This window comes from Dendrobium catenatum, unplaced genomic scaffold (genome assembly GCF_001605985.2).
Source record: "Dendrobium catenatum unplaced genomic scaffold, ASM160598v2 fragScaff_scaffold_1220, whole genome shotgun sequence".
NCBI classification, from domain to species: domain Eukaryota; kingdom Viridiplantae; phylum Streptophyta; class Magnoliopsida; order Asparagales; family Orchidaceae; genus Dendrobium; species Dendrobium catenatum.
The window spans coordinates 3826209-3898297 of record NW_021319682.1 but is presented as its reverse complement, the minus strand read 5'-3'; the positions used below and the strand labels follow the sequence as shown (position 1 = coordinate 3898297).

The 72089-nt window shown below is 35.6% G+C and overlaps 4 protein-coding genes across 13 annotated transcripts in view; 3 read left to right on the top strand and 1 right to left on the bottom strand.

Moving 5' to 3' along the window:
* LOC110110046 (2-oxoglutarate and iron-dependent oxygenase JMJD4-like) overlaps positions 1-8594 on the top strand; it is a 12216-nt gene extending 3622 nt beyond the window's left edge. The window contains exons 3-8 of the mRNA XM_028699119.1: positions 767-929; positions 1088-1205; positions 2801-2870; positions 3532-3680; positions 7299-7339; positions 7458-8594. Of these exons, the coding sequence (XP_028554952.1) occupies positions 767-929; positions 1088-1205; positions 2801-2870; positions 3532-3680; positions 7299-7339; positions 7458-7936 (1020 nt within the window). The 3' untranslated portion in view covers positions 7937-8594. The remainder of the gene's footprint in view (positions 1-766; positions 930-1087; positions 1206-2800; positions 2871-3531; positions 3681-7298; positions 7340-7457) is intronic.
* A 6880-nt stretch (positions 8595-15474) lies between these two features.
* On the top strand, positions 15475-26307 carry LOC110110061. Of its 5 annotated transcripts, none has more exons than XM_028699191.1 (14): positions 15475-16010; positions 17148-17283; positions 18852-18985; positions 19088-19289; positions 19679-19938; positions 20030-20141; positions 21251-21395; positions 21519-21661; positions 22215-22384; positions 22484-22786; positions 22859-22914; positions 23778-23992; positions 24507-25772; positions 25888-26307. In XM_028699191.1, the coding sequence occupies exons 1-13, from the start codon at positions 15789-15791 to the stop codon at positions 25691-25693; spliced, it is 3285 nt and encodes a 1094-aa protein (XP_028555024.1). In that variant the 5' UTR covers positions 15475-15788; the 3' UTR covers positions 25694-25772; positions 25888-26307. The 5 variants fall into 5 exon arrangements, with proteins under 5 accessions (XP_028555024.1, XP_028555025.1, XP_020697024.1 ...); XM_020841365.2 differs by having other exon boundaries at positions 15476-16010; positions 19679-19917; XM_028699192.1 differs by lacking the exon at positions 21251-21395 and having other exon boundaries at positions 21566-21661.
* A 3925-nt stretch (positions 26308-30232) lies between these two features.
* Positions 30233-31439, top strand: LOC110110068 (F-box/kelch-repeat protein At1g23390). Its single transcript, XM_020841371.2, has one exon. The coding sequence runs from the start codon at positions 30247-30249 to the stop codon at positions 31342-31344; it is 1098 nt and encodes a 365-aa protein (XP_020697030.1). The 5' UTR covers positions 30233-30246; the 3' UTR covers positions 31345-31439.
* Positions 31440-38086: 6647 nt separating this feature from the next.
* On the bottom strand, positions 38087-69196 carry LOC110110060 (DNA (cytosine-5)-methyltransferase DRM2). 6 transcript variants are annotated; one of them, XM_028699188.1, is made up of 10 exons: positions 68778-69196; positions 68227-68273; positions 68035-68130; positions 67806-67902; positions 67678-67724; positions 58223-58333; positions 56884-56983; positions 39599-39702; positions 38601-39512; positions 38087-38522 (listed from the first exon to the last, which is right to left on the bottom strand). In XM_028699188.1, the coding sequence occupies exons 2-10, from the start codon at positions 68227-68229 to the stop codon at positions 38322-38324; spliced, it is 1671 nt and encodes a 556-aa protein (XP_028555021.1). In that variant the 5' UTR covers positions 68230-68273; positions 68778-69196; the 3' UTR covers positions 38087-38321. The 6 variants fall into 6 exon arrangements, with proteins under 6 accessions (XP_028555021.1, XP_020697023.1, XP_020697020.1 ...); XM_020841364.2 differs by having other exon boundaries at positions 38087-39512; positions 68035-68139; positions 68778-69195; XM_020841361.2 differs by having other exon boundaries at positions 38087-39512; positions 68778-69195.
* Between the last annotated feature and the right edge of the window lie 2893 nt (positions 69197-72089).

The window sequence follows — 72089 nt, the reverse complement described above, 5'->3', positions numbered from 1 at the left end:
TTGCTCATAATGTTCAATTGTGTACCAATTCAGTTGTAATTACGGAAAAGATAAATATATGCAAGCTAATCTTTAAAGTAGGTGCAGCAGAAGGTCTATAAGTTGTTGAATAAAGACGCTATCTTAATAAACATTTGACGTATCTGTGGAACTCTTTTTCTCTTGACATGGAAAATATCCTTGAAGATTTTATCCTACATGGAAGAATATCCATGCATGTGTAATGTGCATGTCTTTATTTGATTTTTCAAGAATTTTTTTTTTATCTAACTTTATTGGTTCAGTATGGGGGATCCAGGGAAGGTTCTGTACTCAATCTCTCTCTTTTTATTTTGGGATGCAGAGGAGGAAGAGTTGCAGCTGAATTTCTAAATATTCTGAAATATCCTGTTCTCTTTCAATTTTTATCCTAGAAGGACTTTTAAATGTTTTACCGTTATGATTGTTTCTCAGAGTTATACTGCTGCGCTTTCCTTTTATAAAAGTTGTTAATAAAGACCTTGAATAGTTGTTAAATACCTAAAAAGTTTTTTTTAAGCTTATTTGATCCTATCCCTGCATCAAATTTGTTCTAAATATTCTGAAAATATCCTGTTCTCTTTCAATTGGTTTTATCTTTGGTTACCATATTCTTAAAATTTTTTCTGATTCTTTAGCTACTTAAAGGAATTGTGTTAATAAAAACCACTTTTGGGGAAGATGTCAGATGAATATTGTATTTTTGCCCAATCCTTTTTGCTGCCTCTTTTCACTATCTTAATTTCAGGAGTATCCTGATTATATCGCCTACACGACTCCATCTTTTTTTGTTGATGATTGGCTCAATCTTTACCTTGATAGTCACCGCTTGCATCGTGATTCAGACATTACTCAGGATAAAAATGAAACAAATTGTGCTGATTACCGCTTTGTTTACATAGGAGTTAAAGGTATATTTATTCCACAACCATTTTTCTGCCATTTATTATACTCAACTATTTATTGTGATGATTTTTTTGATACTTTCTACTTGTTTTCTATAACTCTAATTCCATTATGTGGTACCATCTGTTGATTTATTATCATTAACAGTTTTCTGGCTTCTTAGGTACTTGGACCCCACTTCATGCTGATGTTTTCAGGTCGTATAGCTGGTCTGCTAATGTATGTGGGAAAAAACTGTGGCTTTTGTTACCACCTTCACAGTGTCACCTTATCTTTGATAGGTAACTTGGCATGAAAATTAACTGCTTGAAGACTTAATTCTAGAGCTGTTGCTGTCTCTGCATTGCATATTAATTTTCATCATCATGACTTTATGATTTAAATGGGCTTTCTTGCTCATCCGTTTTTTGGTTAGCTGGAGGAAACATGTCCACACTCGGAAAACTTTTGATATCCTTGACATTTATGGATCTTTTAAGAACATAAACACTAGTGTGAGGGTACCTTTTTGCCGCTATTATGGGAATGAATTTACTATTTAGTGTTCTATGAACTTATATGATGCAAGATGAGCAAGCTATTGCTATTGCTGCCAGAAGGCGCCATTTTATGATAATTGTGAGCATTTTAGGATGGTTATTTCTATTAAGTAATCTTTTGGAAGTTCCGATCAATGGATCATGACGTTTATGATAGAAAATCAAGTATTTACACACAATCATATTGTCAATGGTGACTAGTGCGCTATAACACAAAAGTTCCCTGAAGAAATCGCATATTGCGCATGGCGATGCACGCTCTGGCTTAAACATAGCTCAAAATATTGAATAAATATAGATATATTTCACTAAATATACATGAGCATTTATAAAAGACAACTAGATTGAAAAATAAATTAACATAGTAATGAAAATAACTAAATTTATAAATTGAAGTACCATTCTTATAATGTTAAATGTTAATGCTTATGCTCAAGTGCTTAATCACTCAATATTCCAAACATTATAACATTTTTGTACATAATGAATGAAACTAATGAATTAAACAAGAAAAAACTATGTTAACAAAATCTTTAAAAAGTATAAAAATGATTTTTTTTGTTTAATCAAAAGAGATAAATGAATATAATTTATTAGGCTTCTACATGTAACCAACCACAACCACTTTTCTGTCTATTTGCTATCATGCCAACCATAATGTTTATGAGAAATGATAAATACAAGAGTTGAGTGTCTGTCAAACCTGAGAGCAAATGAAGAGGAAGGAACATTGCATATTTGTTCAGACGCCCATGTGTAGAAGAGCATCATTGAGTGTTACTTGGGTTCGAAGCCTGTTCCTAGAGTCAAAGTCGTCGCCTGGAGTTCCAAGTCATCACTTGGAGTCGAAGACTTTCCTGGCATCGAAGTCATTGCAGTTACTTGGAGTCATTATTGTAGCTTGGAGTTGAAGCCATCTTCATTGCCATCGTTTAGAGTAGAAGCAATCACACTTTCACTTAAAGTCCTGCTTTTGATTAGAATTGGGTGGATGCCTTGCGTTATTTACTCTTGGAAAGTCTTATAAAAAATAAAATTAATAAAAACTAAAATTAAATAATATTAATATTAATTTTAAGTAATAAATTAGAGAAATAATAATAGCGCGTGCCATTCGGGCAATAAGCTTTGCATTACTTCTCATCAATTGCATATAGAGCACGTTATTTTACATCACGTGTGTTACAACACAAATTGTACGGGGGTACGTCTCGCCAAAGCTATGGGTAGTATCGCACAACATTGACATGTATGCACACAATAATCAAATTTATTTGTACTATGAATGTGTGCTCTCTTACTTAATGACAACATGAATTTTATATTTATCATTGCAGGTACGAAAAAAGTTCAGTCTATGATGTTTATGCTGATATCTCTGAAAAGAAGTTTCCTGGCTTTAAAAAGGTAACTAATTGGATATGTATAAGAGAAAAGGACCATAGTGGTCTCTTAATTATTTGATCCAGAGCCTCGAGTCCTTCGAGTCGTAAATGATCGTTTTCTTTTTTGTTGAGTTCATATTGTATAGCAATATGAAGTGACGGTAATTCCACTTCGAGAGGTAATATTGGTTATGTTCCGAAATCCAAAGAATATGCAGTAACCTGTGTAGTAGTCTTATAGGTAGTGCGATATGCCCACAAGGCTTTTGTCAGTTTATCAAGTCATTCTATGTTATTTTTAGAAAAAAAATTTCTTAAGTAATTTTACCAAAGTTTTTTTAAAATCTTCGGCCAAACCATTAGTTCTTGGATTGTATATTGAAGAATAGTGCCAATCAATTTTATATTGTTTGAAAAAAATAGTTAAATGATTATTTTGGTCCCTTTTTAAATAGGTCCCTCCTTAAATAGAAACCAAAATAGTCCCACCGTGGGACTATTTTGATTTTTTTTTTAAAAGACTTGAGGGGCCAAAATGATCATTTAATATATTAGGGAACCATTTTGATATTTTATAAAGAGTCAAGGTACCATTTTGATCTTTTTCTCATATCTATAAACTGCCAGATTTACTTTTTTTTTGACATCTTTTTCTAAATATGACTCGTTTTTATTTTAACCAGGCTGTTTGGTGGGAATGCACTCAAGAACACAATGAGATTATCTTTGTTCCAAGTGGATGGTACCATCAGGTCCATAATTTGGTGAGAACTACAACCTTGCTTAAACATAATTACTGTGAAATTTCTCTCTGCAAGTTGCCTTTTCCCACTTTAAATTAAAAATCATAATTATTTATTCATTTGCAAGAAGTGCTTTAGCGTATTCCATTTTATATACCATTTGACTGCATGTATGGTTGATACAAATGCAAACAACCCAGAATGAACGTAAATTGTACATTAAATTGAATGCAAAAATGATATCGTCATTCATATTAGGACTCTCTTGTACCATTGAAGCAAAAACAAAATGAAATATACATGCATGATGAGAGGTGAGAGAGATGGAATTCATAAGGAGCATGCATGTGTATATTATATTGTTACTCTCTTGTATCATTGAAGCCGCTACAAAATGAAATCCCCATGTATATATGGGATAGGTGCCCAGAGGCACATGTTGACATTATAATGTTTGGGACAGCTAAAACTATCAATAAAATTAGAAGTAAAACTGTTATGGCAAAAAACAAAGTTTTTGAAAGCTGGTGTGGGTATTATAAAATTTTTCTCCTAAATAAGTTGGATTGAAGCTTTTTTATTGCTACAACACTAGCTGATTTGGTTGTGAAAAATGATTCATAAAAAATATTAATAGTATTAAGAAAGTTATAATCAAATAGAAGCATATGATAGTGGTTTGTGTGATAAAGCAATGAAAAAGCTATACTAGTGCACCTAAATATTCAACATACCTCTCCTTGAAGGTTGCATTCATATAATTTAGTATGGATTGAGGTAAATGGATGTCTTGGACTAATTTAAGAGGCTGTAGATAGGGGTGTCAGTGAGTCGAGCCGGCTCAAATTTGTCTCGATAACGAGCTCGCAATTCGAGCTTATTGAGTTTCGTGCTCGAGCTCTGAGCTCAAACTCGAGCTCATATATTAAATGAGTTCTAGTTCGAGCTTGATAAGACTCGGCTCGTTTAAAAAAAAAAAAACAAAAACTTGTATTATTTTTAAAAACAATTGGTTCTTTCTAGCCAAAAAATACATAATATTAATTGCATTTAATGTCATTAATGAAAACTGAAGCCTCCATAGTTTTTTTTGGGAAAGCTAAAAAAAAAAATCATTTGAGTATTTTCTTAAAAAATAAAACTGCTCCTTTCTCCCAATAGAAGAAATCCTATTATTTATCTTCAACCCTCATTCTTCTCCAAAGGGTGAGGTCGTCAATGGATCCCAAGTTTGGCTCCCACTCTACTTCTCCATAACTCCGTAACTCCGGCGACCAGATGTTCTAACTTTTCCGATGAGGCAAGTTTGTGAGTCGAGCTTGAGCTCAAGGCGACTCAGGCTAGCTGAGTTCTAGCTCACCATATGAGCTCATTTCGAGCTCGAGTTCGAGTTTGAGCTTATCTCTAAGTTGACGAGATGAGCTCCAACTTGCCCATTCCCAAACTTAGCTTGATTTGATTCGTTTACACCCCTAGTTGTAGATGTTTGTGGACTGCTGTATGTTGCACTTCAATTTGGAGCTTGTGGTCTATTGAGTATGATATGACCTGCGAGCACTGCAGGTAACTTCAATATGAAGATGGTGTTGTAAAGGGTAAGGTTATTGAAAGAAATATGAGGTGTTGTGGCTTACATGGTTTTGTACCATTCTTATATTGATGTAGTCAAGAATTTACAATTTATGTATTTTTAGTTTTTTCGTGTTAGTGGACGTTATGTATTTTTTTTTTTTATTATCATATGCTGGAAAACAACCAATGATCATGATGGGTTTGGTGCTCTCGTGTTGGTTTTTGAATTTTTATTTGAGTTTGATCTTGCTTGCTTGCTTCTTATTGGCTGGTTGGGTATTTAGTTGTGGGCTGTTTTTTTCTTATTGGGCTTTTGCCCATTTTTCCCCTTGCTTTATGGCTGCTTGAGATTCTTCCCTCTCCCTTTTGGCTGTTCAGATTTTCTCTTGCTTATTGGCTGCTTGGGATTCTTCCCCTCTCCCTTTGGTTGTTCGATTTCCCCCTTTTGTTATTTCCTATGCTTGATGCTTTGGCTTCTCCTTTGAGAGCTGATTTGGATTGCTTTTATTGGCTCATTTAATTGAACAATTGTACGCTCTTTCCCCTCCTCCTCCTATATAAAGTGGTTGATTCTCTATTGTAAAAAAGAGTTTTTGATGAAAAAATTCAACCTGAGGGGTTTTCGTGGCTTGCGAGCTAGTCTTCTCCCTATTCCCTATTATTTCCTCTCGATCTTCTTTTTATTTCTTCCCTCCACTATTTTCCTTCCACATGTATCTTTCTTCTCTGAACTTTGTGAGTTGTGAGGTGGTGTTATTACCATGTTCTGGTTGTATTAGCCTGAGGAGTGCATACTTATGCTGGATCAAGTTTCAGTGGTGGATTACTGGTTAGATCTTTCATTTGAGTACTTTTCCCTTAGTTTTGTGTATTGCATGTGAGGTGATCATTCGTTGTTGTTCTAAGGGTTATTATTGTTTAAATATTTTGTATCTTTCTTTCCTGCATGATTTCCTAACTAGTTTCTAACGTTTGTTTCTACCAAGTCAATTTATGTTTGTGTTTGTGTTATTGAAAGGAAGTTATTTTTTAGTTGCATGCCCAAGTGTTCTCCTAAAAGGTTTAGGAATTTAGGTTGCATCATATATGTATTAGTGAAATCTATGATCTAAGAACTTCTTGATAAGGTGCTCCTGAAATTTGTAAAGTTTCATGAGGAACAATCTTGACCAGCCTCTAGGCCAACCTTTATTTCAATAATTAGCGTTCTAATTTAATTATGCCAATAAAAACTATGCAAGCCTTATTAACTCTACTTTTGAGACATGAAAGTTATAATTGGCTCAATTAGTCCCGTTGATTAATTAGCCAGCACGAATTATGACCAATTTTCATAATTCGGTTTAATTAGCCTATGAATTTACTTAATCTCAATTTTGGGGTTAAATATTTCCACCTTACATTGACACTACTGATTATAATTGGTTCAATTAGGCCCATTGATTGATTAGCCAGCACTAAAATGACCAATTTTGATAATTCAGCTTAATTAGCTAGCGAATTTACATAACCTCAATTTTGAACATTTCCTTACATTGGCAGTACTTATTATGGTACCTATTGCAATCATCTAATAACATGTTTTCTATGGCCACATCATGTGGTTTTTAGAGGTAACTGTGTAATATTCAATTTTTGCTCATGTTGTCTGTTGTTCAAATATGATACTCATAAAAGGTGCAGTTAATTTGAAAGAATGCCATTTTACGGTAGGGGTCCCACGGGGCGGTAATTTATTGCTTATTCGAAGAGTCCGAGGACTTATAAGATGGATTAGTGTCACAAAGTCTTTCAGGAGTGAGGATCCCTACCGTTTCTCCGCAGAAAATCAATAGTGTGGTATAGACACACGGTTAGGAATGAGCGCCAGAGTGCAGATGGATCAGCTGTTCGATAGATATTGTAGCCTGGACGACAGGTACTCTTTTTCCGTAGGGGGTAGGCAAGGGGCTCCCCGTAATCAATGTGAAATGCTCACTTTTCTGCTCCTTACAGTCGCACCTTAGGTTTCACCCAGGATGTAAGACCTCAACAACCCCTCTTGGTAACAGTCTATTACTCCATTTTCAGGAAGTAATAACCAAAACTTCAGAGGGTAAGGTCATATGCCACTAGGTGCATGATTAAGTAACCAGCTTCGAAAGCATCTGTCAGAGAAATCTTGCTGCCAACACAGGTATAACCATGCTAATGATGGTGCCAGCAATGTAACTCTAGAAACAAAAATTTATAATTTGTCATTTTAGTCTTCCATACCTGCTAATACTTCCCGTTCGCCTCTTTCTTCCTTACAGGCATGAATTTCTATGATTTTTTTGTCTTCATCTCACGGTTTGCCTTGGCCAATCTTGTATTACTTAGAGATCTTAAAAATGAGGAAGGGGTTGTTTCTCATTTAAGATCTACAGCTTATAATGCTTTAAACAATATAAGAGCCATACATTTAGTCGCCTCAAGCATGGGTTCTGTTGAAGCTTTTGCTGAAGAGAACTTAAATAGCTGTTCAGAAGAAAACCGCATTGCCTATTCTGAAGTAAAGAGAATTATGGAGGATCTAGATTTTCATGACCTATGTGCTACTTTGAGAGTAACCCTTAGAGCTGTGTGTGAGGGCCTTCATGATTACAATGTGGAGATCAGACCTGAAAAAATAGATCTTGCTATCAGTTCAGACTTCAAAATTGGCAATCCTTTAGAATTGGTTAAATTGATTGAAAATGCCTTCCCAGATCAGTTCAATATTTTGAATGCTTGCAACATTGGTTTCTCATAGAAAATGTGTGACAGCAAATCTCAGGTTATGATGCAACCCTGTTTTGAGGTATAGCTTGCTAAAAGGTGTGGGATTGATAAAAAAATGAAGGTTTGATCATTATGAGGAAAAGCTGAATAAGGGTTGATTCAGCTTTCCATGTTTGCATCATCGGTTTATTATATCTAGCTTTGCTTTGTGTTATATGGAAATTGCCTGTTTCACATTCAGCTTCCTATGGAAGCAACTGTAGATTTGTCGGGAGTTTCAGATGGATTCTTTCAACCTATCTAAATTTGTTCATGTTGGAAATCATTTTTCAATTTGAAAATGGGATCTGATTGAAGAGTTTACGTTAATTACTCGTCCATTGGACTTATTTGATGTTCCTAATGATGATTTTTCATTGCTTCGAAAAGAAAGTGCTTCAGTCCTGCAGAGGGATGATTAATATAATTACTGGATGGTTTCTGGAAATTTATGTCTACTGATTAAGGTAAAGCATTCTGGTAAATGGTCTTTATTTGAAAAATATAAAAGAAACTTTGTTAATTAATTTTCTTGTTGATGGTTGACAAGGCATTTTATTCATTCAAATGTATTGCAAGATATTGGGAATTGTTTTCTTTAACAGCAGCATAGGTTTCTTATTGTTTTCTAATGAGCATTAGTTTCTTTATGAGGATTCAATTTCCTTACACAACTGCGATAATTTGCTTTCACTGCTGGATGGAAATCGAACGTTAATTAGTTTGCATGATGTGGATCAATGACTGTAATCGTTTACATAGAATTATGTGATTTATATTTTATCAGAACCAACAAAAACAGATCACTTTTTGTATGTTTAATTTCTTCATCACACATGGAATTTATTTGTCAACTCCCAATAAATATGCATGAAAGATTAAGACTATTTTGTCTATTTGTTCTTGATAGATCAGTATTTATTGTTCTGATAAATGATTTACAGATCGAGTTGTGCTTAGCCAAGCCTTGCCAACTAATTTTTTTCTCTCCTCTAAACCAATTAGTTCTATTTATCGCTACACTAGTCACCACGTCTTGTTTAATTAGAAGTTACAATGATAGTATTATTTAAATGTCATATCACATCTTGAAAGGGTAACCTTGTACTTGAGGGGTTATGACCCAATTTAATATATTTATATGTATATGTGTGTGTGTTTAAAGTGGGGGTGCCAACAAATGGGGGTGCAAAAAAAATCATAAATATGGCACATTAAGATCGAGCAACATTTTTTATGTATAAATTTATTTGAGAATTAAAATGTGATTCATTCATGTACTACATATCTCCCAATTTTTATTTATTTATATATGTAATACTTAGATTTATTTATTTATATAATATTATACTTTTAAAACACTATCAAGGATATTTAGATTTGAATGTCATTAACATGTTATAATATTATATAAATGAATATAAATATTTATCTATTAGACACAGAAATTCATCATAAAAAATATCAAATGGAGTTGCAAACCTGCAATGAATGAACGAGTAGCCAACTCCTTTTAGTCTGATTATCGTGAACCTCAACTTCAATCATAAGATCAGCGCATGTGATGATAACATTTGCTCAATTAAAAAATAAAGTGAATAATGATAGGCCAGATTGATCGGACCCTCTTTAAGGAAAAAAATCTCAGCCGTTCATGAACAAAAATCAATACCCTCATCGCTCCAGCTTTTGAATCGATCCAGGTTACACACTTGCAGCTCGTTCGCACTGTGGGGCTTCTTTGGGCAAGCGTTTCTTGGGCTTTTTAATTACCTTTCTAGTTTCTGCGTTCTCTACTTCTCTCTTCCATGATTGGATAGTAAGTAGTCAGCTACGTCATCAATGAGTTGTCGTCGAAGGCATCGCCAACAGGCAACAGGTAGTTTTTTCATCTATTCGTCAAACCTTTTTTTTTTATTTTAAATTGAGAAACACGAATTTATTTAAAAGATAAAATATTATCCATAACTTGTTGGCTATTTGATTGAAATAATGAGATATATGAGATGGTATTACAAGCCTCTTTTCTTTGTTCATACTTGTCTGTCCTGATGGTAATTTTTCCTTCCCTTGGTTTTTTACTTGATTCCTTGAAGTATCTTTAGTACATGCTTTGTGACTCAAGCTGTAGAGTGCTTGTCTGTAGAGTTTATGATTTTAATGCTTTAGATATAGCACTTCTTTCCAAAGCTTCTTAATCTGGTCAGCAGGCTATGGCATGCCTGATTGGCTCGTTCCCTTGAAGCTACAGAAGCTATTTCTCAGTCTACTCTTATTTATTTCTTCTACTGAAGGGGATTGATTTTGTACTGTTTAGTTCCGAAGAAAAAAGAAGAGACGGGGTACATTCATGAACTTATCGTAAAGCTGTCATTGTTTTTGTATCTTTGTGCTAACTCATTTATGTGATAAACTCTAAGGGACTGTTTGGTAGCAGGATTTAGGCCGGATTTGAGCGAAATCCAGCTAGACAGCCTAAAATGCAAAACCAAATTTCACGCCAAATGAAAGCCGCCGTAGAAGGAAAATTCTACCTTTTCGTGCTAAATCCCGGATTTCTGAAATCCCTTTTTTGCCGAATTTTCGAAATCCATTGGCTCTAGAGGAAGAGTCCGCTCGCTAAATCCGCTCTATAGTCAAACACTCACACAAGATTTAATATGATTTATTATGAATGTTTCCAAACAGTTTTCAGGATTTAGGCCCCTCAGGATTTTCGAACTCCAGATTTAGAGGATTTACGAAATCCTACTTAAATCAAATCCTGGGTTCTACCAAACAGCCCTAAATGAGATTTAAATTTTTTTACTGAATATTGAAAATCAGTTCACTTTGTTTGATATTTACATTAGCTGGAATTCGAAGTGAACGTGCTATCTAAATGCATGGGCCATGCCATGGAGTATATGAAAGCTTGGTATACTCTTCTTTTCTCTCCCCCTCAACACTATAGTGTTACATTTACTGTGCTTTTTTAGGGAGAAGTTACTATCGGTTGTGTTTCAATGTTTTATCCTATTGTAGGTTTCGCTATGCTGCTTATCATTGTTTCACCTGTTGGTTTTATAGTATTATAAAACCTTGTTAAATTTGTTTTTTGTCATTTATTGTCGGCACCTTTTTTTTTTTGGTTTCCCCTTCATAAAGATTCTTCTCTATTTGTACTTTAATTTCATATATCATTTTTTATTGTGGAGATGATTGCAAACATTTTTAAGGATACTAGGCTTTTACTCTTGTGAATGTGTTAGGCCGGCTGAACCGGTACAACCTGGACCGGTTCAGGTTTACTACCGCCGACCTAGGGGGAGGGCGAAACCAAGGGAGAGGGGGGGACGGGTGGCCTCGTGGGCCCAACCAATTAATTTAATGGGTGTTTTGGAGGGAAAATTTGAATTAGAGGGTTGTTTAGGGATTTTTATGTCTCCTTTTGCTTTAATTAGGGGCTAATGATAGAATTAGGATTTCATTTTGAATTTGGTAGGAATTTGAGATCAAGGGTTTGTGTTTTTGGGCTCTAGGCTTGGCTAGAGATTTGGAGAGCTGTTTCTTCCTCTCCAATTAAAGAAACTTGTATCGTTTGCTGTTTTCTTGCATCTATTAGTGGATTTCCCCATTGTTTCTCTCAGCTTTCTCTATTTTCATAAGATAAACTGCTGTAATTTGCTGTTTGACTGCTGTAAACAGCAGTTATCTTCACTGTTTTTCATCAAATCTTGTTAGATTTGCTTGAGAACTCAAGTATTACCCTTGGGGTTTACTTGCGAACTCACGTACTTCCTATCAGAATGTTTTCTTTTATGCTTATTTTTGTTGCTCTCTTCTTAAATTCTGACAATTGCTTCGTTTATTTTTGTTTCTTTCTCATGGGGAATGACACTTTATGGTTCATTAACACTTGGCAACATTGATTCTACCATACTATTTGACTGGTTAAAGTCTTCTTTTATATTTTTGCTGTATATTTCACCTTTTACCTTATTCTGAACTGTTTGGTTTGGCTAGACGGAGGTCATCTGTGTTGTCTGAACGTCAGGCTGATAGAATCACGAGGGAATGATTTCAATATATTAAAGAAAATATGATTACAATAGACTCTCTTTTGCATCTCATACAGCAGCACTTAGATCTCCTAATAAGTGCAAATTAAATCTTTTAATTTTGGCAGCAATAAGAGCTCTTAATTTATGCAATAATCAGTTAATAAAATCTTTACTAATCTCTATCAAATTAGATAAGAAAAAATTTACTACAATAAACCATTGGGCATGTAAATTAGGATTGATTCTTCTACCCCTTGCTGCGAGCGAAAACCTATGCAAGATGTGGCTAATATTCTTGATCGATTAATAATAAGAAAGAGCGGGATTTTTCTCTGATCAGTATATTTATTCTATTAATATTTCACATATATAAGAGTCTTTTTCTCAGCAACTTTTGCAAGTCTTTTACTGCAGTGTCCGTTCTGTTCCCCTTGTGTCATTTTTATGGCCAGCTTGGTTTGAATGTAATTTTAATCTAACTCAATTATTTATCCAAATCGGCTCAAGTCAAAATTTTAGTCCATTTGATTTATTGATTTGGAGTTTTGACTACGAATTAATAATTTTTTGATTTGAAGCTTATGTATAAAATGTGTGTTTGACTTAAGCTTCGTTTGAGATGTTTTTTTTTTGCTTCTTAAAATTGTTTTCAGTATAAAAATTTTAACTTGTAATAAAAAGTTGCTTTAAGCAGAAAGAAAGTCATCCCAAATGAAATCTTAGTCGACTCAAAAGTCTAAGAAAATTGCCTGATTATGCCCATTTAGCTCAACTTAAGTAAAAAATTAATTCAATTTTGGAATGTAATATCGGTTTAGTGGACCTGTTCTTATTGTACCGTTGGTGTAGAAATTATGGCAGTCTGCCACCTTGCTGGGAGGCATAAAAGCTCACTCTTGTACTGAAGTGATTGTTCATCGGAAGTTGAATATTTATTTTACTTTTAAACTCAAAACCCTTTGGATGTGCTAAAGTAGGGGTGTCAATATTTGACACGACACGACAACCCGACCCGGATCCGACTCAAAAAATTCGGGTTGGACCCGACCCGTTTGAAAAATGGGTCGGGTTCGGGTTCATAGATTCGACCCGTTTAAAAAACGGGTCGGGTTCAGGTTGACCCGGCGGGTTGTCGGGTCAACCCGAAAACCCGTTTATTTTAAAAAATTTTGAATTTCCTGCCGCCCTTGCTCGCTGCCCTCGCCCGCGCTGCCCGCTGCCCAGCCCACGCTGCCCGCCTGCCCCACGCACCCCTCGCTGCTTATAGAAATTTATATTATTAATTTTTCATTGCTATTTATTATCTAATGAGATTTGAATTTTAATTAAAATTTCTATCTTTCATCATATTTTAAACACAATCTTAATTTAGATACAAAATGTTTTAAAAAAAATTCCTGTTGAAATTTTTAATGTTTCCCCATAGAATTTATGTCGCTAAGTTTTTTTTTTTTTTTTCTTTCTAATGATATATTCCTCCCAATTAAAGCTTCTTTTTAAGTTTTAAATATGTAGCTTTTATTTATTTGTTGGTTAGAAATTTTGGTTATCAACCAATATGTCTTAGATTTGAAGCTTGCGTGTGTGATGCGTGTGTGGAGAAATTATTTTGTGTGGTCAACGGACGCCGTCCGGAGGTGAATCAGAACACCCCATGCCACTTTTTTGATGTGTACCAGGGCTGTGTACAGTTATATACCAGATGACATGGTGCATCTTGATTCGCCTCCGAACGGTCTGATACATGCACAGAATAATTTTTCTTATGTATGAATTTGCCTTGATTGATCTAAATGTCATTAAAAGAAACTTTTGAAGTTTTTAAAATATGATGCATTTCATAGGATTTCCCAAAACCCTATATTTCCCAAAAAAATAAAAAAAAAACTTTTAAATTAGTACCATTTTATGGGATTTTTTTACAGACTAAGAAAATAAAATATGATGTATTTCACAGTTTCACCATAGTGTGTAAATGAGTATAGTCAAACCCAAGTCAACCTCCTTTTGAACTTGTGCTTGATTAATTAATGAGATTCCAACTTGAGTTTAATTTTATAAGTTTGAGTTTACTCATAAGTACTTATCATAGAAGAGAGAATCGTTTTTATTTAGGCAGTTATTATAGCAGTATAATAAAAAATTATGAAATTAAATTAGAAAGAGATCACTTGAAATAATAAAGAGAAATATAATTTTCAGGCATTTTTAATGATTTATATTAAAATAATTGAGTTTTTATATATTTTAAGTGTATTTAATATTAATATTTTTTAACGAATCATCTCATAAACCAACGAGTCAAATGGGATCCAACTTAAATTTGGCTTGTTAGTTCAACGAGCTTAACTAACAAGTTATTTATCGAGTAGAGCTCGAGTCAACTCACAAATTAGCTTATCTCAATTACAACCCTAATTTCACCCCTCCAAATTGATAAATTAATCAAGATCAAGTGGTTGACGATTATGCTGAAAATTGATAATCTAGCATTTCATACAATTAATTTAATGTTAATTCATTATTTAGAGGCTATAACATCAGTTTTTTCATTAGTAGTTTATGATTTTTAGTATGAACTTGTTTGACGATTGTACTGTTACTAAAGATTTTTTTTTTTTTTTTTTTCAAAACGGTAGAACCGAGGTATATATATTTTTAACTTACATGCTTAACAAAAAAAAGCAAAATTTTCAATCATTGTAGCAAAATTGCTGCATGATTGTACAATTTGCTTATATTGCATATAACAAACCAAAAAAACTTTTATATTTTAACGACTAAAATCATGATTATCATAGTTTTAAAGTCTAGTCAGCTCAATCACCCAGCCAATAATTAATTTCTATAAAAAGAAGACGACAATAACAAAAGCATTAAGATTTTATTTAGGACTATTTTTTTACTATTTCTTCAAGCCGCTTTTTAGTAAAAAAATTATAGTAGAAAGCTGCTCCAAGTAGGAAAAAATCATCCCAAATGAAATCTAAGTCTTTATCATTTACACAAGGCCGGCTATATGAATTTTTTAACTTTTTAACCAAATTCGTAGAGAAATTATTCTGTGCAGAGTCTCCATACAAAATAGTTCATATTGATTGTACACAGACTATGTATAATCTTATACAAAAGGTACGTATAACCCGAAAGCTGATATTTTATGTAACAAAATTATTTAAGAAGATTCTTCTTAATACTATCTTCCATTAGAACTATTCCAAACAGATCTCTACGATGAAAGCATTATTAAACGGTAAACTCACATATGGTAGCCACATCTTCATCCTCCTTCATCACAGTTTAATTTCCAGCAGGGCACACAAATATTATACAAAAAAACAATTACAGAAATAATATATAAACGCTACTGCTTCACGGACCCGTTCTAATGGCGCCCACGAATGACCATTCCATTAAGATTCTGGTCCTCACACATTGGTGAATATTTTAATTTTAGGCTTGGGAGTGGCGACCCATGTGAAAAAGTTTTCGAGTCCGAGTCTCAGAGAAATAGCCATAAAAATTGAGGCTTTTTGACAGTCTCATGTGCTTTATCTGCAGCAACCTTCTCGCAGCCAACCACTCTCATCTCTCTACTTGATGCCTCTTTTTCTCTCTGAGTCTCAGCCCCAAGAGACACTGGCCATGCATTGAATGCACCGAGAATGCTCATCCAGCTCCACACAGTCCTTTTCGAACTCCTACTGATTAACACTCATTTGTGATTCTACGATTAAACTAATCGGTTCTAAGATTTCTACTACTGTTCACCACAAGAACCAGCTGAGGAGGCTCTGTGGGATGATGGGGCTTAGGAGAAGAGGCCAATGGCTGCCTCCTCTTCTCTCTTGGGTCGCCATTGTTGTGGCCTTCGGAACTTTTGGTGGTGCTGGTTCTGAAATTAGTTTGAGGTTTGTGAAGACACCACGGCAAATCTCAGCATTTGACTCTGCTGCATTTGAGTTTGAGGTTTTTGATGAAACGAGTGGGGCTGCTTGCAACGATTGTGTAGTCAGCTGTAAGGTTGGTTGGAGTAGCCTTCTGATGATTTCAGCTATTTGTTCAATCGAGTATATATTTTTTGGGTTATTTCTCTGTGATTTCACCTTTTTCTACAGAATATTTGGTAATTACGGGTAGGTTTATCTCTTGCGTATTGGAATGAATATTTTCTCTTAGTTTGTTTCTAGTAGGTTTTTTATGCTTCTTTTTGTTTAGTCGTAAAAAAATTTCGGATTTTGCAGCTGAGATTGCGAATATTTATGAATGTTCCAATTGTTTGTGATTGCACGATCAAGTTGTTTTCATTTAATTTTTTCTGTATGTATTCGAAATAGTTTACTTCCCAATCCTGCTTAGAAGTCTCCATTGTTGCTATTATTTGATTCTGTTGCATGTTCTCTCCTTTTATTTATTTAATTACCCATCACGATCCATTAGTTGCTTCAGCCTTTAATTATTATTTTTGGGCCTTCATCAACCACACTTTACCTTTTACTCGCTGATCTTGTACTTATACTTTCTATCCGGAAAAATTATACAGTTTTCTTCTAACAGAGTTCTGGGAAAACTTTTAAATTTCATGATGTTGGCGAAGCTCTTTATCTTTTTCCTTTACGAGAGGGAATTTACTTTTCCTCTTACTGTAGTTATCGTCATCATTAGTCTCATCTCAACTATTTAAGCTCTCCAAGTGTATACTAAGAAAATATGATCAACATAAGATTTGGCTTAAAAGTTTTAGTTAAAAATGTTGTTGATCCGGTATTTTTTGCATTTTTCAAGTCTTCAAAAGCTGAATTTACAGTATCTTCTACATTAATGATTTAGCTTTTCATTAGCTTTCTGCAATCATTTGAGGTAACATGGGATGTTATGCAAGGCACTTCTCTATATTTTCATCATAAGTTGAAAAAAGAAGAAAACTTTTCATGACCAACCAAGAGAGGAAAATCTTTCCTTGTACCATCATTAGAATCTGTGAAATAGGATTTCCGTTACAATTTACAACTAAGATGCCAGTATCATGTAGATTATATTCAAAATATTAAGGCAAAGACTTAACATTTGGATATGCTTAAATTCTGATCTTGCAGTTTTTGCTTGCATCTTGAGCTCCAATTATATTTTCTAACTACGTATCTGTAAACACCAATGCAGCTTGACAACAATAGCTATTCAGATTGCAATACTGGACGAATAAATTACAGTCGCTTGAGTGAGGGAGACCACATGTTTGAGGCTTGTGTCAGCGGATCCCTTGGACTTCGCTGTGATAGCTACAACTGGACTATTGGTTAAGAATCTTCCCTTTTATACTACTTGATTTTAGTATAGCGTGTAATGGTTTACAGATTTCTTGGATGCCTTCCTTGAATGTTCATTTTTTCCATATGTCTGAACTTCGCCTGGTGTAATAGAACTAAATTGCTTTCTACCTTATCATTCTATGGAAATAATCTCCATTTTAAGCTTTAGGCTTATGAGTTTAGCTTTTACAGTGCTTCAATCATGACCAATAGATAAATGGATAGTTTTTCTTATTCCAAATTGTAGGATTTCAGTTCCAACATAAGATTGCTTCAGAATTGAGAGTTTCCATATGTTCAATTAGGCATAATAAGTGATTAGCATCATATTCATCACTGACTGGTAGAAAATATGGTCTTTGGACATCTCGGCACCTATTACTATGACCAATTGTAGCAAGAAATTGAGAGATAAAATGACTTTCGGATTTATGATTTTTAAAATAACGTTCAAACTAAAAAAATGACATATCTGGCCGATGAAAACTACCATATTTGCATCATCACATGCTTCAATCTGACATTGCAAGCCAATTTTAGCGAGAAATTGTGAGAGAAAGCTATGGTAGAACCATATTTAGCTCTGGGGGGGGGGGTGCAAAAAAAAAAACTCCATTCTTCTCCTTCATTTAAACAAATGTGGAATGGAAAGGTGTTAGATAGACTAAACAAAGATTGATGGTTCTATTGATTATTGTTATATAGAGTGGCATTATTAAGGTCAATTTATAAACTATTTGTCTAACCAGTATCAAGAGCTATAGTAAGATATTAGATTAAAAAATGAGTATAAAGCAAGATAGTTTTGAATCATCAAATGTGAGAAAAATTGATACATAAACATATCAATCTTGTGAATTAGGAAATATGTAGTGGAACCAAACTTTTTTTCAAGAGAAAATAAATAAATAACAAAAGAGAACAAACCCACAATCAAAAGTCAAAACAAATTTGTTTGAACCAAACGAAGTAGGCGGACCAGACAACGTACTTGAGCGGAGCAACAAGTAGACCTGAACGAAGCATGCGAACCAAAGTGGAGTCGGTGCCTCGTCAGAGTGGTCGAGAGACGCAGGAGCAGGCAGACATGTCTTCTTCCTCATAAGCTCGTAGCAGAGGTCGAGGCTTTCGTGAGGAGTGTGACGAGCCAAACAAGCAAGCGGAAGGCATGAAAAGAGTCGGCTAGAGCAAAACTTAATATGCAAGAGGGAAAAATGACTAAACAGCCTTTGCTCTACCAGGAATTTTACATCATTTTTTTTCTTTTGAGGTGGGGGGCCAATTTCCCCCTTGGGCTGTGCGTGGATCTGCCCCTGAGAGAAAGAGAGGGAGAGAGAAAAAAGAAAACTTTTGCAAAACACAAATTTCTCTAGTTTACCTACCAAATATGAAGATGCATGGTTTTTAAAATAGCCAATGAACTCAAAAGATGCCTTGTATTTGGCTAAAGAAGACTTGCACTTGTGCTATTACAATCCTCAAGCTAACATTGTAAGTTCATGCATATTTGTTTCACTCCTCCAATCTCTATAACTTGGACATTTCCAATATGCAGATACTGTTCCTCCTACAGCATATGTTTCAGCTCCAATGCCTTTTACAAAAGAGTCTAATGTGTCTGTAAATATATTATTCAGTGAACCTTGTACTGGCGGCGGAGGCTTCAGATGCTCTCCTGACTACTGTAGTGTGAGTAGTCTACTGGTTTCTATTTAGTGAATAGAAGCATTTTGCTTATTATCATTATTTTTCTCTCAGAACATCTAGAGATATTTGCCTCTAAATATGCAGCTTCTAGTTTATGGAGCTGGCCATGTTTTTCCTGCCAGTCTCAAGGTCCTCCAGCCTGACCTTGAGTTCTCTGTCCACGTGGGAATTTCTACTGATATTCAATATGGCCGATTGGTGCTGGTAATGGATAAGAATTTCTGTACAGATGGTGCTGGTAACACCTTCACAAGAACATTAAATTCGAGGTTCTTTTTGCATTTTGGTACGCCATATACTTTATCCATTAGTGTATATCTTTCCATTGTATGACTTTTATGGAGTGTAAAATAAATCTATGAAATAGAAGAAAGATTCTTTTATCTTATGATTCACGAGCCTTTAATATTTGCACTCTAAATTCTATCATGTTTAATTCTGGCTGTAGTAAGAGACCTTGATATATTAACTGTTAGATTAAAAAAAAATCAAGCTTTTTGAATCACTTATTAAGGCGATTTTATATCATGCTGAAGATATTCTTAAAGCTTTCTTTCTTTTCAATATTCAATTACTGATGAATTTGTTTTGCATTTGCTTGCCCCTAAGAATCAGTCTATGAGTGCATATTTGGATTGTAAAGTCGCTTATGGCTTCTCCAATTTACAATTTCAGATAGAAGACCGGTTTTTATGAATATAAGGACCCGTATCCCAGATAAATTGCTTGAACTTGATGGAAATATAAGGAGAGTTGATGCAACTAACAATAAGAGGGATCTTAGGATCTACTTATACTTCTCAGAACCGATTCTTAATTCATCAGTGCAAGTCTTAAATGTTCTTCGTGCAAGCAGTGGCTTTCTTCTACCTATAAATGGCAGTACCCTTGGGAACCGACGATTGGAATATAAAGTGCGTCATTTTCAAAGAAAAGTATAGTAGTCAATTTCATTTTTCAAGTTAATGAGTTATGTAAATAGAATTATCCTCTTTTCTGAATGCAATTTAATGCATGCATTTCTAGGTTATTGGTGTATCAAGCATGGATGTAGTCACCATAAACTGTGCAGCAAGTTCCATACTTAGCAGACAAGGAACTCCAGTCTCTGCTTCAGATCCATTCACGTTCCTTTATGGTACCTTGTTTCTCTTGATAAATGATGGAAATCTTCTCTAAAGCTTAGAAAATTTAAGGGTTGATTTGCTTGTATTATAACAACATTGGGTGGAAAAATTAGATGATCGTTAACAGAATTCTGAAAGTTGCTATATATAAATATCATGTCATGATTGAGCCTAGAAATTTTGAAGTAGGATGATTAGCTGAGCTTATTTGAGAAAGATATCCAATTGCGATGAACTCAGAAAGTAGAGAAATTGATTCTTAGAGGAATAATTTCATGCTTTTAACAGTTTTTATGAATGTTCTAAAGACTTTTTATGAATATGGTGTTGGGGATGAGGAGAAGTAAACACCGCAATGATGAAACAAGCAAGAAAGTAAAAGCAGCGAAAAGTAAAGGACACCATGATTTTACGTGAAAAAACTCAAATTAGGTAAAAAAAACTACAGAGCCACACCGCATAGAAATCTACTATGAAAATTGGAAGAAATAAGTACAGATCTCTCTTCTCTCTCTCCTTGCTTATCTTCTCACATGCACTGTTCTCAATATCTGGCCCATAAAATACAAGAGAAAATCAAGTAAATAACCCCAAGGGACACAACCCTTCAGAAAAAACAAGAAAGAAAATCATCCAGTCCGTCTCGCAGCGCTTCGGCACCAGTTTGAAGCGTTGTGGCGCTTGAACCTTTGTCTTGATCTGCTACATCGCCGTATCTATGTCGTTGCGGCGCTTTGCTATCTATCATTAAGTGCTAGGGCTATCGGGTATGTAGCGCCGGGGCGCTTGGGTAGACAATGCCGGGGCTTATTACGGGAAAAAAATAGGGGGTAAACCCCTGCACCTTCCAGCGAGCACGAAAAACTTAAGATCTGAGGCAACAGAACAATCTGATTGATCGACACAATCAGATTCCACACCTAACATATGGTTACTTATACATTACTAATGAAGCATGCATATACGGCAACCTGCTGGTGATTTTGAAAGTATATGCTACAATTCCGTAACTTCTAATATGAAAACCTAGAAATGTACGGGAACCTTGCAAAATCTATAAGCCAATATTTGCCGTACTCTTCATTATTAAGCTGACATTTCAAAATGAAATTAAACACAGATGTTCAAAGACCTGTTGTTAGACTGGGCACAACTGCAGATTTGAGAACAAGAGAACGCAATATACCTGTAGTCATTAAATTTCTGAAGCCTGTTTTTTACTTCAATTCATCCTCTTTACTGATTTCAGGAGGTCATTTTGTGAGGCAAGTACGCATTACATTTTCTAAAGTTTCTTTTGTTTCTTTTCTTTGCCATTTCTTTGGCAAAATGCTAATTTTCCCATGGTGAAGGGTGCTACTAATTGAACCCTATTACCATTTCTTCAGCTTTCGTGAAGTAAGTAAGAGCATATATACTGGAATTGTACATGCAGATGACGGTATTGTCTCTCTAGAAGTTCCTGAAAATTCAACAGAGGACATCACAGGAAATAAAAACCTTGCATCAAACCACCTGCGTGTGAGACACTGTATGTGACCTTCTCTAAGATTATGATAAAATCTTTTCATTCCATTTTTTAGTTTATCTGCCTATTAATGGTTATGACAATATCAGTTTACTTTGATTCATCTTCCTGAAGTAACTGGATAGTGTCCAGAGTTTCCCTGTACTACTTTGCATCTCAAAGCATCTTTCACCCATACTAAGGTTGTAAGTGCATCTTTTTTTCAGTTTGAAAACCATCATAGTTGGTTCATGTCTTAAGGAGAAAAAATGCACAACACTTGGTTTAAGATCCAAATGGAATTCATGTTTTGTTCAGAATCACTTGTTCCAAAATAAGCTTCTGCTGCCCTTGTTGGGTATCCTATTTTCGCTTCTCATTATTTTCCTGATTTGAATGTGGAACCCTTTGGCTAATTCGTACTGTTTGAAATTAAGCCATTTGTTTGGAGTTCAAAATTGTCCAATTCCTGTCTCATTAACAGTTTTTTATTCCATATCTATTATTGTTTAAACCATATAATGTAGCGGACCTTTCTCCTGATAATACAGCCATTTGTATTTTGCATCCATGACAGATTCTGTACCTATTCTCTCTGCAATGGTTTCTACCATAGCTACGGCTACATTTGCAGCTACAGCCATGGCAGCAGCATTCCTCACAGTTACCACTGCAAGCCTTCTTTCCTCTGGAGTATTTTCAAGACCGACAACTTGTCTGATATTGGGGCCAACTAAAAACCTTGTGGTATGATGCTCTATCACCTGAATTTTAAGCTCAAGATGAAATTTACAGCAAAATAAACTATTTTTTGGTCCATTTTCTTTTCTTCTTTATTCCCATCAGAGAATTGCATGCCACATCCAAGTTTTTGCGCTGTCAAAGTGGTTGACGGCTGTAATGCCTATTGAGTATTACGAATTTGCGAGAGGCATAGAGTGGAGTATCCCATACATTAATCTACCTTGGGAAAGTGAGGGCATGGATTCATTTTTGAAAGATTCAAGTTTTCCAGTTGTGACAAACAGTGAACTATCAGAAGGGAATGGGCTGAACTCTTTTGGGCCTATGACTATAGCGAATGGGGAATCAAAAACTACGCTATATGGAAAACCACTCACTCCAACGGAATATTGGGCATTTCTTGAGGTCAGGGGTCTTTCTTTCATTGTTCAGTATGTTTTGTTCGGTCCTATTATTCTGACACCTTCATGATTACAGAATCAAAATATGAAGCCTGAAGCTGAATTTATAACAACCTCCCAAAGTTCAGATGTGTAAGTTCTTGATATTTATATTTATTATTTGTGTACTTGCATCACAATTAAGATTTTCTTACAAGCGGCGAAAGTATTTTTTCTGCCATATATAATGCTGTTAAAGTGATGGTGAAAATTGAAATAGATGGGGATATTATTAGTAGAATTTAAGTTGGATGATTCAAGTGGAGGAATGCATCAGGCCTATTGTGTGATAGAAATTATCCCTCAAACTTTAAGGTAAAATTTATAAGATGTTGGTGAGACCTGCAATGCTTTATGAAGAAGATTGTTGGCCATTAAAAGAGAAGTATAAAATTAAGTTAAGTGTTGCAGATATGAGGATGCTCAGGTGAAGCTTAGAGGCAGAATGCGAAACAAGTATATATGTGAAATGGTTGGAGTAGCTCTAGTGAAAAATAAGATTAGAGAGAGTCAAATTAGTAGTTTGGACACATAAAGCGTCGGCCTTTCGATGACCCGGCTAGGAGAGTAGATTTATTAAACTTGACCTGTGTTAAGAAAAGATAGAGGTAGACTTAAAAAACTTGGTTAGAAACTATTAGAAATGACATTTTTTATTATATTTAAATTAGAATTTGACTCTTAGCAAGACATGATGGAGAAAAATGAATTTATGTAGCCAAGCCCATGTAGTAGGATAAAGACTTGATGTTGTTGTTGTGTATAATGATGTTAAGGCAAGTGAGAATTCATTCTTTGTAGGAAACTAAAATGAAAATGAAGATAAGAAATTACTGTCTTGTGCACACGCCATTCATCATCTTCCTTATTATTCACCATCTTTCTCATTGAACGCTAAAGCGATCGGAGGATTCTCTAGAATGCATTTATAATTCTAAACATTTTCATTGTCGCAGGTGGAAATATTTTGGCCGGAACATGTTTTGGTTGGCTGTGATTGGTGGTGGCCTGATAGCCCTTCATGTAATATTTCTTCTCATTCTTAGGTTGAGGAGGAGATGTCTAGAAAAAAAGAATGAATTTGGAGCTCTTGTGTGCCCAAGATTAGAAATATTCTTATTACTCCTTGCTTTGCCATCAATATGCCAGGCATCATCAACTTTGATCAGAGGTAAACTTCCCATCGATACCATTTTTAAACAACACTTTTTAAGAAAGCATCATATTCCATGGTCCTCTTTCGTTTCCTTCCATCACTATAAAATATGATGAAAATGCTTACAGAAGATTTATGTACCTGGTGGTGCTATCTAAACTTCTATTAAAAAATTATTAAAATGGAGTGAAATATGTATCAGGCTTGGAATCTTCTCATACTTCAGATTTTTTTTGTTTTCGATTCTCAAGCCCTTTCTTAAGTAATTGATTTATGTTAAGTTATTTGCCATTAAAATATTGCAACACAATCTTGAGGAATTCGTGTATAAACCAGTAGCAAGTTCTCATTTCCCCAATCATATAAGCATCACTTATATGAGGAAAAAAAAGACCACCATCAATGGATCTTAGACTTCAAATCAAGAAGAAAAAGTGCCAAGAAGATAGAAACCTATGTTGCACATGCATTGTTTTACAAAACTTAGTTATGCGCTTTCTGCTATATTGTCTTCTTTCCTCTATCAAAGGTCGAAGCACCGCCGGAATTACAGTCGGAATCATACTTCTTGGCATAGCAACATCACTCCTTATATCACTATTTCTGTTCCTGTCCATTGGAATCACTCTTGGTAAGCTCCTCCAGTACAAGGAAGTCCATCAAGAAGGCCAGGAGTTCCATTGGTACAATGAAGTAGTTCGGATTTTCCTAGGTCCTGGCAAACGAGGCCAGTGGACATGGAGAGATCAATCAAACTCCATCAACCTAGCGCGGTTTGGACCACTCTTCGAGGACCTTCGAGGACCCCCAAAATACATGCTGTCTCAGATCTCCGGTGGCATTGGCAACTCAAACAAGGGTGACCGCATAATTGCCTCGGAAGATGAGAATGAGGATGCAGAAGCTCCCTTCATCCAGAAGCTCTTTGGCATCCTTAGGATCTACTACACCTTGCTTGAATCAGCTAAGCGTGTTTCGTTTGGTATCGTTGCAGGAGCGTACTACAATGAAAATTCATCCAAAGTTCCAACTCTGGTAGTCCTCTCCATCACCTCTTTCCAGCTCTTCTTCCTTGTGCTAAAGAAGCCATTCATCAAGAAGAAAGTGCAACTGGTAGAGATCATCTCTGTCATGAGTGAAGTTGGAGTTCTTGGCTTGTGCCTTGTATTACTAGAGAATGACTTGTCTGATGCTGGCCAGAGGAGGGTCGGTTACTCCATGATAGCTTTGTTTGTTTTTAGCTTCCTAACGCAAATGATAAATGAATGGTATGCATTGTACAAGCAAACTGTTCGACTTAGTTCTGGCGGGAACTCATTCTTCCAGGGATTTAAGACTGCAATCACTGGGCTTATGCTTCTTGTGCTTCCATCAAATTTATTGAAGGACTGGAGGGAGGAGTTTGACTCAAATCAAGGAGAAGGGGGTGGGCTTCCATTTTCTTCAAGCGGAGAGCAGCAACGGAGCTCCGGTGAGAGGCCATGGCTGCGGCAGTTAAGGGAATTGGCAAAGGCTAGTTTTAGCAAAGATCATGGTGGAACTGGAACTGTAACTGATCCTTCAAGTAGTCGGAACTGGAGTGGCGGGTTTTGGAGTGGTAAGAGAAGCCGCAGCTCATCAGTGACTTCATCAACTGATTTTAAGGCCAAGGGAGACATGAAGGCTAAGTCTAAGGGACTGTATAATGATCTTGAGTTGATTTTTTCCTCAAAATGATGATAGATTTGTGTTCCATTTGATTTTTTTTTAATGTGTTTTTTTCCCCTTCATTTGGGATTTACATATATACCACTCTCCTTGGCCTATTGGTTGAGAGCTTAGGCTTCCAACTAAGAGGTCCAGGGTTCGAGTCTAGGTGTATGCGTTGTGTGTGTGAGTTTGCCTTAAGTGGCCTAAATGTCCCAAAAAAAATATCATATTATTTATATATCTAACATCAATAATTTTAATACATATCACTCATATCAAATATGACCCCATTCATATATATTATTACTATCATCCTATAAACTTTAATATTTTATTCCTTGCATTCATATTTATTCTACGAGTGGTAGGCATAAAATATTAAAGTTTTAGGTGTTAGATATGTAAATAATATGAAATAAAGTGGTACGTATGTAAGTCCCCCTTCTTTCTAATATGTTATTTCTTTGTATTTTGTATTTGAGGAGGTAGCAGAATGGTTGTTCAAATAGTCTGCCATGAGGTATGCTTACATTGCGCAAATTCAGCATCTTATTCTCCTTTTCTAATTCCTGCTTTTCATCGTATGCCACAGAACATATCTGTTTGTGCAGTGATGCAAATCCTTTGAATGATTTTGCTAATCAAAACTATGTATTATCTATGTCTATGTTATGAATTAGGGAAGCAAATTGTCTTAGAAGGACTTGCACTCTCAAAATCGGTTTCTCAAAATTGCCGAGCTAAAAAAAAAAAAGAGAGAAATATTAACTGTTTTGGCCTTTCAAGGTGGAGAAATTATTGCGTGGATATCGGACGGCTGTCTGATTTTGTTTTTGTGATCAGTAAAAGCGCAGCATGAATAGTTGTTCACAGAGATAAAATCGAACAATTCTTCTGTCCGGCGTCCGCACAGAATAATTCATCTTAGAGGTGAGGGATTCTGTCATATGTGGTTTTGCTTTGTAGTACACAGGCATGAAAGTCCTCCATCAAATTGAGGGTAATATTGTAATTTACGGGTTTAATATTTCTTAGATCTGAAGTAAGTTTTTTTTTTTATTATTATTTATCAGCAGATTTCAAAAACCTCCATTGAGCTAGTGAAATAACGCTTTTTCTGGCCAACCGAGCACAGAATAGGTCTTAGGATTTTGTGGGGCTATCTATGCGAGGATGGTGTTCCCTCAGGTCCCGGAATGGGTTACTGATACTGTCTTGGGGTGCTGCGCTCTCTATGTTTCCCTTGATCAAGCTTTGATGGACTATAGCTCATCTTGATTTATTAGTTGGAAGTTTTGGCTATGGAAGAGGTCTTGAATTTGAAGTTTGAGTATGCGATGTGTGTGTGTGAGTTTGTCTTATTTGACTCAAAAAATCTCCAAAAAAAAAAACTTTGATTGCCTCTATGGATGACTTGCTCGGTATAGATCCTTGAGACCTCAGCTTCACTTGAGACAGCTCAAATTGGATTGTCTTGGCTCGATCTATGCTCCTTAAGTACATTATGGTTTGAGTAAAGGTGAACTCAAATGTTCGTGTGCCGTCAATTGGGTCAAATTAACTCTATGATCCAAATGGTTCATATTGGTTTAAATGGGTCAGGATGGGTTTAGGGCTAATTGGGCTTGACCAATAGCTGACCAATAAAGTGGAAGGTATATCTACAATTAGATTCATTTAGAATAGAGGCCTAATGGGCCAGGGCCACCTAATGTGTTAGTAGTTATAATTGGGATACCTACGAACACATTTTTTAACTGGAAAAAAAGTTATAATTGGGATTCCTGGGGATTAAAATGTGAATTTTATTTTAAAAAATTTGCTATTAGCAGTACTTTTATGTTATTTAAATATCAGAATATCCTATAAGTAAATTTTAAATAGTAATTATTAGATATATAAGTATATAAGAAAATCTAAAATATGAGAATGTCCAATTAACGCCAAAACATATTTATGAAAATATATTTTATTTTAGAAAGCTACTCGTTTTTATATTTTTATATTATTTAAATATCATGATATGTTCTTAGTAAATGAAAAAAATTTAAATATTTGATATATAAATTCAATGATATGTATGTAAATCTCCCTTTAAAATAGAGAAATTTGACTTAATGTCTAATAACACACATAATTGATCATATATTGCTGCTATATATTTACTTAGAGAAATATTCATGAAAGTTAATTTTAGATAAAATCATCCTTAATAAGGGATAATAACATGTTGTATTGAATGACTAATTATTAAAGTATAAGCCCTCAATAACAAGTTTGAAGTTGTAAATGTACTACTTCAAGCTTTATTTGCATTTTTTTGTGTTGCCCCTCGTACATTTCATTGCATGGGAGTGAAAATTGGGATCGTTGGGACTAAGCAGCAACGAGACCAATGCATGTGGAAAGTGAAAAAAGTTAACGAATTTGAATTGTTGGGCGTAGGCATCAATTAGATTGAAGACATGTGAAAGAAAAAAGAGAGAATCACAATAAGAGTTCGTTATGAGCGGAATCAATAAAATCAGCATCATGTAAAGTAGAAGACGTGCTCATGTCAGAAGTTTGCTAATGAGACTGACAGCATGTGTAAGTGAAGAGAAGTTTCTGTTGAGAGCCACTACATACAGACACAATAAAACCGGCAAAATGTGAAGGAGAAGAGGTCAGGAGCTAGTTATGTCATGCATCAAAAAGATCAGTGTGTATATTGACCAATAATCTGTTTTGGGGTCGTCATTAGTAGAACCGTCATAAACTCCTCTGGTAAAAGGCTCAAAGTAGTTCGAACCTGGTTCGAACAAATATCGAATGACACGAGTCAAATGTGCAACTTGAGAATACAGGACATTATTTATCATTGATATAATTTTGTTCACATTAAATTTTCAGACCTAAATTTCAAACAAAAATACAAAATATAGATTTATACAACTAGGATTTTATATGAGACATATAATGTCAAAATAAATAGTATGAGGATAAGGATGGGCGCTTGACTAACAATCTCCTTCACCTCGGCTGTCAAACAGTTATTATTGGGCCCCTAAGAATTTTATGATTGAAGTTGTAATGCTTTAACCTGTTCAATTTTCTTACTTCTCTTACTGTCTTTGAGTTACGAAGTTTATTATTCCGAGTTACTTATCAATAATTAGAAGGTTGACAAAAGCTGCTCACATTTGCTTCAGAATCTTGATGGACATGCCACGTGGCTTGTGGACCTGTGGGTTTTTTTTTATGACGAGGAAGCACTGTCCTTAGGCCAGTAAAAATCCCGGTCGACCTAGCATGTAACTCACACCAATTTACACGTGTCAACACTTAAGACTTTGACTGCTTGTCAAGGGATTCGAACCAGAAATCTGAGTTTTGACCAACCGGCTCTTCACCATATGGACAAGGAGCGGTGGGTGACCTGTGGTTTCATAAACCTAAGGCAGTTAAGGGTTGTTGAGCTAACTTTTATTCTTTTTTATTTTATCATTTTCAAGCAATACGTTATAGACCTTTTCAAATAAGATCTGACTTTTACACATTTTGGGCACAGAAAATCAAGGCGTACACTCTTGGATGTGTCGGTGGTTTTTTTTTTTTTCAATCATATAATTATTTTATAAAAATTTTGGTCTAAAAAAAAATGCAATCTCATCTTACACCTCAAAAATTACAAATTTGAGAAACTCCAAATAAAAATTGTGAAAGTAGATTACAATTATTTTCTTAATGCAACCTCAATGTATAAAAAAAAAATTGAGTGGGGCCTGTAATATTACTTTTCTATTTGATGTGTAATATTCTAATATTATTTTAGTAAGTAATATTATATATTTTTTAGGGCAAGAAAAACTTTTTTTTTTAAAGATAAAGATCTTATTCCATGAAAATAAAAGGAGTACAGCAAAGATCAAACCAGCAAAATGATCGGAATAAGATCAAATACAATATAAGATAATAAAGGGGAGCTCAATCGAGAAGATAAGTAGGCACAAAAGGCCACCAGGCTCAGACGCTTAGTAATGGCAAATACTACCAACCACTTTGAATCCATGCACAGACCATCTAGAGGAGTGATTAGCAATAATTCACCTAAAAGCTAACCAACCGCCAGCATCGCTCGGAAGAATCGCTACCAAAAGTTGCCAATTAGCCACAGATATAGAGTGAATGAGCAATAATTAAGATATTCTTACTCTTTTGTTTTTTGAATAATCCTCAAACTGATTGTACCCTGCATCCCACTTTAATTAGTTAGTTGGGAGTTTAAGATTTCATTTAAGAAGATTTAACTTTTTTACTTTAGTTTTTTTTAAATTAAAAAAATTTTGTACTAAAAGTTTTCAACATTGAGGCTTCCTCCTTTTCTGCTTATTAAATAAGCTTTTTATTAAAAAAAATTATTTTTTTAATTAAAAAATTATTTTAAGAAGCAGTAAAAAATTATCTTAAATGAAGCTAGGCATTTAAATTTAAGATAACTTAAAATTAAAAAGGCCGTACTATAAAAAGAAAATTCTATATATTGAAGCCGAATGAAAATCTGCGAAACACCAGCGCCAGCGGAGAAAGACAATCACAGAATGAGAAATTTTGGAGGATTAATGCTAAATATGGAGAGAGAATCCCCGCTGCAGGGCGACGTCCTCGAATCCATCCTCTCACACGTGCCAACCATTGACCTCCTCCCAGCCTTGCACGTCTCCAAGTCGTGGCGGCGGTCTGCCCTCTCCTCCATCCGCCGCCGCCAACGCCGCCCTTGGCTCCTTATCCATCTCATCAGTCGCCGCCGCCGCCGTGGACTTTTTACCGCCTATGACCCCTATTCGCATTCCTGGCACACCCTCCCTCATGTGATTCCCTCGCCTCCCATAACGTGCCACCTACTCCCCCTCGCTCTTCCCCTCCAGCCCCTCGCCGCCACGTGGTCCCTCCTCCCCCCTCCTCTCCTCCATCGCCACGACGCTCTGATCGGCCTTGTTGGCAGCCGTATAATCCTCGCCGGCGGTGTCTGCGATCTCGGCGATCGCACGTGCGCCGTCGAGTCCCTCTCCCTCGGCTCCTCCTCCTTTGCATGGGAGAACTGCGAGCCGATGCCGGAGAGCCTCCTCGAGTCGGCTGCAGCTACATGGCTAGCCACGGCGGCGTCAAACAGCCGGTTTTACGTCATGGAGCGCGGATCCGCGGACGCCTGCCGGCTCGCTTGGTTCGATCTAGCGGCGGGCCGATGGAGCCCGGTCCGCCCGGTACGATTAGGCAGTGAAATCAGCAGGATTTCAGCAATCGGTATGGGCCCAGCCAGCCACGACGGCGAAGATAGGCTGGTCATCGTTGGATTGACAGATTGTGGGCAGTTGGTGATTTGGGAGGTGGAGCCGGAAAACTTGGAGATTCGGGAAATCGGGTCTCTGCCGGCTGAAGCGGTGGCGCGGATCGCTGGAGAAGGGGAGGAGAGGTCTCCGGCTGTGGGGTTTTCGAACGTGGGTGGGTTCGGATTTTTGTATAACTTGGAGGGGAGGGGAGAGATTTTCGCTTGCGAGTTCGGCGATGGAAAATTGAGCTGGGAAGCGATCGGGTGGCCTCCAGCGGCGGAAGAGGATCCGACGGCCATGGTGGTTTTTCGGTGCGCGGAGCCGACGTTGGATGATCTGAAGTCGGTTTACGGGCAAAGAGTGAGTTAGATGTTCACATCAAGTCAACAGTTTGAAAACAAATTTGGTCAGATATTATTAGGTTTAATAAAATAAAAAAATCGAATCCAATTAATTTAATTTAATTTTTAAAATAACAGTTTCGATTATTTATTATACTTTTTATTTTATTTTGTTTTTTATTTTAATAGAATTGATTAAACAAAAAATTGAATTATACTAATATATTCAACCATCAGATCAACAAAGTTTACCAACAACAACAAAATAAGTTGACAAAAATATTATTTTGAATATCATTTATTCTATATTTCAAAATTAGACATTTTAGCAAATATTATTTTAAATATACATTCATTTAAATTAAAAATAACATGTTTCATTCTGAAATATTATCGATATTTTTGTTTATTAAAAATCGAATCAAATTAACCAAATCAAAGCTTTGCTCGGCTTACTTTGATTTGAAAAATAATTTAATTAATTCAATTTTATAAATTTATAAATCGAATCATTTAAATCAATCAAATATCCATTCTCAAATATACTGACTAAAATATAATATGAATAAATATTAAATTTATTTTTAAATGAATATATATAAATAAAAAAATCAAGATTTATGCCATTAATTATCATCTTAAAATTAAATTCAAAATTCAGCATTTATTTTTTTTAATCAAATTTTGATAAAAATTGTTATTTAATGGTTTCTAACAACTCCTGCACATCGTGCTTAAATGCAAAGCACGGCAGCATTTGTAAATTGTGAAGTTCCACTGTTTCCGTTTGCCTGTACCTTTCAAAACAAAGCATGATTTGTGACATAAGCTGTTTTATTTTCAAAGAAATATTTATACGCAGCTAATTTTTATTTATTGATCGAAAGCTTAAATTGTTTTAATTAAGAAATTGTTTATATATATATATATATATATTATATATATATATATATATATATATATATATATATATGTGTGTGTGTGTGTGTGTGTGTGTGTGTGTATGTATGTATAGTTCAAATGAAGGCATAAATCTTGATGTATAACTAAATTGAAAACTACTAAAATTAAACTTGGATCATCCACACTTCTATTTCAACAAACTTATACTCAAACTGAATGTCTCGATGAGATGAACCTAGCGTTGGTCCGATTGGAACCTAAATGAACTCAAATCAGGGGTTTAAAGCATATTTAGAAGCTCCAAGGCATTAATTGGATGACTTAATGACATCCAAATATTGCATGCTTATATTCATGCTTATATTCAAATCGAGTGGCTTGATGAGATAAGTCCAACAAGCACAATATCACTTAATTCTGACATCATTGAGGCGCTTAAATGTTGAATGAATGCCCAATAATCAAGGAGATCAATATGGGTCGCTCTACGGGCACTCTGAATCCTCTCATATTTACAAAGCATGTCACTCTCCAAATCTATAAATAGATCCCCTCTTGCTACATGAGAAAGGGCTTGGACACTAGGGTGGCTTGGACTTTTGGAGCCTTAAACCCTGGGCTAAAGACTCAAGAGAGTTCATAGGCTTGGAATATGATCCCTTCGACCTTCGACCTTTGTCGTTTGCCGACTATGGTCCCTCCAACCTTCATCCCCCTCGGACTAAGCTCCCTCTGAAATATGTTGTCCACCCACTATAGTCCCTCTAACCTTCATCGCTTGCCCATTACATGCACTCTGATCTCTATCGTCTGCTGACTTTGGTCCCTCCAACTTCTGTCGCATGCCGACTATGATCCCTTTGACCTATGTCGCCCGCTGACTATTGTCCAACCAATCATTGCCGCCCATCGACAATGGTTATTATGACCTCCATCGCAAGCCAACAACAGTCAATCTAACATTGTCGTCTGCCGACTATAGTTCTTCTAACCACTATTGTTAGTCGACGATGGTCCGTCTGACCTCAGTCTCCCAACGAATATGGTCTCTTCGATCATCGTCATCTATCGACTACAGTCTCTCCGACCTTTGTCCTCCGCTGACTACAGTCCCTCCAGCCACCGTCGCCCGCTAATTACGGTCCATCCGACCACCATCGCCAGCCAACTACGTCCCTCTGACCACCTTCACCCCCCCCCCCCCCCCCCCCCCCCCCCCCCCCCGCCCCTGACTACAATCCCTCTAACCTCCGTCACCTGTAGACTATGGTCCCTCCGACCTCAATCGCTCGCAAACTACGGTCACTCTGACCTCCTTCGCCCACCAACTATAGTCTCTCTAACCTTCTTCACCATCCGACTATGATTCCTTCAACCTCTATCACTCGACAGCAGCCCCCTCTACCCAGTTGCCGGCTACAACTCCCTTCGACCTTCGTCGCTAGACTACATCCCCTTCGACCTCCGCCACTTGACTACGCCCCCTTTGACCTTCGTTGCCAGACTACAACCCCTCCAACCTTCATTGCCTGAATATAGTCCTACCGATGAAACGAATAGTCTGACACTATTTTGAGAATAACTCTCATATCACTGGATTCTTCCAACTCTCATTATGTAATGTGTTATATATGATGTATCTTTTGCTACATTGAGCCAAAGCCTTCCTCCGATGCATGACATTATTTGTAATCGACTACAAACACTAGTATAATCATTTTGATTGGGCCAGGCCCCGTGGTTTTTTCCCTTTTCAAGATTTTTCACGTAAAAATCTTGATGTATCTTATAACTTGCACCCCTCTCTTATATATGTGTATGTTGGATCTTCGTACAAAGCTAATACGCTAAACTATATATCTCTCTACCGCCGCAAATATTCCGACACACAACAATATTCATATAAGTTAGGCCATGCTTTGTACAAGCTCCCTAAAATAAGCTAATATTGTTATCTACACAAAATCAGAGAGAAAAACAAATTCAAAATGTTATCCCAAATAGAGATGTAGGTGAGTCTAGTTGACTCGTGCCAAATTGTGAAATCCTTTGAGAAAATAAAATCAGACTATTAAATATGTTCGGATAAGAGCACTCCTAAAATTAGTGACCCAAAACAGACAATATTTCAATAATTAAGAATATGTGATGTTATACAATTCATTTGTAAGCAAGAAACAATGAGTTAAGCAAGCACAACCTCAAACTCTCATTAAAAAGCCACCAAACAAACATGCGACAATCTTTTATTAAGAAAATAGAAAACAACAGCAACTCTCCCAGAACCATAGTGCTTTGCATTGCCGGTTGATGGACTAAAAACATAGATGAAGAATTCTCTAATAATACCGAAGAGTGTAATTTTTCACTTTTCATCCAATTGGTAGCTATTATTATGCCACTTCTTTTCTAATGCCGGTTTGAAGCTTTCTTGGTTTTGGCTGTTTCATGGGGTTTATGTTGTCTCAATGGTTCTTTTTTGGGATTATGATGAGTGAGCTCAAATTAATATTATTCTCTATTATAGATGAAAATTTTCTTATATTTTTATTTATGGGAAAGAAATTAATTTTCAGTTTATATGAAATCGCATGTTATTATGAAAAATCAATCGCATGTAAAGATGGATCATATTCATCTGAGAAGATCAGACAAAAAATGAGTTAAAGATCCTTGGCTCAATATATTGAAATCAAAATTAGTTTACGAAGTAAATAGCCACCATGCACAGGTATACTGAAGCGGACATCCGACGATGGATGTCAATCAAAGGAAGAGACGAAGATCGACGACCGAGATCCCTCCATTTTATCTTAGTTTATTAATTGTAAATTTTATTTAAATTATGCACTTTCCATTTTTACCCCTACTTAAGGGTCTTCTCCTATGTAAGCCCATGGGACAAAGTTGTCTTTTATTTTTTTTATAAAGCCTATATATATAGGCCCTTGCTCTTGTATTAGACAATGATGGACTAATAAAAAAATTGTTTCTACACTTTGTTCTTGAGAGCGATGGGAGTTCTTTGGAGAGTGAAAGTCCCTATGTGAGGGTAATGAAATACCCACCAGCCGCAGGATGTGTCTGGGCTCGTGTTTAAAGTCCCTTGATGAAGGGCAACGCAATACCCGTCAGTCTTTGAAAAAGTCTGAGACTCGCAATTTTTTTTGTTTTTTTTTTTATTCTTTTTTTTTTCTAATCATCATCTCCATCCTCTCTCCAATCCCGCCGACTTCATCTCCTCCACCCAAACTCGCCGGCTTCTTTCCACAACCCTCTCTTCTTCCCCACCGAAATTTCTCATCCCCCTCCTAAGCCTAACCAGCCATCTTCCTCCCCCCTCCAAATTCCCTCCATGAATTTTGAATTTCAAAATTCAAACCTCCCTTAATTATCTTCCTAAAATAGCTCATATCAATTTGGAAAATGTCTTTATTTGAAATCAATTATCCTTTTGAATTTCAAATACTTTCCTCTTTAATAATCCTTAATTAGGAAGCCTCCCATAATTTCATCTTGTATTCAAAACCTTCCTATTTTATGCATCTTAATTTGGTAACGAATTTGAATTCAAAATTCAAATTAATTTGAATTTGAATTTGTTTCCTAAATTTGGATTTGATTTAAATTAATTAAATTAGAAAAGTTGTTTAATTAGGTCAAATTAAATTTTTGATTGGATTTGATTTCAATTAATCTTCCTCAATTTCGGTTTCCAATCAAGGCTCACTTTAATTCTCTTTCCCTAAACTCTCTTCTCTCTCTACCTGCCACTCCCTCTCTCCTATATCCTCTCTCTACTTGATTAATGCTTCTCCATTAAGGCCCCAAATTTCTCTCCTATTTTAATTAATTCATTCCCAAAAAAATGGAACTCTATTTAAGGAATTAATTAAGTACCTCTTCCCTCCCTTTTCCATTTAGTTTGAAATTCAAATTTCAAATGACCCCCTCCCCCCACATATCTATTCTACATCAATTTGGTATCAGAGCGTGGTTATCCGGGGTGCGAACTCGACGGAGTCGATCTCTTTTCCACCCTGGGAGAATGATGCGGACATTCAACGGTGGACGTTAATCAAAGATAGAGACAAAGATCGACGGCCAAGATCCCTCCATTTTATCTTAGTTTATTAATTATAATTTTTATTTAAATTATGCACTTTTCATTTTTACCCTTACTTAAGGGTCTTCTCCTATGTAAGCCCAAGAGGCAAAATTGTCTTTTATATTTTTATAAAGCCTATATATAGAGGCCCTTGTTCTTGTATTAGACAAATGATGGATTAATAAAAAAAATTGTTCCTACACTTTGTTCTTGAGAGCGATGGGAGTTCTTAGGAGAGTGGAAGTCCCTATGTGATGGTAATGAAATACCCACCAACCGCAGGATGTGTCCGGGCTCGTGGTTTAAGTACCTTGGTGAAGGGCAACATAATACCCGTCAGTCTTTGGAAAAGTCCGAGACTCACGATTTTCTTTGTTTTTATTTATTCTTTTTTTTTTTCTAATCGTCATCTCCATCCTCTCTCCAATCCCGCCAGCTTTATCCCCTCCACCCAAACTCACCGGCTTCTTCGCACAACCCTCTCTTCTTCCCCACCGAAATTTCTCATCCCCTCCGAAGCCTAACCGGCCATCTTCCTCCCCCCTCCAAATTTCCTCCATGAATTTTGAATTTCAAAATTCAAACCTCCCTTAATTACCTTCATAAAATAACACATATTAATTTGAAAAGTGTCTTTATTTGAAATCAATTCTCCTTTTAAATTCCAAATACTTTCCTCTTTGATAATCCTTAATTAGGAAGCCTCCCATAATTTTATCTTGTATTCAAAGCTTTCCTATTTTATACATCTTAATTTGGCAACGACTTTGAATTCAAAATTCAAATTAATTTGAATTTGAATTTGTTTCCTAAATTTGAATTTGATTTAAATTAATTAAATTAAGAAAGTTGTTTAAATTATACCCAATTAAATTTTTGATTGGATTTGATTTCAATTAATCTTCCTCAATTTCAGTTTCCAATCAAGGCTCATTTTAATTCTCTTTTCCTAAACTCTCTTCTCTCTCTATCCGCAACCCCATCTCTCATTCTCTCCTATATCCTCTCTCTACTTTATAGAATTATATAAACCAAAGAAGCAAGGCGAGGAAACTCCTATGGCTCGCAAGCTGGTTGCACACAGCCGCATGGAATCAAACATAATTTTTCAAATGGAGAGTCAAGTCCATAAGGCAGAAAACTGAGGCTTCATTTGAAACTATTTTTTTAATGCTTCTTAAAGCAATATTTTAATAAAAAAAATTATACTAAAAAATCTTCTTAAATACTTTAAGAAGATGAGAACCATTTATTTTTCTGCTAAACAACTATTTCCGATGTGTTTGGTTTTTTTGGTTTCTTCCTTTTATATTTAAGGGATTCAAAAATAGCGATGCCATTGGCACTTCCTAATAATCAAATTCATCCAATTCAACTAATAAATGCTTATTTTCCAACTTCAGTATGATGCAAGTGCAAAAGAGGGCTTTGAACCAAAAAAAAACATACACATCGGAAATAGTTGTTTAGCAGAAAAATAAATGGTTCTCATGTTGTGCATTAGCTGGATACAAAATTTCCATGGCCAAAACAATCACCAATCATTAAAAAACAAATCAAAGCACTAAATCAAAAGAAAACCGCGAATCAAGCTTAAGCTTCTTTTGGGGCAGACTTTTTTGCTGCTGTTTTAAGAAAGCTGTCCCAAACGAGTCCTTAGTTAAATAAACAAAACTGAAATAGGATTGGCAAAGACAGTCCATCTAGACCCAGGGAGAATTCAACTATGAGAATTTTTTCACTGCAGTAACTGCACCAAGACTGCAATTTCTAACTTTATTCAATCAAATGTTATATATTTGACAAACATCCGAATGAAAAAATCATTATTATAAAGTTAATCAGATAAAAAGCTCACCACCATTAATGTCATGGTCACAGTTAATCTACCATAGGCATCAGATAATGCAAAAGAATTAATGGAGAGTCACCTACTGGAATGGTAGTTCAATGAACAAAGCATTACAATGCTAATATGTCCCCCCCGTCCCCCCTCACAAGTTCTTCACCATTATAGATTTAACAAGGTCAAGAATACGAAAATAGTCAAAAAAGAGAGAAGAATGTTCACCTTCCAGACCATCGCGAGTGTGACGGTTGCTACCTGCCAAGTTGTTGCAGGGGCTTCCGCCAATAACAAGATCAAACCCTCCATATCTCTTCATCAAACTTTCAAGCCTATCGCCATTGAGGAGCTGTACATCATCCAGGTCAATCAAATTTCCTTTCTGGTTAGTTTGCTCCCAAAAACTCCTTAATATATTTCTATTTACCTCTGATTTCTCAACCGATACAACTGTCTTCAGGTGGATGCCAAGTTTGTGAAGAGCCACTTCAGCTCCACCAATGCCAGAGAAGAGAGAAAGCAAGTTGATGCCGTTAGGAAACATACTCTTCAGGACAGAAAGGTGGTAAGCAACTGTATTAACTTGGAATGAATTTCCCAATGATTTGTACCTCTCGGTCCTGCTAATGCCACCACCTCTAGTATGATTGTTTGGAAATCCAAGTAACATTTCAACTTCATCTGGTTCCAGTGGTGCAACCTTGTGATGCCCTACCCAAACAAGGTTCCACTTCCTACATTCAGCAAGCACATACTCTTGCACTCTAGGTGGAGGAAGATCACCATAATTTTCTAAAGCCTTTCTGATCCTTTCAGTCAATTTAGCACTAGCGATGCAAGTCTGCAAACAATTGAGCTGAGTTCTCTTGTCCCATTGAGGCCACCATTGCCTTGTCATGGGTAAGGCCTCTTGGATAGTTTTTGCAGGAATAGGGAGTAGCGGAAATCTATTCTCAATTGGGAGGTTATGGATGTAGGCCCTCTTCCGGGCAGCCGCACAAAAGTATTTTGAGTCAACAAACTCGGGCTCTATGTCATAAAGAAAGCGTGAGATGGTGTCCCAAACTCCCTTAGGTGCAAGAGCAACATTCTCATAATAAAAATATGGAGGGCCAATGGCTGCTTCTGGGAGACTTCTTCGTGTAATGCACTTCTCAAATGGAATGCCAAAACCTATCATTGGCTTTGGAATAGCCAATGGGGCATCATCAAAATCCACAGTGGACTTCCTCACGTAATCCCTTCTCCTTTGCGAGAGGCAACTCCTTTTCAACTTACGCTTTACTTCAATTAAACTCCTCTTCTTTCTTGTGGAGCCGTAACTAGATCCTTCTGCAGCCTGATATAAACAAGAACATGTGTAAGTGTGACATGATCAGTTCTTAAACAGAAAAAGTTACAATAACAAAGGAGAATAAAAATTACCTCAAAACGAGTCTTTGGACAATCCCAACCTATTCCCTCAGGTTCCTCGGCCATTTGAGCAGCATGAATGGAATCTGCAAGCTCCAAAACTGAAGAATCGAGTCCTGCATGAATAGAAAGAAATGAAAACCATGATATTTGGACCAAAACATAATAAAAGAAATGCAAAGAAAGAAGAAGAAAATTAGTGATTTTATACAGATATTGAACAGTCCATTACTTAGGAACAAGCGCTCCTACTAGAACAAATCAACAATATATGAATTAATTACCGCATTGATTATATTCTGTGAGCTATGGCTGAAATATGTATAATTAATTATTATAGGTGAGAACATTTAGCCTTTAGAAATATAAAACTCAGTAAATTATCTTTGTATGATACGTATGCTTCTATATAAAATGAGTGCAGAGCTCTGTTTGTCAGAACATTCCTCATTCTAACCAACAGAATAAAGTTTTCGTTCAGGAATTTAATACAAGATTATTATTAAGTTGGACAGCATTTTACTGAGTTTTACAAAATAAAAACACAACTGACTTTACAAATACTGACAAGCTGTTCGGCAAGTACATTCACATGATTGCAAAGCTCTAGGAGGGGTGCAAGTGTGGCCTACGGCTCTACATAATGAGCTACCACAAAAGCCAATTTTGTGCTGCAACAGTTTTATGAAATTCAGCACGAAGCAACATTTACATACGAAGCATAAGAGTTCATTCAATAATATCATTTGATGGAATTAAAGATTTTAAAAAAGAGCATAAAAAAATTTGTGTTTGCAGAGAGAAAAGAGAATTAAAGGGCTATATTTGTTTTAACATAAACACAAGTTTTAATATTCAAAGCTGCGTATCATACATCATCCATTACCAACACAGGAAATGACCAGTCACACTTACAAACAAAAAACTTCATTCGCTCAAGATCTAGTAAACTTGGTGATAGCCTTGTTACCCTCGGAGACCGCATGGTAGGAAGCTCACCAGGAAAAATGAGGTGCACATAAGTCTGAATCTCATGAGTAATGGTTGATTTCTTTTTGTAATGGCCAAGATGAGAGCTCCCCTGAGCGAGTTTCTCAAAATGTCATTAAGGAATTCATAATACTCGTTGCCTTGCTTCGATAATAAAGTTCCACGGCTAAACGGAACTACATTGTCTCCAAGGAAACAAAACACACCAACAGTGATAGAGACTTAAAAACAAAGGAGGCAACAAACTGACGAAGGAAATAGCCGCAGATTGTTACATCCAAGTATGCTACAGTCCCGTGAAAGTAAAAAGCCGTGTAAGGCAAGGAAAAGAAGATTGCTGCAGTAACAGGGTCGGAATCAGCAACTGTCCGAAAATTGCTGCAGCTGAACAAATGATTGCATCTTAACAGCAATCGGCTACAATAAGAAATATCGGATCCCATAAAATTGTTGGCAATAACGGAACTCCTCAAAATCAATGATTGGACAAAACAAGGAACTGGCTGTGTTGAAACAAGGACATGGAAATAGTTGAATTGTGGAATCCTACAGCTAAATTGAAACAGCATATTACAATAAATTTAACCTAAAGAGATAAATAAAAAAACTTAAGAATACAACTCATTCTTAATAGAATCATCATCATAGATAATTGTTTTTAACAAAATAAACTTAAAAAAAAAAATACAACACAAATTAATAATGTTCATCTTGATATTCATTATTCACTTTATGTGCTTATGACGAGTACATTCTAGATTTCCATCAAATCTGCCCTCTTGAAAAAAAATCAGCTCTAGCAAAATGAGCATTTCCAATTTGCATAAGTCCAGGCATCACTTGTGTTTCATGCAAGGCAAACCAGGAATCATATTAAGTAGATTTGTCTCACAAACATATAAGATACCTCTGATATCCACCATCAATAGCAGACGCAAGCTCATCATTTATAATAGCTACAAGTACAAGCTGAGCATATACATCCAATAAGATGTCGGATATGAATTCAGGATGATGGAAATGAATGAAAGAAGAATCCAAAGAACAAATAGAAAGTTTAATTAGATTGATAGGAAGTGGATGCAAAATTTGTTAAATACCTTGGGAGAAATTTAATTTCAGCAAAACCAAAAAAAGGCAACAAGAAAACTAGGAAGATGAAAACAAAGGAACACTCTTTATTGAATTATCTATGAAGAAAAAACCAAGATACAATGGATCTTCAATTGGAGAGGAAGATCCCACTCTCCCAAATCCCTAGCCGCCGGCTAGAGCTCTCTCAACCTATGAAATTCTAAATTCAGCAAAACATAACATAACATAACATAAACAATCTACTTAAAACACACAATAACAAAGCCAAATCACAAAACAGCCCTCCCCAAATTGCTTCTAGATTTCTATCAAATATGCCCTCTTGAAGAAGAAAAAAAAAAACAGCTCTAGCAAAATGAGCATATTTGCATAAGTCTAGGCATCATTTTGTGCTTCATGCAAGGCAAACCATGAATCATAATAAGTAAATTTGTCTCACAAACATATAAGATACCTCTAATATCCACCATCAATAGCAAACGGAACCTCATCATTTATAATAGCTACAACAAGCTGAGTATATACATCCTATAAGATATCGAAAATGAATTCAAGATGAGGGAAATGAATGAAAGAAGAATCCAAAGAACTAATAGAAAGTTCATAATTATATAATTAGGAAGTGGATACAAAATTTGTGAAATACCTTGGCTGAAATTCAATTTCAGCAAAACCAAAAATAGGCAACAAGAAACTAGGAATAAGAACACAAAGGAACACTCTTTATTGAATTATCTATAAAGGAAAAAAAGCAAGATACAAGTGGATCTTCAATTGGAGAGGAAGATCCCGCTCTCCCAGATTCCTAGCCGACAGCTAGAGCTTTCTAAACCACAAAAATTCTAAATTAAAAAAAAACATAACATAAATTGAACCCTAGCATAAACAATCTACTTAAAACATACAATAACAAAGCCAAATCCCAAAACAGCCCTCTCCAAATTCCTTTTCCCTCCAGGAGGGACCAACCCATCCTTAACCGGTCCAAGCGGGATCGATCCATCAAGGATATATAGAAGTTAAACTTTTACCTATGTTTACCAACACTTCCATGCTAATGCATTGTAAAACTTTATATAGCCTCCCCTTTCATGCAACGAATTCCTTAAAAGCTCATATATGAAATCTTTCAAGATTCATACACACCATTACCTTATCATCTGATTTGAAATGCCAGTCCATGTTAACATCAAAAATAATTATTTTCATAATTACAAATTAACTTTCCATGAATATCCACATACAAGTCGTGCATGTGTCGTGCAAATGAACTAGGTATAGACTCAATACAAAGTTCAAAACAATCATTAAGCACTTTATTTTATTTTTATTTTTTTAATCATTAAACTCTTTATGTTTATAACCTGTGGTAGTTTCAAATGGACTAATGCTTATAGATTTATTGACCTATGAACCAAATACAAACTAAGTCATAAGAAGTTTCAAAATCCCAAATAGAAGTGCCCCTTTAATAAAAAAGCATAATAGATGACATAGATTCTTCTTAACTGCCTCAATTTGTTCGTCAATTTATGGTTAATATGCAATTGAAAATTTTAGTTGGATTCCCATTTTCTTTCACTGTTTTCTAAAATAACCCATAAAATTTAAATCTTTGTTAGATGTGATGGTTTTAGGTACTACATGTAGTTTAACCAGTTCATTAAAATATAATTTTTTTATGTGAGATCATCATTAGTTTTAAAATATGAAATAAATGAGCAATTTTGAAAAGCGATCAGCAACAATTAAAAATAGAATCATATTTCCTTAAAATTTGTGGTATTCTTAGAACAAAATATACTAATATCCTCCCAAAGTTGATATAGTATGAGTGATGGGGACATCAGTTGGAAAGTCTACCGTCGACGTGGCCGTAGATTAACAGCCACGATTTATCCGATGTACTTTTGATTTTATTATTATTTCCTTAGTGATGTATTTTTATTTCAGCATTTTCCCTTTTTACCCTTGCTTGAGGGATTGAGTCATGTAGCCCCTTGAGGGTATTTGAGTCCTTTTGATTTATGTCATTGTAAGAGGCTATTTATAGCCTTCCTCTTGTTCTTTTGAGATGAATGAATGATAATCAAAGAAATTTCCTGCAATTGTGTTCTTGAGGCTTAGGTGAGAGCTTGAGAAGGAATTTGAGAATTGAGAGTTTGGATGGAGCCTAGGAGAGGTCACTCGTCATACCCAACAGTTACCACCGGTGGCTCTTGGTCTTTCCTCCGTTCTTCTTCCCTTCTCTTCCACGTCCGCAGCCGGCTTTCCCCACCACCAACCACCACCCCATAACCCCTCCTACCAACGCTCACCTCAACCTAACCACCAACCCAATCCCTCTTCTCCATTCGCTCTTCCACCCGCCCCACCCAAGCCCAGCCACCGCCGGCCACCCTTGTTTGTTTCCATGAATGAGTCAATGCCACCTTAATGCTTACCTAAAGAGTTCAAATAATTTGAGAAATTATTTTCATCATTTGAAATTCAAATTTTGAATTTCAAATAGTTTCCTAAATTGGAAAGCTATTTTAGGAAAGTATTGAATCTCCTTCATAATATAATTTTTTTAGGTGGAATTTTTCTCCTCCAAAATTAAAGAGACCAATTAGAAAGGGAATTTAAATTGCTCCACAAAACCCTCTCTCCTCCCCTTTACATGCTTCCAGCCTTCCCCTTGCTTGGGCTCCCTCCATCAATGCTCAATTAAGGCCATTGATTGTAATTAATTTGAAATCCAAATTCAAATTAATTCCCTCCACTTTTACTCAAAATCTGAATTTATTTTCAGATTTTGAACTTATGTTTCCTTCTCCTTCTTTTAACCTAAGATCTCCAAACCCTAGCCCTTGTCCACCTCCCTACACCGCCAACCTCCCTCCTCACCTCTGCCTCCCTCCTACTTCTCTCTCGTGTTCTCTCCTCACATGATTATGATGCTTGACCGATCCGGAGTTTGATTCCGGCTTCGCATACGACGGCCAAGGCATCGTGGATCTTCTCAAATTGTCGTTCGTCGACGTGAGCCCATGCATTGACAGATCCATAGGAAGTTCGTCGATCACGTAATATTCGATTTGACCAAGCCGTTGGAGATCAACTATTGGAAGGTACGTGGTGAATCAAGACGTTTCCCCAAGAAGGTGATCTTCTTCCTTGACTCATGTACTTTCAAATTCTACTTACTTCATAGAGAGATTGTTCAAGCAAGAGATTGTGTCTATTTATCGCCATCCACTAGACATCGTAGGATTGTAACTTCTTTGCTTTTGGATCTCATTGTTAGGCCAAAGTTATGTTGGAAACTACTCCGCATGCAATGCTTTGATTTCCCTAAATGTTTTGATTTCGCTTAGTCTCTTGTGTAGCTTAGCCTAAATGGTAGTGACCACTTATTAGTTTAATTTTGTTGTTTTAGTTGCTAATAACGAAAATCCAAAATTGCTTTTTAATTATTTTGTGCAAGTTTCCTATTTCGCATATAGTCCTGCATCAATGAGCGATGACATATAAATTCTACTATCATTTCTTTTCTTTAGATATTTGGCAAGTTCTCCATCATAAAACTATACTAGTGACATCTCTTTCAAGGCTAGGCCAATAAAAGTTATCGATAATCACGATTACATTTTTTATGACTGAAATGTCTAGCAGCAGCACCAATATGAAAATCTAATATAAGAAAATCTATCAATGATGAATCAAGGCTGCAAAGTCAAGTTCTTTTAAAAAAATTCACCCTACACCATGAAATAGTTATTAAGCATGGGTACAACACTAGTTAAATCAAGATATATCTCATTATAATCCTTTCAATTGGCAAAATCTTCTTAAATATGATAAAAACCAATCATCTTAACATGCATGGAGTGTCAGATAAAGGTAACCCTGCCAAAGGTCTCAGCAATTTTATTTTTGGTTCTAACACTTAACAAAAATGTGTAAGCTTGTGGGAGTTCAACACATTCATGCATATATCCTAATTTTTTTGGAGTAAAGATGTTTAGGACAAATTTTGTAGCCAACTAATGGTGCCTCAAACAGAAAAGTGATTATACAACAGCAAAAACTTCATTGACATAGTAGGAATATTTTAATTTTTCCCATTTAACTTCTAACTAAAATAAGTAAGTGGATGCCCATTTTGACTCAAAACTCAAATTCCTATACCATATGCATCACATGAAACCTCAAAAAAAAAATTCAAAAGTAATCTAAGCACGTGTCATAACAAACACGCTCAACAAATATGGTCCATTTAAATTCTACCTTCTTAAGGTAATTTATAATCTAAGCACATGTAATCGAAGTACTAAACCCAAGAATGAATTATTAGAAGAAGATAACCCAATAATTAAACCTCTAACAACATTTATCTTAAGGTGTCGATTAGCCCTTAATCACATTTATTGAGATCAACAAATAATTCATCAATAAATAGCATAAATCCTAAAAATATGAAAAGATGTAACAATGCAAACTTCTTAAAATTTCGATGCAGGCTGTCAAATTATAACTTATAAAAAACCTTCTTATAATCTCTAATTTTATTGTAGATCAAACGTCATCAAAGCACAACCAAAATATTTTCTATTAAAACCTGAACAAAATGATTCATGATTCTAATAAAATTATTTGATGCATTCAAAAGTCTAGATGGCATCACGACCCAATTGTACAAACCACCTTTGATCTTAAACGCATCCTTCCTTTCATCATATCCTCTAATTTTCATTACATGGTAAACAAACCTCAGGTCAGTCCCTGATAAAATAACAGCTCCACTTAGCACATGTAATATATCACCTCAAAAAAGGAAGGGGAAGGGGTAAATTGATATTTGATTGTAGTCTTATCAATCATTCAACTATCTACATGCACCCTCCAACTATCTACATGCACTCTCCAACTATCATCCTTCCTATTTATAAGTAATACAAGCACAATACATGGACTCACACTCTCTCATAATCCTTTTCTAAGCATTCATGCAATTGTGTTTTAAGTTCAGCATGTTCATTAGACTTTAACCTGTAATGTGATAAATTGGGTAATGATTATCCAAAAATCATGTCAATAGTACATTGGATATCTCTAGATGGAGATAATTCATTAGGTAAATCATCAAGATAGTTATTTACATTCATACAGTAATTAGTTAACATTCTCAGGCACAACCAAACTCTCCATTGCATATTTATTCAATTCAACAGCAAGCAAGGCGTAGATCACTCACACAGCTCTACTCCCCTTTTCAGAAAAATATTGCCTCAAGATAAAAAGGCTATTTTAATTCTTTGGGAATACTTAAATTTGTTTATGCGAATGGAATCTTACGTTTAGTAGATTTCAAGATAACCACACACCCATCAATCTTAAATGCATATGTATAAGACTTCCCAAATATGTCACATTCAAATCATTTAACCATGGTCTTGACATATGCAACATGCATAGGCAAAACATCACAACATATCAAATTACTAAAGGCGACAACTTAAATTGGTGCCCATCTTTGAGTTAACCATGTATAGTCGTGGGCATAAGTTCAATGAAAAACTTAACAAATAAATTTATACAACTCCCACAATCAATAATGCATTTGCATAGTTTTTCACCATGCTTAAAAATATGTTTTATGAGATTTTTTTTTCAATCAGGTTCAACCTTCAGAGTTATAATGATGCATCGCATAACATTTTAAGAATTCTCAAACAAAGCATTTGGAGAATCACTAATTATCTCATGTAACTCATGAACATCATCTTAGTCATCATCCTCATGATCTCCCTGTTCAATATTAATATGTAATTTTCAACAAGGGACACTAGCAAAATGGCTCATTTGATGACAAACCAACCATAAGAGAAATTTTGGATCTAGATGTAATAGTTAAAATTTTCTATAGAATCTTTATTAATGATGGTGTTACAACCTTTACAAGCAACAATTTAAGTCAAAGCATTTTGGCACAAAAAAAAATATTTCTAACATATGAACAAATTCTTTCAGGCATGGGAAATTTTATTTAAAATTCAAAAGTCAAGTCAAATTGAAAAACCTACTCAAGTGAATTAACATTATATAATGTCATTTCTCTTTTTTAGCTCGATTCTTAAGACAGATTCAAGTTGAATCACCCCTTACTTCCACATGTAATAGCAATTCTTTAAACTTTTTAATGTAATGAGTTACAGTTTTTGTTCCCAATTTGTGGAGTTAAATTCATTAAGAAGTTGATTACGATAAGATAAAATGAAATAATTTCTTTTAACAAAAATTTCATCTCAGTCTATATAGTGAATTCTAGCCTAGATCTTTCCACTTATCTCTCCATTCATCTAGTGTATTTTAGCTTGTCCATTAAGTTTTAGTGTCGTAAACATTATTTTTTGCATACTAGATATTAATTGTTCATCAAAGAAGTATCCATATCAACTAATCAATCAGGAAAAACCTTAGGATATCCCACCAAAGGTTCATCAACTTCTAATTTTTGTAGTACTATCTTCATCAATAATATAAGGCTAGTTATAATTTTTATCAGCACTCTCCCTGTGAGGTCTCAATTATTTCTTTCACAATGAATTTCCTGACTCCTTAGTCCTTATAATATTATGAATGGATTATTCATTCAACCTAATTCATTATATAGTTCGTATGAGTGAAGTCAGTTGGTTTCCAAAGTATTCTGTTATCTTCAATTTGGTTTACTACAATGTTACCTTGGTCTTATTTTGCTTTATTGTTTTATTGGTTTTGCAAGACGGTTAAAATCTCATCCTGAAGATAATCCAAGGTTTAAAATTGCGTAATTAAGCCTCGAGGCGGTTTTCGTCCGTGAGGCGAGGCGTAAGCCTCGAGGCGGTCTGAGGCGTAAGCCTCACGGACACAAAATTGCGTAAATGAGAAATTAAGGATTTTAGCAGGATAATAATAGCAATATTCTATCTTACAATAAAGAAATCTAAATGATATATGAAAATAGTGGGAAGTTACAAAATAGATACAATAAAATCATGTCACAAAGTACAAAATCACAAAATATTAGTTCAACAAAACTCCGAAAGTACAAAGAACATATAAAATGCAATCCCATCACTAAATGGGTCTTCAAGGGAATATTCTTCTCCAATTGTATCTATGAATGTCATATCATCATCATCTTCAATATGACTCACTTTTCTCTTCCCTGTTCAATAAGAGAAAAGATCATTATCATGTTAATTGCTCACTTGATATAAATATAATGCGATAGCATATAAGAAGTTGTGAAATATCTTTACTTGATTGTTGTGCTGCAGAACTAATGGATGTGTGTGGTGTGGTACTAGTGGATGTGCCCACTTGATCTGTTTCGCCCCTCAAGACATCCACACTTAGATCTTCTAGTTGTAAGTCTGATAATGGCAAATCTGTCTCATCATCTATGAACTACTCATTATCAGATGACACATCATCACACGCCAACGGGTCCTCATCATCCTTCAACCCCTTATTCTTCAACCTCCTATCTCTTAACCTCTTGTTGTGCATAATATATACGAGGGAGTTCATTCTGAGTGTTGATAGCCAATTTCTTCTCTTTGTTTGCACTTGACTATATGTACTCCAGTTTCACTCACACCCAGAAGAAGAACAAGTGAGGTCCAATAATCTTACAACAAAACTCTGTAACTCAGGAGTGGAATCACCAAATTGGATGCATCATTCAATTGTTTTCAAGAAGAAAAAAGATAATCAGAATTCAGAACTGAATAAAGTATCTTGCATTTACCAAAATAACTATACCTGGAGATCGTTTGGCAATGGTTGATTTTGCTTCATTCAGACCAAAAAAACCCTCTTTATTCCGGAATAGAACAAGTTGTAAATTTGCAAGCTCCCTATCCGCCTGCTCCGGTATAAGTCTTTCCATACAATGATACAGATCAAACTTCACCTCCGGTTTTGAAGATTTCTTCTCTGAATATTGAAATTGAGGATTGAGATAATATACCGCTGCATGTAGATGACGGTGTAACTGCACCTCCCACCGAGCATCAATGATATCTCAAATCTCTCTATAACTTGCCTCCTCTCCTCCCAACTTGTGTGCAATCAACTCATTGGCCTCATCCATGTAGATGACGGTGTAACTGCACCTCCCACCGAACATCAATGATATCTCAAATCTCTCCATAACTTGACTCCTATACTCTCAAGTTGTGTGCAATCAACTCCTTGGCCTCATCCATAGCATTATAAATAAAACCATAGCTGGTTTCTTCTATGCATCCACTAAGCATAGTACTTGCACTAAGGGTCTCATGCTCAATATGGCATAGGTCACAGTAGCCCAAAATTTATCATTCAGAATCATCTTTCTTATTTCTTTCCCCTCTATTTTCTTCCCCCAAGCAGAGTTAAGCCATTCAGTTGATGTAAACATTGCTTCCAAAGGTTGCCTCACTTCCAACAGGCTCTGTAGTGTCAAATAGGATGTGGCAAACCTATAGATTTGCAGTGCACAAATGTAAGAATATACAGTAGGAATTGCAATAATGATTTGCAGTGCACAAATTTAAGAACATACCTAGTGGTTGTAGGGCGAATGATTTCCTTCTTTGAAAACTTTCTCATTAAGCTTAAAACTCATGAGTGATTGTAGATGAACTTTGTAATCTTCTTCACCCTAAAACGAGCACTCTTGTGCTGAGGTAAGTCACCAAGATCCTCCAAAATGAGATCGATACAATGTACTGCGCAGGGGGTCCAATATAGGTGTGTCATCTTCTCCATCAACATCTGACCAGCTGCTTTGTATGCACTGCATTATCAGTCACTACCTGAACAACCAATTGCTCCCCAATCTCCTCAATAACCCCATCAAGTAAATTGAAAATGAATGTAGCATTTTTCACCTCATCTGAAGCTTCAACTGATCGTAAAAACATCGTGCCGTAGGGATTGTTGACAAGGATGTTAATCAAGCTCCTGCTTTTCATGTCAGACCATCCATCTAACATAATGGTAACACCAGTCTCAATCCTTATCCTTTTAATCTCATCAATGCTCCGCTCTGTGTTCTGCAGCTCCTTTAAAATCCATGTTCGCAACTCATACATGGAAGGTGCCTTCAACCCTCTCCCATACAACCCTACACACCGCAGCATATTGAAGTAGGCAGACGACGTAGCAACATTAAATGGTATGGCATTTTCAAAAAAAAAAAAATCCTGCCAATATCCATGCAAACCTAGCGTCGACCCTCTTTAGTACCAACTGCATGCATCATTTGTGCTTGTCCTCTATCTTCTTCTGGAATAGTCATATACTAATCCATAGGACCCCGTGCACCTCTGTTATGTATAGTGGAGGAAGCCCTTTCCACTCTCGCTCCCAAAGTAAGCACCATGTTCGACCTATCATCAAATTGCTCCTATTGTAAGTGTTTTGTTGTCGTACTTTTCTTCATATAAGCAATAATTTCATCCTTCACCTTCTCCGGCACATTTGCACACGGTGCTATGTTTTTACGATAGCATGATAAGTGCTCATTCATGCAGGTAACTCCTCCTTTTACCACTTTTTCACAAAAATTGCATTTCAAATAAACATAACTCTTCTCTCCGCCGCCTATGTCAACTTGTACACTATATTTCCAAGAAGGGTCCCTCCGCAATGACGTATTCCCCTTCTCCTTGCCTCTAACCATTTTCCCTAATGCAAAATCCAAAATCAAACAAAATAATTCAAAAAATAAAAAACCTTAGATTTCCTTTAACTTGAAAAATCTAACCAAAAACTAAATAAAAATACCTAAAATAGATTGCGGACTTCTCCTAGAAGGCGGCCGGACGCTTCAAGTTCGACGAAGAGAGGCAGCGCCGGCGGGAGAGGCGGCGGGGCTGGAGGCCGACCGTGCGGGAGAGCTTTCGGGAAATGCATGGAGCCGAACGGGTGGTAGGGAAAAAAAGGCTCATTTTAAGTAGGTGGGGCTATTTGAATGAGGCGTATGCCTCACCCATAATTGTGCAATTGAGGCGCGCCTCACACAAGGCGAGGCGTACGCCTCTTCCAGGATCCAAATTGCGTGCCTCGAGGCACTTTTGGGCAGATTTGCGCTAAGGCGCGCCTCTTGTTGCGCGATTTTAAACAGAGAGATAATCTACTACTAAACTAATGTTAAACTCCACTTCTAATCAATGTAATATGACCTTAGCTCTAACACTTTTGGGCATAGGGCTTACAGTGATTCATAAGAAAATACACAACACTCGCATATAGTAAAAAACAATGCAATAGACATTTGAATTTTTATTTTGAAAGCCTTAAAAAGAAAAAAAAACATGCGGTTTGGCCCAAATGAAATGATCCACTATATAGAATAATTACAAGAGTCTGCTCTTCCCCTCACTTGGAGAATATGAGATTACAATTATGTATTTTTATTAATGTGAGGGAGAATGCTGGAGATGCAATAATTAGATGATGCTAGTTGGGCAATGATGGCTTGATGATGTCATTCAGATGATGGTGATTGGATGACGGTCAATGGATTATAATGATCAGGCGGTGGAAATCATACAATGACACTTAAGCAATGGCGGTCAAACAATGGCAATCATTGATTGTGGTTGGATGACGACAGTTAACTGAGTTAGATAATGACAGTCAGGTGGCATTGATCAGAAGGAGGACGTCGGATGATAGCAATTTGAGCGATGTCGATCAAACAATGATAGTCGAGCAACAAAGTGGCTAGCGGTGACCGTTGGTGTCAAACATCAAGTAGAGTTCTAAATTTTTTCATATCTCCAAGCTCTCTCCAAAAGCAAGTTTTGGTCGATTTCATGTGGATAAGCGTTTATTGATATATAGTACTTTTAGATTGGACATTTAGGGTAAATTTATCTCAATTTCCATAACACTCCATTGAGGAGCTCATTTTGAATCCTTTAACTATTGATTGTTTATTTAACATTTATTTTTTTAATGGCTTTAGAATCGAGTGATTTTTGGTTTGTTGGATTATCTCGTCGAGCTGCTCGTTTTGAATTTTAAGCATGCAAGATTCGGAGTCCATTTAGTATTGCAATTAATGTCTTAAAGTTCTCGACTATTCTTCAAGTGTTGATTTAGTCTCATTTGAACTTAGATCGGATCACCTTTGGTGTCTGTTGACCTGTATACGGCAGTTTAAAAAAAAATAATAATAATAATTCATTTCGCGTACCTGCCCGCACGTCGTCGCCGCATTTCGCACGTCGAAGTCACTTCACCCCACGATCTCGCTCGCGTCGTTAAAATGAGCGCAAAGGCTCTCATTCGCGGCTGCTACCTCTCCTCTCTCCCGATTCTCCCTCTCTCTGTTCGACTCCGAGCCCACAGTGTCGTTAGGTTTGCCTTATATCAAGATACTCAATTTAACTCTAAGTTTGATAAAATTGAACTTCAGATTATCCTAATTTAATTTTAAAAATTTTCAATACAAATATTACATCAAGATTCGTGTTGATCTTTGTGAATTTTTTTAAGGTATATCAATGATGATGGTGATGATAAATGTTTTCCTTTGCCGTAAAAAGATTTTAGGGAAACCATCCTTAGTATAAGTATATGACCTTAAAACTTGTTATCTCTTGGTTTTGCCTTCTTTTTATCTCTTTTGGCACCCAGTTGTGGTAATTGGCTCCACAAAATAATAACCATATAAGACAGCTTGTTTATGTATAGCATATTCATTTTTATAGTAAATGATGAGGTAATGAATGTGCAGCAATTTTCTTTTACACAGAATATTAAGAGAGTAAGCTAGAAGTTGAACCTATTGTGAAGCTAACACACCTATTTGCAACATTCAAACACCGAAATGGTTTATTACAACTGTCTTATCTACTTGACAATCTTTTTACTGCCCCTCCCCCCCCCCCCCCACCCCCCCCCCCCCCCCTAAGCAAACAACCTCTTAACGATGGAATCTAAATGTGTATACTCATGGGAAGCGCATGAACAAACACCTATTTACATTTTCCTTTTGTTAAAAACATGCCAATAATGATGATCCTATTAAGAAGTGACACCGGATCGGAGGGGGCTCGACGAATCCACGTCGATGATTCGGTAGCCGCGGCCAGATAACTCCAAGAACTTCTTGGACGAAGGATCCACCACCTAAGAATCACTCTTAGGATACAGGAAAACAACAAACTAAACTCAACTTAAATCTTATTCATCTCAATTCTCAACCATCTTCAATTACAAACCTTGCTACCTATTTATAGACAAAGGTAGCAACATATTAGGCTACACAACCAAAAGCAAACAGTAATCCGATGTAGCCATATAACTACCAATTGGAATTAATTATTCTGAAGTTAATACAATTAATGTCTCAGCTCCGACATCAAGAAGGTATGTGTTCTCCAATATTTTGATGACCTCTTTAGGTTTTGTTTATTATTGCAAGTTTTTTTATTTAGCCTTTGACTTTTTTAGTTCAATTGTTTCCAATTTCTGGGTCCAACGCATATCCAATTCCTTGTTTTGATGACTCGTTGATTTAGAAAGTCATCATTATTGACACTGATTTGATTGAATCCTATATTCCCCATTGTGGTTTATAGTTGTTAATAAGGAATCCTCCGTTCATATGAAGAAATTTCTGGACTTGCTTGATGATCTTCACTCATCTATAGAAATATTTGGGTCCTCACCTTCTGCAACCTTTTGCCTTCCTAGGACTGAAGTTTGCTTGAAAGGACCAATCTACAACTGTTTCCATTTTTGGTTACTTGCCTTATGCGTTTTTTCCTTTTTGGTACTATTGTTTGTTGTGTTTCTCTTTGTTTGGCAGCTTGGCTTCATTTTTTGACGTTCTACAGTAATTGAAAAATCAGGTCTTCTGAAATTTAAAGTGGTAAATTTATTGTTTAGGACCTTTAGGTTGAAACTTGAGATTGGAAATTTGTCGTTATTGTCAGAATATAAGTTTGTTGAGTTGAAACTTACAGTATTATTATGCTTGATCTCTGAGAATTTTGATGAATTACTTCGGGCTTTTCTTAATTATAAATAGGATCTTTGAAGCATTGAATAGTAAAATGAAATTTATTTTTTCTTTATTATTGTGTTATTAGATTTGTATTCTTTGAGTGTTTTGGAAATTTAAACTACTTCTGGGGGGCGATTCTCCTTCTATCGACATGAGGTCTAAATCTTCAAAATGATGACTATTAGCATTTGAGTATAGTTCTCTTTCTATATTGTTTACTGATTGGTTCTTGCGCATAATTGTGATTTTGCCAAATTTGATTTGTTGATTTCATTTTTGTGGTATAAATTATATTTGATGCAGAGTTTTAATACTAGTTCTTAGATTTCTCATAGAATTTTATTTTTTTAGCAACTATTACATTATCATCTAGAGCAAATGAAGCAAATGAAGTTCGTTATCTAATTTAACATTATAACCTTTGCATCGATTGAAAGAAGAAAATCTATGAATTGATGACCTTTGGATCTTCCTGAAAAGCTAAGACACAAAAATTCTATCTCTATTACAGCGAATTTTCTAGCATGCAACAATAATCTTTATATTCCAATCAATTTGACATTATAAACCTGATTCTCAAGTAGTTCCTGATATGTATCGCATGTGACGTTAAACATATGTTGTGTAACTATGTTTACACAATTTTTATCCAATTTATCTATGATTATGCCCTTTTTTATTTCTAATTATTTGACATTAATTTTATCCACATATTATAAGTTGCACAACTTTATCCATGTTACCTATTATATTTCATAAAATTTACCATTAACTCTTCATAGTATTCTGTTATTGCATAATAATACGTTACACTATGAAGCGCCTTGGTATAAAAAATAGCAACAAACTCCAAAAGATTCAACACAAAAATATATTTTTATTGATAGAAAAACAAATGCGAACAAAGTAAGATACAATGGTCCTCTTTAAAGGAGGGCCTTCTCTCCCAAACCCTAGACGCCACTAGGATCCCTCACAAAAAGAAAACTACAGCATACAAAATCAAATTATGCATACAAAATATAATATAAACCCTATTACTATAGAAAACAATTAACAACAAATTTCAAAATAGCTTAAACCCTCTCAAATCAGCCCCCAAATATACTCTCTCCAATTAGGAAACATCTCCTAATTAATCCCCTCCAAATCTGCCCTTTTTTATTAGGAAACATTTCCTAATTAATCCCCTCCAAATCAGAATTCAAATTAGATTGCTTACCCTAAATAATTCATTCCTAATTGTAATTAAAATTTTCCTAAATAATTACCCTTTGATTAAAAACATTTCTAAATAGCTTTCTCTTGATTAGGAAACTTCCTAATTACCTCCCAATCATATCGGTCGGTCAATCACACTCTGTTGCAACTAATAAATGTCAACTCATAAAAGTTATATCTTCATCTATACACCTATTCTTCTATTTAAAGAATATGATAAAAGAAAGAAACATAATTGTCATCTACTTGTAGTTGTTTTAACAAGTATCTTATAATTCAAATTACCATTTAAAAAAAATACCCAAAGATAACTTTGAATATCCAGTGGCAAAAGAATAACAAGATCAAGAAAATAAATAAAAACCAATAATATTTTAAATTGGTTACAAACTAACAAATTTCAGCCCATAGTGACTATATTTAAATAGCATAAAAGTTTGTAGAATGACGGTTTGGAAATAAAAGAATGAAAGAGAGAAACATTACTGTCATATAATTTTTCACTTTAATAAATATTTTACAACTCAATTTGTCATCTACAAAAAACACACAAAACAAACTTTGATTTGAATATCCTGTGGCAAAAGAAAACAAGATCAAGAACAGAAACAAAACGCAATAATATTTAAAATTGGTTACAACCTTACAAATTCAAACCAATAGTGACTATATTTAAATAGCATAAAAGTTGATAGAATGACGGTTTGGAAATAAAAGAATGAAAATGAAAGAAACGGCATTCAGCCTACCATAGTAAAACATATTCAAAAAAGGGTCTCAGATGACTCGAAAAATAGATATAAATGAAGTTAAACATTAAGGTATCCACCATAAATCGTCACAAAGCAGCAAGCATACTAATGAAGAAATAAATCAGAATAAGGCAACATCAACATCAAACTTTTTTAGACATATTAAGCTATGCTGTCATCAACCAGAAGAGAAGTCATACCACATCTTTCTATGGCTGCATCTGCTTCTTCCGGAGAGAAACCCATATCAACCAATATCAATAATTTCTTATCTTTCTCCTGCGGACCCTCTATGAAGTCCTGTACTAATAAGCAACAAAAAAAGACTTCAAAAAGTTACACTTGCAACCTGAGACGCCAACACAGCATTGAACAGATCATTATGTCCATGATGCAAAGAGTCACGTGATAGGTCTCACTGAAGATCTAAGAAAGAAATGGGACATGTCATCATATAACCAAAAATTAAATATGCGAGATCAAGTTATCATAAATCATGATTATATTCAACAGAACATAAGGTTCAACCATAATTTCATCCCATAGATCAGAAAGTAGTAGGCACTCAGAGAATTAAGGTTCAACCATAAATTCATCCTATAGATCAGAAACTGGTTGGCACTTAATAAAAACATGGGTCGCTCTTGGAGATCATGCTTTTAGTTATTAACCAGGAGTTCATGAAAAAACTGATAGTGAAAGCTACAAATAATTGTTGGTAAATCACGAATCAACGCAAAAATAGTGCTAGTAGTTTAACAAAGTCTTAGCAAAATATTATTTCAAAACATGAGATGCATCTAAAAACTGGCCTGTGAGACGGCAATAAGCATAAAGCAAGAGCACGATAGACGTAAAAAAATCCTCTGAGGAACAAGAAAATGCTAATTCAGAAGCCTCACTAATGTTTGCATTGCTTTCTATACGGGCACATTAACATTTACATAAGAAAGAGGTCCACCTTGCTCTTTGCACAAGATGTTGAGCATATGAAATTTTAAAAAATAATCATCATAAGTTAAAAGAATATGCGAAGCATTATACACAACAGAGGCATTACACAATAATTTCTTAACAAAATAAATAGTAATGATCTTCCAAAACAAAACGTTTATCATGTATATAGACAAACGGCTAACGAGGTGATTTCTTCCATGCTAAATTGTAAACTAAAATTACTTTAAAATAGGAACTTAGCAAGCATCTAAGAAAACTCAGATTTAATTAATGCAACAAAAGTAAAAAAACTCATCTAAAGACTGCCTTATGCGGTGACCAATCATTCATCATCAATTTGGAAAAATTTAAAATAAAAAGAGCCATAAATAGGTTATTTAAAAAGTATGGATTTCCACTGTTTTTGAAGGCAGGTCCACATCACTAGAAATAAAAAATAAAAAATAACTAGCGAAGTTGAGTGTAAATAAACAAGAAAAGCGTTGAGGCCCAATTACTCCCACTTTCTCCACTTCCATGGTAAGGAAATATGCACTACCATATATTTTCCCTCTTAATCAAGATGTAAAACAAGCAAATTACCTGATCATTAGGGTCATCAGTATCTATATCACTGTCAAAGGAATATTCGTCACTAGTAACTGGGCACTCAGCAGGGGCATCCTCACAGTCCGAAGGAGAATTTCCAATAGCCTAGAAGTAGCAACAAAGTTCATATTCACATTAATTAAAACCTTTAAATGTGGTTGCAATTTCTAGGTATAATATGCATGCAGTTAATTGTCATCATTAAATGATACTTGATAAATATCAAAGAACTTTATTATTAGTATCTTTGTGCAATTTTTGCAAGGTTCACTTTGATTAACCACATGGAAATCGATTAACCACATGGTTTTAAACTACAGCCATGTAGTGTGAAATTACGCAGCCATAACATCTTAGGCTGTAATAGTGTCACTATTAAACTTGAAGAGAATCTGACGATTTAATGTCTCAAAAGTTCAGTTTAATGTCGAGCCCAATAGCTGACTGGCAAAATCCAAAATACGGTAGAATCAATTACAACACCCCCTCCCCCCCCCCCCCCCCCCCCCCCCCCCCCCCCCCCCCCCACAAAAAAAAAAAAAGAAGCAATACAATGTCAGTATTTTGAATCACTTAGTAGTTATCAATGTATTTAAACTCGATGGGTTCATAGTTGTAATGGTGAGCATGTTAGACGAGCTAAAAAATTCATAAGAAAGCATTTTGAACCCCATCAACGCAAGCATACACGTCTTAAAAGTGAAAATTCATAATTTCTTCAAAAATACTGGGGTGTTTTAGAATTGCATATAAATATTCGAGTATCTTATGTATAGAAACGGACTTCCAGCTATGGAAATATGGGATCTTTTTTTTTTCTTTTAAACTAAAGACACAAAAATAAATAAAAAAGAAACATGGATGACATTCCTGATTAAGATATGCAAACAATATTAAAACGTCATAAAAGCATATTTGAATATCTAACATAATATTAGAGCTAATTAATTTTAAACCCATTCACATGGCACATTTATACCTTGGAGATGGCATATTTATAGCTTGGCCATGAAATTTATAATGCTAAATTTTCACATGATTTAGTTGATCTATCTTATTAAGTTTTATGAAAATTTATGTGAATTCTACTGTAATATTCCTTATTTATCCAACGAATACCTAAATTTTTAAAATGAAAAACTAAATGTGTATTTTATATGTGGAATCAAATTATTAATACTTTAAAAATTAAAGTAAAAGTTGATAGTTTTATTGTGCTCTTCAAGATTTATGTATCACTGCGAATAAACGCACTTTGAATCCCATCAACACAAGCATACAAGTCTTAAAAGTAAAAATTCATATTTTCTTCAAAATTACGGCTTGTTTTTAGAACAGCATATAAATATTTGAATATCTTATGAATGGAAATGGAGTTCTTGTGATGCAGACAACTAGATAGAAAAACACAAAGGGGAGAACACCAGCACTAGAAGAACTTTTCTCGATTCAAAGCTTAGAAAGCCAACATCAAACAAACCTCCAAACAAACAAAAGTTAAACAAACAAAAACTAAATTAAAAATAAAAACAGCCACCCTCAGAACAACCGACTAACGGTCACCTCACATGCAATGAAATAGTAGGTAAAATAAAAGATGTGCTTAAGGACATGCAAACCAAGGGTCCACCACAGCTACTTGGGCCAATGTCCACCACAAACTCTTCTAGCAAATGCAACCAAACTGGCCAACCAACACCTCCATAGTTTGAGAAGAAAGATACAAGTGGAGTGAAAACTTGTGGAGAGTAGGTAAGAAGCCCAAAGATGAAATATTAAAGAGGAGAAGAGAAGTGGAACAAGCTCGTAAGCTTTTCCAAGAAGAAACCCTCAGGTTTTAGAGAACTTTGCTCAGCAAACAACAACCTCTAACTGCTCTTATATATATATATATATATGTGAAAAGAGGCAGCCAAACAACCCCAAACATCTCCAGCCGAACCAATCAGGAAAGGGAAAACAGAAGGCCAGCAGGCAGCTCTAGGAGCAGCACCCGAAGGGCCCACACGGGGGACAGGAAAAGGCAGCCACGGGGTACAAGAAAAGTCAGCCACGGGAGAGGAGCCAGCGGAGGAACCGAAAGGCCAACAGAGAGGGGGAAGAACCAGGTTCACACCTCATACTGAGCTAAAAAGGAGGTGAACTACAAGTAATAATGAGCTGAAATATAGTAGCTCCCAACAAAGCAGCAAAACCTGAACAACCAAGCCCAAACCGAGAAGCCCACATCAGCCCAAGAGCCAAGGCACCAAAGTAGCTAGCACACCCAAAGTATGACATGCCCAAAGCACCACCTACTCATGATCATTGGTTGCCTTCCATCATAGGGTAGCATAAAAAAATCAAAAATAACTATAGCATTCAAATTACAATAAAAAACTAAAACAAAAAACTGAAATTTGCATGCATCATCTTGCAATGCAAATATGGAAGCTTTTTTTTTAACTAAAAAGACAAAAAAGAAGAAGCAATGATGACATTCCTGATTAAGGTATGCAAACCATACTAAAACTGCATATAAGCATATTTGAATACCAAACATAATATTAGAGCTAATAAATCTTAAACCCGTTGACTTGGCATATTTTAAACCTTGGAGATGGCATGTTGTTAGACCGGTCCACAGGACTAGTCCAGTCGGGACCGGCTTACGGGTGAAACAGTGGCACTCTTCCGCTAGTTGCGGATCAGCGTGAGCCACCGAAGCGTCGAAGCAAAAGAAGCGTGTTTGAAAGGATTTTTTTTAGGGTTTTGGGAGGAAAATTTGAATGTAGGGATTGTTTAGAGATTTCCTTTTGATTTGTATGCATTCAATACTTTGTTTTCCTAGGGTTAGAGCATCTTGAATTTGGCTAAAATTTGAGATCTCTTAGAATTAGGTTTTTCTTTGGGCTCTAGCGGCGTCTAGAGATTTGAGAGAGATCGATCCTCCTCTCGAATTGAGGATCAATTGTATCTTGCTATTTCTGTTTTCCTTTCATCAAATAATACAAATTATCTACTGTTTTCGTGGTTTTGTGAGGACTTTTGTGAAGAATTGTCGTTGTTTTCCGAAGATTAACAGGAAATACTTGAGATATACAAATGTTTCTTATCAATTTGGCATCAGAGCAAGTCTTGGGACCATTCATGGGCTGATTTTGGCGAATTTCAGTAGCTGATTTTTGGTCGGGAAGGGACAAAGTTGTTGTTCTTGTAATCCAAATCCGGAATTTTTGAATTTATAAAAGTTTGGATCGAGATGGAGGCCGAGAAAGTTGATGCTCTAGAAGAGAGGCTTTAAGGGGAGATGAACCAAATCAAAACAACAGTTGAGGAAAGGATTTCCTTAGCTGATCTTCGGGACATGATGAAGAAAATGATGAAAATCCACAACCAAACAGTGGCTTCCGTGGCAAAAGGGGGGGAAGGAAAAAAACACAAATTCTGAAATTCGTAGAGAGGAAGATGAGGTGGAAATCGGGGAGGGAGAAAAAAGGCTTACGGGCGAAACAGCGGCATTCTTCCGCCAGCTGCAGATGCCGCATGAGCTACCGAAGCAAACAAGGCGTGTTTGGAAGGCTTTTTTAGGGTTTTGGGAGGGAAATTTGAATTTATGGACCATTTAAAGATTTCCTTTTGATTTGTATGCATTAAATACTTTGTTTTCCTAGGGTTAGAGCATCTTGAATTTAGCTGAAATTTGATATCTCTTAGAATTAGGTTTTTCTTTGGGCTCTAACAGCGTCTAGAGATTTGGGAGAGATCGATCCTCCTCTCGAATTAAGGAGCAATTGTATCTTGCTATTTTATGTTTTCCTTTCATCAAATAATACAAATTATCTACTGTTTTCATGATTTTGTGCAGACTTTTGTGAAGAATTGTCGTTGTTTTCCGAATATTGATAGGAAATACTTGAGATCTACAAGTGTTTCCTATCACATGTTTATACCATAAACATGAAATTTCTATCGCCAATTTTCAAATGATTTAGTTGAGCTATCTAATTAAATTTTATGGACATTTGTGTGTATTACTGAAATATTCCTTTGTTATCCAACAAACACTTAAATTGTTAAAATAAACATGTATTTGTACATAATATGATCAAATTAATAATATTTTTATAAATTAAAAATGAAAGTTGATGCTTTCGAGATTTAGGTAGTATCATTGCGAATAAAAGCACTTCAGTGTTATTTCTATGACTATGTAAGATTTTAGTATTCCTATTATATTTTATAGATTAGATATTTCCTTTCCAAAATTAGTGAATATAACTTTTGTCTGCCATTGATAGTGATGCGGACATCCCATCATGAAGATTTTCAAAGGAGGAGACGACGATCGACGACCGAGATCATTCCACCTTATCTTAATTTGTTATTTGTTATTTTTTATTTTTATTATGAATTTTCCATTTTTACCCTTAATTAAGAAGGTCGTCCTATGTAAGTCCTGGGGGCATATGCGTCTTGTTTTAGTTTCTTAGGCCTATATATAGACGTCATTGCTTGTGTAATGTAATGATGAATTATTAAGAAAAGAAATTTTATTTGCACTTATGTTCTTTGGAGAGAACTTGGGTGAGATTCCTATGGGAGGGAATCAGAGTTTCCACCAGCTGCAGGATGGGTCCGGGCTCGTGGCTTGAAGTCCCTTGGAGAAGGGCAACGTATTACCCGTCAGCTGCAGGATGTGTCCGGGCTCACGGTTGTATCTTTCTTTCACTAAATTCTTTTCTCCTCCTCCCTTGACCGTTGGCCAAAATCCCCCACTTACCACAGGCCGATTCTCCCACAAATCCCTCCAAAGCCACAAGCTTCCTCCAATTTATCCATATCAACCGCCGGCCATAAACCACTCCACCACCACCTCCTCCTAGTCGGCCACCCCATCTCCTCCCATCTCCTAGCCGCCGGCCACCCCCATCCCTTTTTTCCTTTTAATGATGATTTCAACAAAATTAGCCTACCTAAATTGGGGTAAGAATTAAATATATTTGAAATTCAAATTTGAATTTCAAATACTTTCCTAAAATTAACTAAGCTAAATTAGAAAAGTTCCTAAATTTAAGTCTAATTTGATTTTAAATTAGATCTGATTTAATTACCATTTTCCTAATTTAGAATCATGATTTATGAAGTTTTAGATTCCCTCCCAATTCCCCTCCCCATTAATTACACCTATTATATCGTTCCTTAACCGCCGGCCTCCCTCTCACTTCTCATTAGATCCCAAATTAAATCTGCATTAGTTATTTCCTTAGTTAGCCTCTTGTTATTTGGAAAGAATTTGAATTCAAATTCAAAATAATTTGAATTTTAAAAAAGCTTTCTAATTAAACCAACTCTCATTTAGAAACCCCATAACTCTCTCAAATCTGAAATTAATTTCAGATTTAATTATCCTCATCACATTTAAAGCTATGGTCCACATACATTGTATGTGGACATTTCTCCTCCCTCCCCATATGGCCAGCCCCCTCTCTCCCTTATTTTAATTATTTTCTTCCTAATTAAAGGCCCCAATTAAGGAGAAAACTAATTCATCTCTTCCCTCCCTTTTTTTTGTATTTGAATTTCAAATTCAAATTCATTAATTAAGGGAAATATGAGATGGAATTTTAGCTCTTTAGTTTTTTTTATTACCCCTCCCCTTCCGTTCTACATCAGATAGTTTCCTAGATTATGCTAGAGCATTAAATAAGTTTGAGAAGCTTCTAACTTGCACGATCCTAACAAGTTTAGGGTTTTAGGGGAACACAATTTAGCAATGACAATCATGTGTTTACATGGATACCATTTCTTAAAATCTCCCATGATTATCATAGCTAGGCAATAGACATGAAATTTCTAACGCCAAATTTTCAAATGATATAGTTGAGCTATCTAATTAAATTTTATGGACATTTATGTGTGTTCTACTGAAATATTCCTTAGTTATCCAAACACCTATATTGTTAAAATAAAAAAGTATTTATACATGATACGATCAAATTATTAATATCTTTATAAATTAAAAATGAAAGTTGATAGTCAAGATTTGAGTGGTATCATTGCGAATAAAAGGTCTTTAGCATTATTTCTATAACTATGTAAGATTTTAGTATTACCTGTTATATTTTATAGAGAAGGTATTTCCTTTCCAAAATCAGCGAATATAACTTTTGTATGTCTTTGATAGTTTCCTAGATTATGCCGGAGCATTAAATAAGTTTAAGAAGTTTCTAACTTGCATGATCAAAACAAGTTTAGGGTTTCAGGGGAAGAGATTTTAGCATGACAAGCATGTGTTTACATGGATATCATTTCTTAAAATTTCCTATGATTATCATAGCTAAGCAATAGACAAGAAATTTCTAACGCCAAATTTTTAAATGATTTAGTTGAGCTATCTAATTAAATTTTATGGACATTTATGTATATTATACTGAAATATTCCTTGGATATCCAACAAACACCTAAATTGTTAAAATAAACATGTATTTATACATGATACGATCAAATTATTAATATTTTTATGAATTAAAAAAGAAGATTGATAGCACTTCAAGATTTGGGTGGCATCACTATGAATAAAAGCACTTTACTGCTATTTCTATAACTATGTAAGATTTAATTTTACCTACCATTATAGAGTAGTTGTTTCCCTTCGAAAATCAGCGAATATAACTTTTGTTTGCCGTTGATGGTTTCCTAGACTACGCTAGAGCATTAAAATAGTTCAAGAAGTTTCTAACTTGCACGATCCTAACAAGCTTAGGGTTTCAGGGTAAGAGAGTTTAGCAATAACAAGCATGTGTTTACATGGATATCATTTCTTAAAATTTCCCATGATTATCATAGCTAGGCAATGATGTTTTCACCTTACTATTTTTGGAATTTTGGACTTATCCTTCATGGAATTAAAATAGAATTAAACAAGGTGGGGTTATTATGATTCTTATGCAGGCGTGTGATGGATCCTACGCCTAGTTGCTGAACAAGTGGGATAGGATGGCTGCAATTCCGTTGTTGGAAATTTCGAATTCAAATTGGTATTGTTCAGCTATATCAATTGAATCTCTCAAACACGTTGTGGCAGATTCAAAGCCTTAATGAATACCCATCATTCTTAGGTTTTTTTTTTTTTTTCAAGCCACCTCTTCTCGGAAAACCACTACACACAAACCTCAAGCAATGCTCCTCTAACACTACACAACTCTCCATACTCCGATCAACTGCTCAAGTCACACCAATACATCCACAAGGCACCACTCCTCCATAATGTTAGGCTTTATTCATAGCCTTATACCTAACCAGAAGACAATAAAATTTACTAGCAAGCTATAGCACTATAAGATAGTATACAGAAACATGCTTCTCTATTCAAAGGCCTTAGATGCAACATCACCCAAACTCTCCAAAGCCTACTTAGGCCAAAAGTTTGACAGTTCCAAAAATCTCCAAGGCTCTTTAGTGATAGTAAGTATATTTTCACCATTAACCGTGGTTGTTCGCTAATCATTGACGATCATATCAACTGAGTATCAGTTGACCGAACGATCACAGGATTTTTTTTTTTTTTTTTTGCTCGACGTCAATTTATAACATATTCCACTAAGGAAACAAAACACATCATGCACAAAGCTTCTTCTTCCCAAATCACGCGCAACTATGTATCACATTGAAATTTTTAAATATTTGATAAAGTGACAGTTTATTTGATTTTGAGAAAAATTAAAAAAAAATTTAGAGCTTTAATGTTTAAAGCCTTAATATAATTATTAAATATTAAGAAAATTATATTTTAAAATTATATATATATATATATATATATATGAGTGCGTGTGGGGGGGGGGGGTTTAAACAAGAGAATCAACGCCAAAAGTGTGGGGCCATTCAAAATAAACAAGAGAATCAACGACAATATGATTTGTAGCTCCCAAATCAATAATTAAGGAGCAAGAAATCTAAGACATTAAAGGCATGAGAAGAGGAGATAATACCTAATAATACTATAATGCAAGTACCTATCATAGATGTTTTTTTAGTGATCCTAGTAAGTTCAAAACTTCACAATTTTTATTCTTTTTGGAACTCAAATGGATACTTCTTTGGTGCTCACTTCTCCCATATAGGTTAGATAAACATGTTTTATCTTTCACCAATCTTCCTTTTGTTGTCTAATTCTATTGTGGTTTTTCATTAAGGTCTAGCATATTTTATTAGGATACCAAGCTTTTTTTGTAATGCGTGCACCTAAAGGAATCTCTATTGACCATTTTACAGGGATCAGTTGCTTGTAGTCGTCAATAAGAGATGGTTTTGTATCAATATATTTATATTGGCAAAATTGACACCAAGATAGTTATTTACATTCAACTGAAACGTTGAATGAATGTTCCGAGTCCCAAGTGAATAAAAACCCAAGAGGATATGAGCATTACAGTAGTTGTTTTCTATGGAGAGGAAGATAGTAAAAATAGAGTATTCACAGGAGCAGAAAAAGAACATAAACTAAAAAATTCTTTTTCAAAAACTACCAAAAAAACAAAAGAGAAGAAGATAATTAGAAAAAAAAAATCGTAAGGCTCTAATGCCATGACAATAATTTGATAAATTGTTAAATGTCTTTTATTCTAGTATGTGTACTTAATTTATATAATCATAGGAATGTTTATATATATAAACTTGGGGACTAAAAATCATGGATAGGAAAAACAACAAAATAATTACAATAGGTAAGCTAAAATGTTAAAATTATCACAAGGAATGAAAACCCATCCATGAACATGTAAAGCTGACATTGTAGATATGTAGGAGGTATGGTAGTTGGCATGATCATTAGGTAGCTATGAGGCAGCTAGCAAAGTAGCGGGCAATTGGCTGGGAGGCAACGGGTAAAGTCATGATCTCAACAAGGCGTGGCTGGTAGAGCAGCTAGCAAAGGTGCAATGTCAGAGATGTGCATTTCCATAGATCCAAGCATGTGCCCTTGCTTCCAAATTTAAAGCAAAAATTAAGAAATATGTTGAGATGCCAGATGGACCATCAAGATTCATTGTCATATTTTATTGAGGCTATGCTCTCATGTGTAGATTTAATGCGAGTGTGTGTAAATAAATTTCATAATGCTGTCTAAATAATTAGATAAGGCTACTCCTAATGGTGATGATAGCACAATGTTTCATTCACATATTGTCAGTAATACAAACTAGAAAAAAATTTAGCCAGTGAGAACCAGATTGTGCAAATCCAGTTTAAATCTTTTGTATGTGTTCTAGAACCATAATATGTTAAGAAAATGCCATACCAACAGTTTATGGCAATAAGAAATATAAATAATTTTGATGAGCTTTTATCACATCTCTGCCAACATTTCCATGCACAATGCTAAGAATGGTCAAGTTTCCACATATACACCCACTCCACCAAGATGACTAGCCAAATATTGAAAATGTGATTTAGGCTGAAATAATAGTTACCGAATAAGTGAGTAGAGTTTCAAGAATAGTTTCCACGTTTCCTTCTCCTGCAATCAAAGAACATAAATTACCATCAAGAGCACCAAAAGAACCAAAACCACACAAAGTGATCCTATAAAATAACCAACCATTTTCCTTTATGGCCTTTTCAACCATGTCTCCGCTAAAACCCATTCCAATGAAATGGGAATATAAGCTAGGCTGAGAAGGACCTGCCTCAGAAGCCTTCAAAGGATTCAGAAATTGAGTCAACATTGTTCATGAAATAGCCAAACAGTTACTCTAATAAAATAAATAGGGAAAGAGGGGATAAAATGTCATTGAGAGTAAATTAAACAAGTTTACAAGTAGATATACCTCCCCAGGAGGATCTGCAGGGCTTTCCTTGTCATCCTCATCAGTCTCCCAGCTGAAATTGTCGCTGTTCTTCTCATCACTGTCGCTGACCCAATCCTAAACAAACTATGTCAATAACTATTAATAAAATAAATTTTGGTTAGTGCGTGGAATTGATTGGCACAGCAGGAATTGGAGACAGAAAGAACAAACCATTCTCAAAAAGCTTCCCTGCTCAGAAAGATTCCACTGAGACCCCACTGAAACACCAAGAAAAGAGATTATAAATTACTATAACACTAAACGAATTAGCACGACACTCTCAGACTACAGCAGCGATTATCTGCTTCCCTTCTCTAACCAATCCCTCAATAATAGCACACAAAATTATATCCATAAATTTCATTGTTTACTCAGAAAAACACTCAAAAGTTTCAAATAATTAAAAATAAACACCCTTCTCATCTCTCCCTTAGTTAAATCCCGACACTGATATCCCCTCCTCATGCCGCACCGAGCCTGTCCCAGCGTCTCGATTTCCTCTTCTTCTTCGTCATCCTCAAGCCGCCGATCCCATCAATGCAAGGAGATTCCGCGGCAACTTCCTCGTCTTCTTCTTGGTCGCGACTTCAAGACGAGGGTTTCGTGAAGGCGTAAAAGGAAGTTAAGCATATAGTATAAAAATAATAATATTTTGATGTTAAATATGTAAATGATATATTTAAACCCCCCTAAAGAAAATGATAAAATAGATGAAGACCTACCCGAATCAAACAAAACATCCTCAGAAACGGATCGACGAGGATCCAGCCGCCCTTTCTCTCATTTCCTTCTGCCAAGGCGGCGACTACAAAAATAATTCGTGGCTCATTAACCGATCTCCCCCCGGCAGCGATGATGAGGACGATCAGAGCAATCTTCTCCAGCGGAAGGCGAAATGGAGACGCTGGAGAGACAGAGAAATAGGACGAAGCGCAAAACTCAAGACGGCCAAAAGCCGACCACAAGCGAAGAGTTATAGAGAGAGAAAGGTTCCGAGGGGAATCGCTGGGGTTGCCAGGGTTCTGCATCTTTGGCGCCTTTGAAGTAAAAAAGAACTGCAAGCTCTGAACTTCGCTGCGTAGTTGCATACAGCAGAGAGGAGAGAGGAGTGGCGTTTCGAATGCAATTGTTCATGGATTCTAGTGGATTTTCGTGTTGCCCATAAATTCTAATGTTGGTTTCTCATCAAACAAAAAAGAATTAACGGTTGTGATGGACTGTATAACTTATTCAATTATATTTGCTGTTTCATATGTTACAGCAGATGTAAATGCAATAATAATAAGATATGAGGTGATGGGAGAATATAAGACTAAAGATTAATGATTAGTTGTCGTTGGATATGCATTGAGATTTGTGTATAACTTTAGATATGAGTGAACTTAAATATTATTTTTTATTTTATTTATTGGTCAAATTGAAGTGCATGTTACTCATTGGCAGTCATAAATTTATTTAGATTATATAATATTTCTTATAATTATATATTTATATATTTAATATTTAATATTTATACATAAATCTTTAAGGTATTCTTTGATTTGTTAAAAAATAAATGCAGAGTAAAAAAAATGCAATTCATTTTAAATATTTTGGAGTTATTGGGATTAATATAAAATAAATGCATTTAATTACTTCGATTTTATTTCGTTAAAAGTAAAATGAATGCAACATAAAGCTCAATTATGATATTGATCAATGGCTCGTGCGACAATGACGACGATTAATTATGATATTCTTTGTGATGGTTTATATAAATTAAAGCTTGATAATTTATTTACTGAAACATTGATGGCATTGCATCATAATTTTGATATGAACAAATATGTGGATGTCATGAGTGTCTCTACCCATAAATGTTGAGGAAGAGAAGCCTCAAGAAGAAGGGTGTGAAGAGTCTCAATGAGGTGACAATGTTTTCTCTCGGCAACACCATTTTGGGAAGGTGTATGCGGGCAAGAAAATTGATGTATGATTCCCAAATTTTTAAAAATTATTCTAAATTTGCTGTTGAGAAATTCACCGTCGTTATCAGTACGAAGAATTTGTATTTTAGCATTAAATTGTCGTTCTATCATTTTGTGAAATTCAAGAAATGTGTTGAAAACATCAAATTTTTGAACAAGAGGGTAAACTCAAGTATACTTTAAAAAATCATCGATAAAAGATGCATAGTATCGATATCCGCTAGATGACATAGTTGGGGACGGTCCCCAAACATCAGAATGAACTAAAAAGAAAGGTTTAGACCTAACATTTTGAGACAAAGAAGTAGATAGACGATGGCTTTTAGCCATACGACACGCATTACACATAGTGGGAGTGGTAGAAGTACAAATGTCATGAACATTATGAGCTAAAAAGGACAGCACACGAGTTGATGGATGACCAAGTCGTCGATGCCACAAATCTGGAATCGGTTGGACCGAGAGAAGAGCAAACCGGGAAGGCGTGGTTGATGTGAATGAGTGAACTTGAAATGGATAGAGACCATTAATACACGGACCCGTGAGAAAAGTTCGGCTGGTCCTCCGATCCTTGATAGCATAACCATGAGAAGAAAAGGTTATAAGGCAGTCATTATCAATATTTAGACTATGAACATATAGTAAATTAAATGAAAGATTGGGTACAAGATTTAATTGGGACAATTGTAGACTACCTTGAGGTGTAGGTAAGATTCCTTTACCAGTGGTGTGAATCGGAAGTGTTTTGCCATTGCCAATGACTACCTGATTTGTTCCTGTGTAAGGTTGAGACGTTTGAAAATGAGTGAGATCGGATGTAAGGTGGAAGGAGGCCCCACTATCAAGAAACCAATCTGTTTAGTTCGTAGTAGTTGGGGAACTGTAGAGAGCGGTGTTGGGGGATAATAGTTGCATTGGTCATCATGTGGCCAGTGCCAACATTTGATGGCAAAATGATCGGATTTTCCGCATATTTGACAAGTAATGAAGGATCTTGATGATATGCCACCACGGTTTGGATTGTTTTAGGTGTTGTTGGACGATTTTCGGTTTTGATTGGATTGATGGCCACGGGTATTGTTAGGCCGATCGACCCCCACGATTAGTCGCAAGTGCCACGTTGTTGCCGGAGAGCTATAATGCTTGAAGATCTCAAGAGGTTTCATGAGCGATATTGAGTTCTTCACTACTCAATAGGGTATAAAGATCGTCTAATGTCAAGGGTTGTAGATTGGTTCAGATTGAAGTCTTGAAGGATTGATATGTCGGCGACAACCCATCCAATGTGTAATGGATAATATCTTCGACATCTAATGGGGCACCGGCTGCAACTAAAGCATCGGCTTTAGTTTTAGTTTTGACGTCCAACAGATACTAAGCCATCGTCTTGTCTTTCATGGACATATAATATAATGGAGTTCATGCTTCAATTGGATGATTCTTGATCGCGTACTGGATTGAAGTCAGCTGTCCACGGAGAGAACGTAAGGCAAGATTGAAGAAGAAATAAACGAATATAAGGAGGCAGCAAGATTTTAATCTAAAGAACATCAGGCAACGTAATTTGGATTGGCGATCGTGAGACCAGCTGCATCAGTAATCTTCTCAGGCGGCGGTGAAGTTGTGCCGTCCAAAAGACCTTCATAACCATTTGCACATAAGAGTTTGAGAACCTGAGTTCTCCAAAGATGGTGATTGTCGACAGAGAGGGCCTGAGCGACAATGTTCTTGATGTATCCCATCAAGAATTTGAGCGATGTGGGAATTTGAGGAGACTCCTATGAACGATCGCGGACGACCGGAGTTTCAGAGGCGGACTGTTGAGTAGAAGACATAACCGAAGATTGAGGCATGATCGGAGAAAAAGAAGATGAACAAGAAAGAAATCAGGGAGAGGAAACGAGTTGCTTTGATACCATGTTAATGCTCAGAACAACCCAGAGATCCAAAACAGAGAAAAGGAAAAGCTATTTCATTTACTATGGAGGGCTCTTTAAATAGAAGAGCAAGGTACATAAATTACAATGAAGTATAATTACAAGTAATATTTAATGCCACGTGTATAAT

Excerpts from the sequence above, each read along its gene's own strand:
- LOC110110068 (XM_020841371.2), top strand. The coding sequence starts at position 30,247 with ATGAGAAATTTTGGAGGATTAATGCTAAATATGGAGAGAGAATCCCCG.
- LOC110110060 (XM_020841361.2), bottom strand. Across the intron at positions 67,725-67,805 it reads AAAGGCCATAAAGGAAAATG|GAGAAGGAAACGTGGAAACT; the intron begins GTTGGTTATTTT and ends CTTTGATTGCAG. Across the intron at positions 56,984-58,222 it reads CTGATGACCCTAATGATCAG|GACTTCATAGAGGGTCCGCA; the intron begins GTAATTTGCTTG and ends TTATTAGTACAG.
- LOC110110061 (XM_028699191.1), top strand. The coding sequence starts at position 15,789 with ATGATGGGGCTTAGGAGAAGAGGCCAATGGCTGCCTCCTCTTCTCTCT. Across the intron at positions 18,986-19,087 it reads GCTCTCCTGACTACTGTAGT|CTTCTAGTTTATGGAGCTGG; the intron begins GTGAGTAGTCTA and ends CTAAATATGCAG. Across the intron at positions 19,939-20,029 it reads TGCGTCATTTTCAAAGAAAA|GTTATTGGTGTATCAAGCAT; the intron begins GTATAGTAGTCA and ends ATGCATTTCTAG.